This window comes from Crassostrea angulata, chromosome 6 (genome assembly GCF_025612915.1).
Source record: "Crassostrea angulata isolate pt1a10 chromosome 6, ASM2561291v2, whole genome shotgun sequence".
Classification (NCBI taxonomy): Eukaryota; Metazoa; Mollusca; class Bivalvia; order Ostreida; family Ostreidae; genus Magallana; species Magallana angulata.
Window position 1 is genome coordinate 55,005,804 of NC_069116.1, and position 72,089 is coordinate 55,077,892.

The following is a 72,089-nucleotide window of genomic DNA, read 5'->3' on the forward strand; positions in this document are numbered from 1 at the left end:
TGAAATGAATAAATCTTTGGTAAACGACTTGGGATAATTATTGATGCGATTAAATTTTTGATTATACAAAAATCTATTTTAATAAATAAAAAATCATAAGAAGAAACACAAATTGTTCTTAGGAACATATTTGCTTATTGCGTCAGTGATAAAATTTATTGAACTATTCGTTTGAATTTTGAGTCGTAGTTTTAGCACGACAAAAGACACTGGAAAATGTAACTATCAAGGTGTAAACAAACAACAATAAACGGACTTTCCAGTGATGAAAATTTTATTTGATGTACATAACACGATGTTTTTCTGAATGCAGTTTCATGCTTTAACATCAAAACACGAATACCACCGGTAGCAGGAGCAGCACTGTGGGTACCATCTGGCAATCAGCTTGAACCCACAGGTTGGACACCACACCCAGAACTGTAGTCTGGTCCAACCGGTCCTGACACACTGACTCCTGTAGAATTTGTTTCCGTAACAACCACTGAAATATACACACCGAAAATAAGTTATCAGAATACAAAAAACAAACACACCAAGAGTTAGTTATCAGAACAGAAATACCATTATCATCATACAGAATATCATAACACATATTAATGTCATCAATAGTCGGTTTTTATCTGGATGAAATAACCACAAAAATATTTAGACCAGCTGTGACCCTACAGAAATAGATACATAAATGCCTGTAGTAAAAAACCATTAAACAGGAAAAGACACAAATAGTTAGTTTCATAAAAAAAGTCACATTAATAATCAGATAGCATCACACAGAACAAGACAAACAAATTATATTTATGAACATGAATAGACTGACTATCAAAATGAATAAACCGACTATCAACATGATTAGACTGACTATCAACGAATAGACTGACTATCAACATGAACAGACTGACTATCAACATGAATAGACTGGTTATCAACATGAATAGACTGGTTATGAACATGAATAGACTGGCTATCAACATGAATAGACTGGCTATCAACATTAATAGACTGGTTATCAACATGAATAGACTGAATAGACTGACTATCAACATGAAAAGACTGACTATCAACATTAATAGACTGGCTATGAACATGAATAGACTGAATAGACTGGCTATCAACATGAATAGACTGGTTATCAACATGAATAGACTGAATAAACTGGCTATCAACATGAATAGACTGGCCATCAACATGAATTGACTGACTATCAACATGAATTGACTGAATAGACTGGCTATCAACATGAATAGACTGACTATCAACATGAACAGACTGACTATCAACATGAAAAAACTGAAAAGACTGGCTATCAACATGAATAGACTAACTATCAACATGAATTGACTGAATAGACTGGCTATCAACATGAATAGACTGACTATCAACATGAACAGACTGACTATCAACATGAATAAACTGAATAGACTGGCTATCAACATGAATAGACTGACTCCCAATGTAAGGGACGAACTATTGCCATATTCAAAAGGACTAAGTTGTGATTGAACTTAGGTATACAAGATTTTTTGAACAATTCTCTGCTAAAAGTCACTTAAATTTATTTTTACATATACACTATACTGCCTCAACGTAGTCCCTAATGTTATCATCAACGAAGAGAGATAAGTCAATATCTATCCATAATCCTTATGCATGGAGCTAATTTTGATGGGCTTCGGTTTCAGTTATCGCGCAAATTTGATTATGATACTTATACATGTATATTTATATTCGGTCATGGGAAATACATAAATTTTCAGGCATAACAAAATTTATTTCAGACAGTGTCTCCCGTGACTTTCAGCCATCACAAACATTATATCCGATACTGTCTCTTATGAGATCTAACTATGAGTGTTTCAACTGATTTTTTTTTTACATTTTCCTCAATTCAAGGATAACGTAGATTCCCTAATCCATATTTCTATTGCAAATTTAAACAGTTAAGAATATTATTTGGAATAAAATTAAAAAACGGAGAAATATAAAGATCAAGAATTTTGTAGAAAAAGACACAGTGGAATATACGGATAAAGAGTTAAGACTACACTTACATTCCTCCACAGACGGCATACGTCACTCTTTGTCGGTAAGGGGAGACGACATAACACTTTTCATTTGAAACTTTGACACTTGTGACATATACAAGCCTTCTTGGGCAAGTGTCTGTGTAAATAGATTTACTGTCAAAGAAAGAAGAACATTTCAAAATTGCAAAGAATTACTTGGAATGAACGAAAAAAAATCTCCTAACCTAGGAATTATAAACGTTTTTCGAAGTAAGAAAGTGATTTGATCTTTTGTAAAACATTTCTTAATTAAAGTTAATCCTCTGTTTGCAAACAACAGCGGGTTATTTTAACAATGTTTGTCAGTTTTTGTTAGAGCTGTTGCTCTTTTAAATAATTTCATAATAACATCAAGGTAGTTAATCTTTAAACGTTTTATCCTGTGGTCTTAACCTTTATTTGAACATAAAAAACTTTTTCATGTGACATGCATTATACACAAAGTACTCACGATTCCTGGTACACAAGCGCCCTCTCAGCAGCCAGAGCATTTACTGCCATCTTGACTTCATCATCTTTGCCCAGGGCATCGTTAATCTGTGCCCTTATTGGATGATAAAAGTTCCAACAATTACGATTTGTTTAAAGAAAACTAGCGTATTAACATTTATATTCCACGTTTTTGCAATTATTTTTGTAAAATTACACAAATAACTCACAGTATGTGTATTATAATGACTTATAGAATACTAACTCGATATCTCTGGGTTGGGTGTCCGTTGCTCCGTCTATCTCTGCCTCATCCGGTGGAGAGGAGATGCATGTTTCTTGACCATTGCAATAAAGCAGACAGGCCAGCAACAAAGCGACAATTAAAGTCTGAAAACGGAATGAGAAAATCAATTAGTGATTTAACGTATCAAAAATTTATAGATATCACAGAAATTCTTTAATATTTGTTATCATCAATGAAAAATATATCTCTTAAGATCTGTTAATCGATTCAGTGGTTTGATTAAAAGGGTATCGTAAAAATGCATACCTAAAATGATCTTGGTTTTTGCAAAAACAAAATCAAATTTAAATTAATAGAACACTTTTACAAAAACGTCTTACCTTCATTACTGTTTTAATATTTGTGTCAAAGCAGCGATGGTTTTTAATCGCTGAGTCTTGCTTTTTTTTATACAGAAAGATACTCAATATTGATAATATTTTAACCAATCAAAATTGATGTTATTAATCCATGAAAACATTGATCAACAAGATTTATGTATGAACCAATCAGATTTCATATTTTATTAGTACACGGATACGCAATTGAATTTTTTAAAAGATAACCAACCTACTTTATATATTCAATGGATACATCAATAAAGTCGACGTAGAAAATCAACTAAATTTGTAGCCCATTTTTAACCATCCGTGTAATTTTCGCATTTTATGTATTCAATGAAGACATCAAATAGTACCGACCTAAAAACATCAGCTAAATTGTTAGCCCATTTCAAACCATCCGTATAATTTTCGAATTTTTCAAATTTATTATTTATATCACAGTCGTTTAATCAACAAAATTTGGTTTTAAAATTAATTTGTAGTCAAAATCGTGATTAGATAAAAACAATATTCAATAGTCTTAAAGGTATATTTATTTGTGGTCAAAATCATGGTTAGAAAAAAAACTCATCATCTGTTAAGATATATTTTATTTGTTTGATAATATAAACCTGTAAGACAGCAAAATATTTATGATTCATAGAATGAGTAATGACTTTGGTCAATAGCAGTGGGTAAAAATTATGACAATACATAATTGTTGCTTACATTAAATAGCTATTTCATGTAAGTCAAAATATGTTATTCCTGTTGTAAACTGCTTAAAAATAAATCGAAAAATTATTTTCAGTATATAATAATATATGTTTTGTTTTAAAAAGACTTTTTTTTTTATATTTAAATGTGTTACATTCAAAAGTTCATGTATTTTTAATGAAATATTTTTAAGATATTGATAAGATTTGTTCGACGGTATTATCTTTGAATCCCGATCAGGTCGTATTCGTTTTTAAAGCCATTCACGACTGATTTCGAATTTACACTTATAAGTGTTATTTAAACAATAAAATGGTTTCTTTGGTGATTTTGGATATGAAGGTGGCGATATTGCAAAAAAAAAAAAAAAGCATAAAAAAGCTTTTCTTTCAACGATTTAATTAAGTGACTGAAAAAGTAGACTCAATTAAAGTTATTGAACATCAATATGTTAGCTAAAAGAATCAGCCAAATCTTCTCGTATGGCAATTTGGGTCTGACATCATCATGATTATTTCGTGCAGTCCGTGATTTTTCCTACGTCGATGTAAGTTTCGACCAATCGGAAAACGGAGCGTGTATCTTTCAGTTCTGTGACTTTCTATAGAGCTATGAAGTAACATTAGATTTCGGTAAGAAATAGAATGACATACTCAGTAGATGTAAAGATAATGATATTGATCAACGCAAAGTTATTGTTAGCAACCTCCAACAATAAATTAAATTAGAAACTTTATTTTAATCAATTTCATAATGTAGTTCATTTGTATGCAGCTTTTATTACACTATAGACACTGCTGTTGACTTATACTCGTGAACAATTCTAGAAAAAAAGAAAGCGCACTTAAAATGAAAATCAAATTATCAGCAGAAAAAAACGTGTGTACATATATATGATATATATATAAAATTAAACGTGGTTTTGTATCTATTAATTTGTTCCTTATCTTAACTTCTTCTTAATTGGTCACAATGATCCGCTTTTGCTTGTTTTAATCAGTAAAAGAGAGTATCAATTTCTGTTTTGATTGCGTCTGATTAATCTTCAATGAAGCTTGATAAACAGGTCGATGTTCAGGTTAACAAAGATATCACGGTTGGCCTATTTCACAGTTTGATACCCTCATACTTTATGTATATAAAAGTAACTAAATATGATAACATCCGGTATCAGCTGAAATAACTTTATTTACAAACCCGAAATTTGATGATAAATTCCTTGATCAATAGAAATATGTGGTGAAATTTTTCGTAACGTTACTTTAAACATACTTATACTTCATACATCCATTTTTTAAATGTGAAAACAGGTTTTATGATATTACTTTGAACAACCCTTAACTATGCAAGGATTTTTCTCCGATAACACCCCGTTAAAATGTGTAAAAAAAGGTGAAGCATTGAATGCTTATTTTTTGATGTCGTCGGTTCTAAACGCACCAACTTTAAGGCCGTGTAGACAAATGATATCATGCGCGTTTCATAATTTAACAGAATAATTTGTCTGCACCGCAATGGTGTGTTATAGGACTGTCATGAATCGTCAGAAACAAGCATTCAGTGCTTATATTTATACTCATATTAATGTTAATTGTTGTGAAGTATTTTGAATATCGTCTCCTTAAATGAAATCCTTTCTATACGCCCTCAGTAATTAATATAATTATAACATTCATGGAGACGTTATATTAACATTTGATTTAGTTTGCTGACTTAGTGTTAAACACTTTATAGAGACAAATCTTTTTAAAATAACTATTAGATATGATTTACGGATTATTATTCATCAGAAAATGTCAAATTAATTCTGTAATTTGAACGTTTCATTTAATCTTACCATAACAGATACACTCAAAACGCGTGATGACTTTTATATTTTTGCTCGTAGCTCATGAATAGGTTAATAGGTAAATTAATGGGTAAATTGAACGTCACCGATTTCCAATGCAGCATAAGGGAAAATAGAACCATTTTAATAAGAGCTTGGACTTTGGGTAGTTGGTGCCAAACAGCAATGTGACGTAGGCCTGTCTATTTCATTGTAGGCCACTCGGCCATTGCTCTTTGAAATCAACAAGATTTGTCTGGCTTTTGAGCTATGACTACGCAATCGATGTATATTTCACTTGAAACCAGTGTCATTTTTAGCTTGTTTTGACGCAAGAAATAGATAGTTACATCCTACCGAAAGTCCAAAGCCTTGTTAAAATGGTTCTATACACTGAATGTAAATATATCAAAGCCTACTATGCTTTGCTTTCTTTACAGACGTCTAGTTAATTTAATTTATTAATTTGCTTTACTGTAAGGAATCCATCACAAAACCAATTCTTTTTACTATAGGTCGTTCCGCTGCAATTCGAATTACCACAAACAAATTTGTTTTATCTCCAAAATGTCGAATTTATTTGATTTTTTACTTTCTGTCATCAAATGTCCATACATAATTGAGTTTGGAACTTGATATATATTTTTCTGCGTATGCATTAACAAAGGTGTTTTTATTTGACAAAATTTTAACATAATTTTTATATTATCATGACACATCAAATCTTTGAATAACATTTTCATTTTATTTCTAAATCCGGGTGCTTTGATGACAGGCAATTCAATCTGCTGATTGGTTGGTAAAAAATTTAAATGTTCGGTTATCAGTTAACTTGATTGCATTTCCTCTAACATTAAATTTGATTCGTTTAAAGTACGGTTTAGATTTATTATATAAAAGAAACATTTTAAATCAAATAATTGCCAAAGAAATCAAGAATGAAGACGAGACTTTTTCCTGACTAAAAGCTTCTGTTTTAAAATTAAAGTATTAAATTCAATAGACCATCATATAGGCATAGTATCTAAACATATGACCTAGCAGAAAGCTGTTTGTAGTCTTGTTAAAAAAGATATATATCGATGATAAAGCATATGCAAAATTAAATGTATAAAATGTATTTTGCTAATGTTTTGCTATTTGTTTTTTCTTTCTTTTTTTGGTTAAGTTAAAGTGTATAAAGATCAATATTGGCCTGTTTACAGAAGTAACATTGGCGTTTGAAGCGGGGGATGTTACTTTTTTGCAAAGTTATACATAACGATAACGCAAAATCTTTTTATTTTTTGCTTGTCAAGAATTTCTGTCCCTAGCCCCCTAAGTCTAGCCCCCCCCCCCCTTTCAATTTGCTTCCAACGCCACCGAGTAACTCAATAGATTTTTAAAAGATAATTTGATACAGTTTAGACGGTCGCTGTCATTGTACTTGTGGCCTGTTTCATTTACTGTAATGGACTGGAAACTACTTGTTTAACAGATTCTCCAACAGAGAAAGCCATAGACGGACGGACAGACGTCCAGTCCTGCGACATTCAGTGAGTAAATTGAACAAAAGTTATTGTAGTTGTTCAGATTTAAAAAAAAACTACGATCGATACATAGGTAAATACTAAACCGAATCGTATAGATGTGGCTACCAATGTCCCAACACTTTTTAAATCGTCAAAGAGATAGCTCAAATCTGAACAGATATCTATGTAATAAAGGCAGATTATCGGCGACTCAAAAAATTATTCTTATGCCAAAAATTAGCATATTCGATGAAACCTGCATCATTTGATTATACAGGATTGAAATTGACAATGATTCGAAAAGTGACGATGAAGTGAATATATCAGTGAATTCCATCGCAGCACAGAGAGAATTTGTTTATCAAGGGGGGTATAAGAGTTTTCTCTGATAAAAAAAAAATTACGTTTTCTTTAAATTTAATGGGATTTAAGTCATGATCATTCAACAGAGGTGTACAGTTATCTAGATGGTCCTTTTGTAGCAAATCTCTTCATACCAACACGTGTCCTAGAAGTCTAAGATATATCACCAGTCTCACTCTTTATGTTGGGCCCAATCAAAAGGAACAGTGCTACATGTATGATGTGTCACCACATCAGCAGAGAGTGACATACGCTCTCTGTTGACGAACGTACGTATTGTTGTTCACTAATTCCTACCAACAATCAAAGTAATCAAAAATACTTTTAAATATATCGATTTCAGTAGTTGTAACTAGAGCCAGTGTTTTAGGATGATACTAGATACATGTACTTACAGTAGTGGTGTCTATTTCTGTTTGATGATAACTAATTCTAGGTGTGTCTATTTCTGTTTGATGATAACAAAATCTCGGTGTGTCTATTTTTGTTTGATGATAACTAACTCTCAATGTGTCTGTTTCAGTGGTTGTTACGGAAGCAAATATTACAAGAGTCAATGTGTCAGGACCGGGTGGAATAGACTAAAGTTCTGGGTGTGGTCTCCCACCTCTGGGTTCATACTGATTGCCAGGTGGTACTTAGGGTGCTGCTTCAGCTACAGATGGATTCCTTGTCAACAGGTTGCAGATGAAATCACAGGGCAGTCATAAGGGCTGAACGTCAAGAAACAGACATGCATACAAACATGTCATTTGTAGCCTTTTCAAAATTTTGATATATAATTCAATATAATTTATTACATGTGCTTTGATTTTAAGTTATTTTAATTATAAACATATAGGTATGCAAAAATATCAGTTCGTACATAATCTCAGTATAATGGTTTGTGTGTCTAAAATTGAGTTTTATGCTTTAAAAACTTTACGTTTTGTCTTCGTTTTGAAATTAAAGAAAAATGACTAGTAAAGCATTGATGTTGTTATGTTAATAAAAAAAAAAGATAGAGAAAAACACTTGTATATACATATGATATTTCTGTAATCATGCTACAGATGTTTATCGTCAGAACGCATAGATTCTGAATATGCCAGATGTGCTATCTTTCCATTAATATGAAAGCATCAAAAGTTATACAATGATATTTTTGCTTTCAGTGAAAAAGATTTATCCTAAAACCTCTTCTTAACCTTTTAAGGCAACATTGACGCTCGTTTGATTCCATATGCTCGTCAAGGTGAATAAAGAAGGTAATACCTTATGATTGTTAAACTACTCTCATTTATTTAAAAATGACGCAAAAATATAGGACATATAAACAATGAAAAAGCTTTGTTTATCACATCTATATTTTATTGGAGGCCACGTCACCTCTTAGAAAAGGGAAATAAGTAAAAGAGCACCATGTTCACCCTTGTTTGATATACTATAATCAATTTATAAAAAGTGTAATGGTTGTATGCAAGAAAGCATTGCATGGTACCGGTACATGCCCACATGTAATTTCATTGCATTTATAAATACACGTAACAAATCATTTAAGTGTTTTCCCAATAAATAGAATAATTCATAATTTTTAAATAAAATGGCATGAAAATGTCTTCATTTTGTAACCGATAAAACTTCTCAACAATATCACATATGTACATATAATGTATATATAAAATAAAATATTACTGACTAACATCGACATCTTCGGCAGACCTGCAAGCATGTAATTAGTTTTTGTTTTAGCGGATGCTTCATATTAATAGGACTTTATGCGAATGACATAAGTCTTTATTAATGAATAACCTGGCAATCCGTATAAAAAATTATTTTTACACAAATTTTAAATGCGAAAAGAACATCGTAATTTCCATCTTTACCAAACAGGAAGTGTTCATGATGTTTAGGAAAGGACGTGAGTCGCAACCAAAGGACATGACTTCTACATCTTTTTTTTTAACTATGTTTTTATTAAATACATTATTTTGAGTGATTAGTAGACATTTGGTCCAGTGCACGTATAAATATACAGATAAAAATATTTTCAAAATATACCTAAAGGCACTTTTAATGTAATCGTTATTATCATTTTACAATTCATGGGAATTCAATTTTGATTAAAAAATCGTAAATATAAATCAGAACTGCTATTGTTAAATACATACGAGCACATGTAACAATAACTGCAAAAATTATTTTTTAATTATTTACTTTTTTCCTTGTGCACAAGAAAGGTTCACATATCGAATACTTTGCAGACAAATTTCATATTACAATTGTTTTATGCTGTAATGTACACTTATGAATTCTTACATTTATACATCAATTAATTTTTACAGGTATACCTCTTAAAAAAAATCTTTTATTCTTTAATACATACACTTGTTTTCAAAAATCAACATTCATATTTTTCATTATTTCCGTTTTTGATACCAAGTTCAAACACAATATATATGTTTATAAGAATGTACATTTCTATAAAAAGTGCGGATTCAATACCAGATAATATTTTTTTAATACAAAATTTGCGGTATAAAAGAACAAGATGTTTACGCTGTCTTCGACATGCAATAAGATGGTTTTCGTTTTCTTTATAAAACTGAAAGTTTGTTGTACTTTTACTTTTGTTAAATGAGTTTTAATGCATTGTGTGGGAGAGGATACGCTGGGCACTGATAGCATCTTTTCATTACAAAAGGATAAAGATTCAATCCCATTTATCCTTATCGAGTTATTCACAAATAAGTTAATGCATCTTGTGGTTGCTTGCTCAGTTTGAAATATTAACTGACTTAGGTGTTTTCTTTAGTGCCTGTTTTCTGATTTCAATCAATGACGGGTCTACTTTTAAAATGACCCTCCCCCCCCCCCCAAAAAAAAAAAACCCCCGCAAAATCGACAAATTCTCTGATAACTTCTTGTGTTCAATTAAAAAAAATAAAGCATTAAATTGTTCTATAAAATCAGAATTATTATTTCTCATTGTTATGCTATTTGGACTTCAGAAAGAATTACGACGATGGAAAGTGAATAAATTGGTATGAAAATATAATAATGTTACATCGTGCTGCAATTACCATTGTTTTAACAGTTATATTTACTTGTGCTATTGTTCCATTATAGAATAGACGTATTTGTCAATTTTCCACATGACATTTACATGAATTACAAAAAATATGATGCAGATACTAGTAGTATCATAGTACAATCATGTATATGGCGCTGCTTCCCCAAAGAAGAATACGAGTATCTGTAGTATTTGTTTGTAAACTAAAACGTTGGTCAATGAAATTATTTAGTTCATGTCAATATATTTTAAAAAAAAAAAATAAGATGCAAGTCCTGTTTCATTCCACACACAGAGGTCTTTGAAGAAGCGAAAATATACATGTATATATTTCTTTAATTTGAATTTAATAAGGAATTATTTCTTGATATGAAAAAGATTTGGAAGGCTGACGAAAAGAAGTTGCCTCCCTTATTGAAGTTATTGAAGAATATTTGAAGTTTAACTAATTCCATAGAATAGTGACTAATGACACAATGATTTTCTTTAAAAATACTGTAGAAGCAGATATTTTTGGCCAAAATTTCGTTGTATAGGACCGGTAATGGTTTCTGTCTTTACACGAAACATATCGATTTTCGTCCCACTTCTTGGTGTAGGTCAACACTAGTAAAATCTTAGGTTTTTGTACTCATTGTGTATAGTGATAGAAAAAGGGTTCACAGTCATTGTTAATACTCCAAAATGTCATTGGAGTAAGAAATGCAAATTACAAAAAATATCATCGTAGGTTTTATGAGAGGACGATCTTAAATTTGTCCATAGAAAAATGGCTGTTGAGCATTGGTTCTATTTTTCTCTATATACGAGGGTTTCGTAATTTCGTTGACAATCGCGTTTTCGTCATTTGAAATGGATTTATATATACATATTGTATATCTAAATCTTTGTCATTAAATTTCAAAACAAACTAAAGTGGTGTTGAATGTTTTCCATGGAAATAAACTGAAATTTTATTGTATAAAAGGGTCGCGGAAAGTAGGCACGGCCCGGCGTAAAAAAAATGTTCAATCTTTGTAATTGAGTTTTTAGTTACGAATAGTTATAGTTTTTATAAAACTTTTCAAAACTTCATAATATTTCTATTGTGATATAGTCTGTATGGTGTAACTAATTTACATACGTAATTTGAAGATATTTACAAACTAGCAGAGGACTTTTAAAAGATATTACGGCAAGAACACGTCTTTAAAAACGCCTGAAAAAGCGACGTCAACTGACCGCATGGAACAGCGCGCCATTATAAAATGTGTCGACTGAGGCAAATCACCGATTGAAACAAAATAAACGGTAAAGGAAACAGGAAAAACATCGAAATAGTTCTAGTTTACTTATCCACAAGTGGCACAATCGATATTTTGGTGGAGTATGCGATTGTACCCTCTGACCAAACGGTGAATGCGGCATATTACTCTCAGGTAAACCCAGGACTACGACGTTATAGAAACATCGTTATAACTCAACGTCAGACTGGGCCGTGCGGCCTGTGTAGGCAATGAATATATAATGATAACTTAAATACAAAAACGTACATTGCTCTTATTTTTATACATATACATTATTATACACTTTATTAAGATATCATAATACTTTCCTGATAATGGCGCCCTTATTTTGAATAAAATTACATGTGTCCAGGAACTTTTTGGACAACCCTCGTATATGTAGGTGCCGTCCATTCCAAGAATAGGTGTATCTTTTATCTAGTCAGAATTTTTTTTGGGAAAAACAGTAGTGTGATTTTTGATGATTTGGGAGCGTAAGATATAGGGAAACCCTAGATATAAAGGTCCAAAAGATTTACTAGCTAAATCAACTTATACATTTTTTGTGTTTGTTTCAATCTTATTTCAGATATTAGCTATGTCTTGGTTTTGTTATTTAGAAAAATATAACGACAGACTGGGATCTGTGTTTACTTCAATCTTGTTTTTATTCTGACGAAGAGAAGTTACCTCCCTTGGTGTATCTTCTGTTTGCCGAACGTCCGATTTATTATTCTCATCATTTAGCAAAATACAAATCGGACTCTTTGTTAACAAAGATGCCTCTATTGATAAGTTTTATGAATTCCATTCCATTATCATAACCATCTTTTATATATATATATATATATATATATATATATATATATATATATATATATATATATATATATATATATATATATATATATATATATATAATAAAAAATAACAGAAAGCCGATTCAAAACTCTACCGGTTTCATTAAAATCTTCAGGAGATTTTAATGAAACCGGTAGAGTTTTGAATCGGCTTTCTGTTATTTTTTATTATTTGTTATTTTTTATTATTTATTACTTGTGTGGATTAACTTTACTTATTTTGGATTATATATATATATATATATATATATAGTTCCATTGACTGGTAAAAGTCTTTGGTTATAATTTCAATTACATTTCTATTATCTATTTTTTCATTTCTTTCTTCTTCTTTTTTTATATTGTGTTTAATCTTACAAAATAAAGATTATGTTTGAGTATAAAAAGAGTATACTTTAACATTATCATTTTTATGAGCATGATTCATCAAATCTAAGTAAAAGATTGTGAATACATATATGGGAGCATTGCTGACTTATTGCAAAATAGATGTTTCGTCTGGGGTTAAGGGTGTTCAATCAATTTGATTGGTTGAAACTACGGTCTTGAATCCTTATATAAAAGAAAACATTTGGCAATCAACGCATTCCCCTCTTGGATACCGAGAAAAGTAAAAAAGAATGAAGGTAATCTCTTTTTTAACTTAAAATTCATTTGAATATAAAATGCATGCGTACACAAGTTAGGAGATTTTTAAGTCGTGGTTTTGATACATTGCAGATTTTTGCTGTCGCTGTGCTGGTCGTCTGCTTTGTTTCCAGCTTTGGAAAAGACGAACCGGTAGATCCGCCAAAAGAGCAAGCAATAGACGGAATATCGGATGTCCAGCCCGTTGAAATCAAGTGAGTTCACTGAACAACAACTACTTTTGGAATATTTATTGACTAAAGTTCATTTTATGTTTCTTTTTAAAATTATTTAACGGATTTTTCTGTCTTTTTCTCCTTTTTAAAGTCCTGGCAATAAATGTTTAATAATTATTATAAAAAAGACCAAGATCTACAAAAAATACCCATCCACCCCCCCCCCAAAAAAAAAAACGAAATCGAAGAATTTCCTTAGAATCAATATCGGCATTTTCATGGAATATAATTATAGATTCTAAACTTATTTTATTCAATTTAAATTTCAAAATATTCTTCTTAAAAAAAAATCTAAAATTATCTTATGTTAACTTGATTATTCAGTATTATCAATTAAGTAAACAATATCTTATTTGAAATCAATAAAAGTTTTCTTTTATATTGAAATCATGTAAACAATGTTAATATGTATATATTATACGCTATCCATATTCGATATCACTTATTTATCTCTCTGTTAGAATATTTTATACAGAATCAGAATTATTCTATCATGTCTAAATGAAAAAAAATATTTGTGAATGAATTGTTTTGTTTCCAATGTATTTTACAAATCACCTCTATGATTGCAAGCATTTTATTAGTTTATGGTGCGTCCGTTAAATGTTGATTTAAATTTAAAGCGTCATCGGTTAACTGTTTGGCTATTGTAGGCCATTTGGTAATGATTTTGCAGAATTATATTACCTATAAATCTATTGACAAATACTTTGTTGGTCTTTTTTTTCATGTGTATAATTATTAACTTCCTTTATTAAACAGACACCATATTAGTTAAAAGTTAGTGGCTAGAAATCATAAATCGGGTGCAAATCGGTGTGTATAATTAAAAAAATTATTAAATAGAAGTTCTAAATGCTGAGCATTTATTGATAAACATGATATACATGAATTTTGCAATTACACATACAGTGTATTTATTCTTAATATTATTAATATTAATATATTAACATCTCAGGTCGAAGATTGAAGAGGCCTTGAAAGTCCAGGATGAAGTGCGTCTCTCAGTGAATTCCATCGCAGCAGAGAGAGCGTTTTTGGCTGAAGAAGAGTAAGATAATATCTCTTTAATAATTTGTTTGATTGTCTGTTTCGCTTTCTTTGATTCTGTTTAGAAGTTTTCAATATTGCCTTAAAATTACTATAAAACCGGTATCTATGTTACATTAAAAGTTTAAAATTTATCAATTTAAATTATAGTTAAGTTTAAATTGATAAATTTTAAACTTTTAATGTAACATCTATAAAAGAGTTCGTGTGTATTTGAGTGTAACACTTACTATCTCTTTGCAGGAAATATAGATTTCCGGGTAGGTTCATCGACACTTGTCCAAAAAGTATAACATATATCACCAGTCTCACTGTATATGGATCCGGTCAAAGGGAAAAGTGCTATGTTGTGTCACCATATCGACAGAGGGTAACCTACGCCGTTTGTAAAACACCGTACGTATTGTTCTTTTACTGAAAAAAATTCTTTTAAATCATTGATATTTTCATAGATTGCATACACAAAATCTGTCAATTAAAACCACAATTATATATTATTATTTAATAGTTATAGTATGATTAAAAATGCATGCATTAAAATTTCTTTTTCTTTTTTTTGTACGTTTAAACTATTAATTGATGTATTTAATTGCTGTGCATACGAGGGTCAGTAAAAAAACAAGAAGACTTTTACCATAGCGTCATATTATTACTATATTTGGTAGACACAACTTAGGAATTGTTTCAAACATTTCAAAATCAAAAAAGTTCACATATTCCTTTATTTCTAGGAATTATTTAGAATCTAATCCTGCAAAAATGAGGTCACGACGCACAGTCAAACTTTCTATAATTGGGCTTAAAACCAACCAATATTGAAACCTAGAATTTTAAAAAATGTCATGATATTCTATTACCAAATAATGACAAAATATATAGATTTGTTCAACAGACATCAGTAACTAAAGACGTCACGGCGCAATGAAAAGTATAAACAATAGGGATCTAACGCGGGAAAAGCCGATAAAAACTATCAAAAATATTGCTTAATGGTGGAATAAATAAGTAAAAAATTATTTGCACATTTGTGGTTAACTCTAACACATTTTGTTGGGTTGTGGTAAATGTATTATGAACATCAAACGATACGAATGAGAGTAAAATATTTGTAAATATTTCTATTACTTGTGCGTGCAACATCTTAACGTCTTGTTTTCAGCGTTGTCGTGCACCGTGGTGACAAAACGTTTATTTTAAAATCGGGTAACAAAAAATATATTTTCATCAAATGCAATGAAACTTCGTAAAATTATCAATAAAATAAGTATTCTTGCATAATATAATCCGTTAGTTATTACTTTAATAAAAAAAATATAAAAGACAGCCACATTGTCTTCATATTTTTTATTGACCCTCGTAACTATAACTTAACTCTAATGGTGTGTTGATGGATCTATTTCGATACTTATTACAAGAGTTAGTGTTTATTTATTGATTTGTCGATTTTTCTATGAGGATAAGTTTGCATTTGCCTGTTTTCTTAAGATGACAAATGATATCTATGTCTACTTTCTGTATTGTGATAACAACCGATGTATCAATATCTCTGATAGTAATTAACTCTCGATGTGTTTATTTCAGTGGTTGTTACGGAGATATCAAATACTACTACAGTCGGTGTCTCAGGACCGGGTGGACCAGACTGCAGTTCTGGGTGTGGTGTCCCACCTGTGGATTCAAGCTAATCGCTAGGTGGTACCCACAATGCTGCTCCTGCTACAAGTGGACATATTTCCATGTCTGATGGCTATGAAGCATTTAGAGTTGAAATGTATCATTTCAATAAAAGACACAACTTTAACAACGCAACTTTTAATTTGTCCTTTTCTTATGTGAAATAAAAACAATATTTTGAATAAAATTTAATTTTAAAATATTATTCTGTTTTGAGTCTTCTCGTTATCAGATATACTTCTTATATTAAGAAATTCATAACCGTTTCAAACAGTCAGACAGACCATATAAACAAATCTTCACATTCACTTTCTTTCCCCCTATCAAATTGCATTGAATGAATTGAATGAAATTATTTTGATCGTGCCTTTATCTACATAGCGTCGATTAAAATCACTTATTAATACACATTCGTCTGAAATTGAAAAACTTATCGTAATAACAATAGAAGGTTGAAATTGAAAATTCAAAGATAAAATTTGGAAATTCCAACTTTAAAATTGGAAAAATCAACTTTAAAGTTAAAAAAAATAAACAACTTTTAAGTTGTAAAACCAACTTTAAAATGGAGATTCCAACTTTAAATTGGAAATTCCAATTTCAAAGTTGGAAATTCTAGATTGGAAAAATCAACTTTAAAGTTGAAAAAATAAACAACTTTAAAGTTGTAAAATCAACTTTAAAATGGAACTTCTAACTTTAAAATGGAAATTCCAACTTTAAAGTTGGAAATTCTAGATTAAAGTTGAAATTTCAAGATGATAGTTGGAAAATTTAACTTTAAAATTTAATATGTTTAATTCATCGAATAAGAGAATAAAAACAAAACTATGTAAATAGAATTTACAGCGTTGTGCACTATTTTTGTTAGAATAACTCGGCTGTTATAGCTCTTCCGTTTATTGTGCATTACTCGTAGAATAAGGCAAAAGTTTTGAAAAATAAATCATGTAATTGCGGAAAGTTAATAAATGTTAAAAACGTAATTATAAGCATTGAATAATTATTTTTTGAAAGATGTAGTCTCATAACGGCAACGGTGTGTGCAAACAAGTTTTTATAACGCACTAACGCGCGTTATTCAATTAGTACGCACACACCATTGCATTGATGAGACCACATCTTTCAAAAAATAATTATTCAATGCTTAACCGATTTGTATCAGTTTAATCAAATTTGACCGTCTTGTTTTCGCATCAAGGTCAGGTCAATCTCCTTTTCATAAACTTAAAGGATGATAACTATAAATGTAGCTATCTGCAGTTATGTAGACATCTTTTTAAGATTTGAAGTTTCTATTCTTTAATAAAAAATATGATTAAAAATTTGAATATCCATGAGCTGTAATCTTGTAATTTCCAACTTTAATTGACTTTTTCAACTTTAATGTTGAAAATTTAAATTTTAAAGTTGTTTTTCCTAACTTTAAAGTTAAATTGATTTCACAACTTTAATCTTGGAATTTCCAACCCTAAAGTTGATATTTCTAACACTTTTTTGTTTAGTTTAAACAATATTTATTGATATTTTACAATAACATGTACATGTATTTGGCATAAAGTACAAAAAAAATGGGAAACAAGCCAAAAGGCTTATACAAATCCCTCTCTTCGAAAATATATATATATATATATATAGTTTGAGAGTTGGAATTACAAGTGCATTTATTTTTAAACTAGTGAGCTAATCGACCCACGAGCGTACAACTTCACGTTATACCATAAGAAAAACAATACAATTTTGTTCAGAACAATTTGAAGTAAAACACCAAAGGAAATACATGTATGAAATACGTCCCTGTATAAATATATCCTAGATGCTTTTACATATTTGGAGAATATTATTCAGTAGAAAAAGTGTCGAGGTTACACTAGGTACCCTAAAATTGTTTACTGTCGATGATAACTTTTTGAACCAGATAAAAAATGTATTATTATCATTATTGCTAAGATTGGGAGACCCAAAGAGTAATAGGTTGACATTTATTAATTGTTTCACTACGTATTACATTATAGTTTGGGTAATATAAAAGATAGTGGTCATTACTTTCAACTGAACCACATGTACATAATGTGGAGGGGCAGAGATTTCTGTGGAACATATAAAGTATCAGGGCGCTGCACTCTAATCTTAACTGGGTATGTAGAATTTGTCCTTTTCTGGATCCAAAATTATAATAATCGGGAATGTTTATATTGCTACGATTTAAATATTTTTTGAAATTGTTTAAAGAAGGGTTGTTTTGTATTTCATTAGGTATATTCCAGAGGATATTTGTACTTGGAAAGAATGACTCATAATATAGTTTTTATTCGTGCGAAAAATGTTCGTATGGAATTATTACTTCTTGCATTATGTGTTCCATCTTTAGACGTTTTTGTTTCTAAAATATAAGAAATATATTCTGGAGTTTTGCCATGGAACATTTTAAAACACTGAACTAGTCGGTGGTTTTACCTCCGTTTTGAAAGTAACACCCAGCCTGTTTCTCTGTATAAAAATGCCTTGGACGCCATTCTATTAGCCCCGTCATTATTCGTGCCGCTTCTAACTGAATATTTTCTATTTTTCGACTAAGATATTCCGAAGAGGTGTTGCTCTTCAAGTGTAAAGAATAAATGACATAAAATAAAAACAATGAAAACAAAATCTAGCATTACAACTAACACTACCAACTTTATAAATTATAAAAGAAATAGGAACTACATTTTGTACAGTTAATATACATGAATACATTTATACATGTAAATATATACATACACGGACAGTTTGGTTTCATAAATCAAATTGAAAACAATTCCTAGTTATCAACGAATTCTGTTATACAGTACAAGTATGTTGTACAGGTTGATACACTGTACAATAAATTGCATTTTTTGAGTAATACTGTTCTAGCAATCATTCTCATTTATACGCGGAGGGGGAAGGGGCAACATAAAATTCCCCCCTAAAATGAACATCATCATTTTACTGTTATTCTTTGATTTCTTTGTACAGATTTACATGTAAAGTTTTTTTTATAATTTCCATTTTGATTCAAGTCCCCACAATTAAGAAATATGACATATATCACAAATTGAACCTTTTCCCGCCATGTTCGCAGTTTTAGCATAACACGGCTTGTTTTTAAGCAGTTTATCTTTCAGAAAGCATTGGGCGCATCCTTGAACAAACAAAATATTTTCATCAGGGATGAGTTTATCCAAGACTATACTAGTAAGTGACAAAAAATTTGCTTGTTCAAAGCTGCGCTCTATAATCCCTATTCGAAAAAAGATAAGAAAAATGCAAATTTTTGACTGATTTTGATTGAATTATAAAAATTGCGTCACTTCTAACGTCATATACTGCAAGGGGGTGCAAATATAAATAAAATAAAAAGATGAAATATATATTTTATATCAACTCTTCTTTGAAATAACATAATTTAATGTTATTTAAAACATTTTTTTAAAATGGCAAAATTTGACTCATAATGCCTTTTTGGGGAATGGATCATGCGGGTATAAAGCTAGGTTGGTTGCATTTCAGAACAATACAGAGCCTGTTAGATTTATGAAACCACAACAGCTTGGAAGTCAGAGGTCAGACCGAGTTTCTGCTCTCAATGTAGATTTGATATCGATCTATTAAGCGTCAATTATCATGTTAAAATTACTTATTTTATATTAGCGAAGCTTCTTGAAAAAGTTGACATGAAATTAGACAAACGAAGCATATTAAGCAGTTTTTAAAGTTTAAAAGTTCACCGGATCGCGTAAATGTCAATTTTGTCACAAACTTGTCTTGTCTGAGCCGAGTGACTTACAATAGATGTATAGAAATAGAGAAAAGTACACGGCGGGTGTAAATATATGAAAGGAATACTTCCTGGTCTGTGTAAATACTTTTAAACATATGTGTAAATACTTATTACCAATTAAATTTTGCAAGTCTTTCCCCAAAAGATTTGTATGCTCAGCATTCAATAGTTCGATTCACCAAGTTATTGATTGAGCATTCGACATGAGACTCTTCATATTTACACTGAATCTTTAATTTATCTTACATTAAGATATGAAGTTACTAAACGTTTCACACAGGCTCGTAGAGGGCCAGTTAATACAGATTGGGGCATCAGACTCTTCCACTGGTAGAAACGTTCCTGTCACATACATGTACTTTTAAATTAAACACGTATGATTACAGTATAAAATATACCGACATCAATTCACCAAGTTTCATTCAAGGATACATGGCTGGTACAGTGTACATTGTATATTGTATTGATAATATCGGTGTGTCTTTGATATATGTACAGTGTATGTCACATAAATAAACTGCGGGGGGGGGGGGGGGGGGGGGGGAGGTGTTTGTGTGTGTGTGGTTTTTTTTTTTTTTTTTTTTTTAGTAAAATGCATTCATGAAATGTGTCGTTTGATAAGCGTGTCACAACATTCACTTGTATACTACTAGTATAGTCTCTACGTAAGATACCAGTATGCTGTCATAATTTATATATTCCAGTCGAATATAATCAATTTGATTAGCACTGATCAACAGCTGATTAAAACATTAGAGAGAATAATTGAGACTGAATTAATTGATATCATTTGATATATATTTTGTTTTGAATTGTTAAAGTAAATTTTCATTTTATAAATAATATCAAAATCTTTTTGTCAATGAAAATGCCCAAAACTTAATGTGCGTGTTTTCATCCGAATCAATTGTAACTGTGTTAACTAACGAGAATAGCTCTTTTGTGGAAGAAGGTACAAAAAGTATTGGAACGTAAACAAAAAGATGGGGTTGTGTGGAGTAGGTTGTCTACATTCGATAGCAAAATGGGTCCTTGTACTGTGCTTCTTGGCGTTTTGTATTCAATACTGGTTAAATAAGAAACAGCATTTGACGAGTGGTGAAGAGATTGCTGCAATTGTTAAGAAATATTCAGGTAAATGTAAAAATCAGCTGACAATGAATTGTTTACACTCTAGTCATGCCAACGATATGCAGTATACATTTTATCAGTTTACTAAATATATGTATTGTGATTGTTGAATACTTCAGGGGTGTATACACTATAGGCCTATACGTCCTTGAATACATAAAACGATTTCTTTTGTTTGGTGCAATGGAAGAAAAATTATATGAATTTGACCTTTTTTTTTTAAATACTGAGTGTCTGCATGTAGATGTATCACAAGAGAGATGATACCTTTAATTTAATGTTTCATAGTAATTCTTAATAAAATCACATTTGTTAGACGCCACTACACACAATAAAAAAAATATTACTTAATTATTTTTTTCTTTTAAGAAAAAAAGTTATATGTTTGTTTAAAAGTACACATGCTAAACTTGTTTTATTGTTGAAATCTTGTATTTGTGTCCAATAACTAATTTTTGCATTAAAGGTGGTATTGGCCTCTGTAGGACAATGCAAGTTTTCTTTTTTCATCCATAACTTCCATTTACTTAAGATCAAACTTCAAACTCCCTCTCTTTGATTCGCTATATCGTAGAGAAGCGTTTTTACAAGTCTAATTTTGACAAGATTGACATATAAGCTTGTGTCTAACAAGAATTGACAGGAGTGACAGAATCAATATTTGGTTAAAACTAATAGTTATTGATTACCTGTTATTTTATGCCACCATTAAATTGAATTCAATATTTTACATTTTGATTTAAAATATAAAAAATATGTCATTTAAGTTAAATTCTGTGAAAAAGATGATAAATGGGTTAGGCATGTATAATTACCATGATGTCGCCAATGCTGTGTATATATGTACTCTACTTCTAATTTACTGAACAATGATAATTGGAACAACTACCGGTATACTATACATTTATTTTACTTCTCATAATGTAAATCCTATTTGAGACAAGATAATAAAACTTTATAATATACTGCAGGTGTAAAATCTTCAGAAGCTAAGACTGCATTTGATAAAATAGCCACAGTCCTTCGGAGAAAGTACCCTGGACACATTCTGCCCGAGGAAGACATGCAATGGATTTTCATGAACGCCGGGGGTTGGATGGGGAGCATGTGTCTTATGCATGCCTCCCTAACAGAGTACATTCTGTTCTTTGGCACAGCTGTAGAGACATCAGGTCATTCAGGTATGGGGCAAGACGGAAACTCCAGGTCTTTAACATTGTTAATGTTTGGTCTTATTGTATCTTTTTATCCTTGATTTCAAATTTCAAAGTGGGAGAATATTGGAGTAGTAGTTGAATTGAGAATTATTTATTAATGAGCATGATCTGTGGGCTCAGGGATCCTGGACATATTCTCATTTAAAACTTGGTTTCATTTCTATACTGTATTTAAGGAATAAGGAATCCCTCTTTGAGTATTATGAGATGATAATTTTGGTTGGTGCATGATAAAAGTCCAATAGAATGATAGATTTGATCACACCCGAACGAAATTATCACCTCATACTATTCAAATAAGGATTCCTTATTACATATATTTATATGATTTTCAGCAATTGTATGATTAAATATTTGAGTATAGATAAGCAAACCCTGCTCGTGCCCCAATTATACAACATTTGAATTAATTGGTCTGTATTGTACAAAATCGATACGTAGTGTTATCACAAGCAAATTAAGACACTGAAAAATGTAAATATATTTCTTTAGTTATAAAAGTAAGACAACATCAGATGTAATATCCTCTAGACTTTGAGATCATGAAGACAGATGATTATGATTATTAAAATTGAATTTATAAATGTATTAACTCCATCAAAAATATTTTCATGATAAACGGGACGTATGTATCTCATTGACCATCACACATTCAAATAACACTGATTTATTTTAGAGCACTTTAGAAGATAAATTATCTAATCTACATACAGTATCAGACTAAATGGGTACTAGTGAAGTATTTATTCACATGTTATTATTTTGTATTTCAAGTTTTGCATTTTTTTTTTCTTAAATCCAAAAAAGAACTATCCAAGAAAATATCTTTTGCAGGTAAAACCAAGCATGTTAGAGTTATCTTTCCTAGAATCTTTTTTTGTTCTTTTTTTCTGTTTTTGATATACATGTACTGAATTTGAAAATTTTTCTTTTTCATTTGGATGTGTTACCCAAGTCTATGTTTAGAATTTTTTTGCATTAAATTGTTTTAGTATCATCGAAAAGGATTATTCACTCAAATATTTGCAAAATATAGTAGTATAACCAAGTGCGTATGCTTAATTAAACTATTAGTAACAAAAACAAACATTTGTTATAATTAAAATTCTTGGATTTTGTTTTTAGGTCGATACTGGGCAGAGATTTCCGACACCCTGATTACAGGATCCATGAGACAATGGCGGGAGGGGGAACTACAAGCCCACATCTTTAAGAGCGGTCAGTATTTCTTTAAAGACTAAGCTATATTACAGTTAGGTGTAAATTTTTAGATAACTGTAACACATCCTCACTCATTCTTCCTAATAGATAAGGTGGCCAATTTAACTTCTCTTTGATATTCACTTACAGACCTCATTTTTGTGTACTGGTGTTTCTCTGTAGGTGACACTGTGCCGCACCCAATGGGGAATGCGACAGCGGTCTACTTTGAAGCCGACACCTGGATGGTGGAGTATGGCCAAGGTTTTATCCCGTCAACGCTCACATTTGCCCTCGCTGACACTTTTTTCAGCACCACAGACTTTGTGACACTGTTTTATATTCTGAGGGTCTATGCCAAGGCTTTGTTTATGGAGATGAACGCCTCTATTGATGATTGGAGGGACTATGTCAAACACAATATATGATGTGATGCAGAATATACAACAACCAATACTATCAATTAACAAAATTCCAAGATTCACTTCACCATATTGTAACATTTACATTAGGATATATTCTTCCTTTTTTTTGCCATGTGTATGTGGTTACGATATCTGATCATGATAGCTGTAAGACTATTGTTTGTGTATCTCTTATGCATTCCATCTTAACTCTAATAGTGGAATAGAAGGCTGAGTATTTTTGTACAAATTGTTATTTGTGAAGACCCCATTGTATATCTGTATATTTTGTTCAGGAAAACGTTGCTCACATTTACATATTAATTGTGTTCACTGTTTATCAATGCTCAATGATTTTAAAACTTCCTTTATTTGATATTCTGTTATAAGATTATTTTTTTCAATGATACTTGGCAAAAATTCTAATTGCACATGACATAGTGCCAGGTAGCATTATATATAACTCATTTGATTTTGAGGCAATATGTTGTCTCATACCAAGAACTTATCTCATGTGAGGAACATAGTATCTCTTGTGCTTGGCATAAAACCTCATGGACAAGAAACATAATTATTATGATTACATGTATATGAGATTTTTTTGTAAACGAAATAATTTTTGCCTAGCATTGTTGGAAAAAAAGTGGCATTATTTGACACGATTAGATATACCACCTTAGTTATATAATTAGGCAGCACTTTTTGCTGTACGAATACAATCTCATTTTGTCTTATAAGGTACATGTATACATCAATATTTAATACTGTGGATTTCTAACTAAAAGTGAGGAATTCAATAAATATCTACCTATAAGTACAAGAGGCACAACTCGCGAATTTTAAAACCACACTTTTATTTTCGAGACAGAGGTTAACTAAATGAAACTATAATAAAGTTTGGCGTTCTCACGATTTTATGCAAAAAGATTAAATCGCGGAATTAAGAACTAGAGCAAAGTAAGAGATCTACAATACTTGTAATTAACATAGTTGTATAACCATAAATAGCAAAAGATACTTGTGTACCTTAGCAATCAAAGATCAAGTGTTTGTCCCCTTCTCTGTTTTCTGCATATATATGAAAAGTTGCATGGTTAAAACTTTCAAACAAAAACAAAGTAACACCCTTTCTAATTAATTCAAATCCAATTCTGTATTCCTCAATATTTTCGGTATCAATGATAAGAATACATTTGATTTTTAGGAGGTATTCATTCGGACCAGAATTATTATTTATTAATTACCGTAGACAATAGATTTTATGAACTCATTATGGTTTTTTAAAGTAATTGAAATATTGTAAAAATTATGAGTACTCTGAGAGTGTATTAATCCCAATATTTTTTACTCCTCTTGAAACAGGATGCCTAGATTGGATCAGAGGTTTTGTAGAATTTATTGTTGAGTAATTGCTGAGAATATATCACATTGGTAAAAATGAAAGGTCTACGTTAATGAGAGTTACGTATGTTTCAGTGTACAGCTATTTTAATGTTTGTAATTAGAACAGTACTGTTTTTTAATACTTATTTTATGAGACTAGTAAAGGAATACAAATCAATGTAAATCGACCTTTTTTTTCAATTATCTATAGGAAGCTGGCATGACATATCATTTTAGAACTATTTAAAAGAACGCGAGAAATACGTTGGTCATTAAATCAAGATCATATCCACATAAACAGGAGTGAAAACAGAACACACTTTTACAAAATTACGTTATGAAAATGGCGAACTTTTATGTTTTGAGTGGGAACTGAAGTATTTGAATCCCATTAACATCAAATTTATCTAAAAGCTTATGGTATAATTTGACAACCCTTCACCCAAGGGTGCGTTTTAAAGCCTTTCAAATTTGGTTGAAATTGATATGTTGTCATACTAGAGAAGAAAATTAAAATGTATAAAAAAAAATCATGCAAATTGATAACTACTACATCACATATTGGCGTATATATATTATATTATTATAAAAATATCTGCTCGGCGACCTCAACACCTAAGTTTTCAAACCCTCCTACTTTATCCCAATTTCAGCAAGTACCATCGGCTCATGTGTAGCTCGGCACAGGAGCTCGAGCTAAGTTTAGTTCGTAAAGTATGGCTTGGTCTGGTGTCATTTCTATTTGAAGTTTTTTACACTTTGTCCCCGATAATCCGTCCGGCAGTCTTATCTAATTGGTCCTCGAGATTTTTATCAGAAAAGTGATTGCTGATCGATACAAATAGCAATACAATTAAATTGTGTTCATTTTATTGAACAATTAGGGGCCCTCAAGGGGCAACGGTATTATTGTAAATAGACAATGCGCACAATATACACATTTGTTATATTCAGTAGTATTTTCTCACTATATAACTCTATATAGACGAATAGTCAATAATTGTAATATTAGCTCGTCCGAAAAATATCGACCGGTCAATATTTTTTTGATATTGACCGGCTAGGAATAATATCTAGAGAACATTCCCTGTATTTCAAATAATCGCCTCTGATTTGTTGATTCGTAAACGATGACGTAAATAATTCTTCGCGACTCCAAAACAAGGTGACGTCATAATAGACAGTCAGTCAAGGCAAGTAAACAACGGACGCGCAATGCGACGGTTTGCTATCATAACGGAGATATTAGGATTTGCGAATTACTGTTAAGTAAAATCAGGTAGAACATCTGTATGTTAATTCTTACGGTCCGCGGAATATTACCAGTGGTCGTTTGATGCTGAGGATATTTTGGAAATGAACTTTGCACAAAATTGAATTCGTGAATTCCTTATTTAGCTGAGAAAATTACGGCGATCTGTTTTCAATTAATTTCTTAAATTTTGGTTTGTTTTTTCATATAACAAAACAAATGTTGACTGCGTTTTCGGGCAACATTGATTATATTAGCCCCCTTGGGACGAGAATATTGCCCTCCGCTTCGCGTCGGGCAATATTTTGTCCCTCGGGGGCTAATATAATCAATGTTGCCCTCAACCCCAGTCAATATTTGTATAATATAAGACAGGCACGTAGCATCAATTTTGAATGTAAAGAGACCAGCTCGTACAAAATAATCTTGACTGTCACTTCCATTTATTACACCCCCCCCCCCCAAAAAAAAGTAGGGACCAACTTCATCATAAGAAATTTTTTATATGTAAATTTAAGAAGTGGAGGGAAAGAATTGTATTATTTAAAGGAGGAATGCATAAATTCAATTTGCACACAAATACACGAATCATTATTAACTAAATCATAATGATGACCTAATATTTTTTATAACAAATGATTCTATAGCCGTTTGAAATACTTATCATTTCAACATTATGATACTTTTATCTGTTAATGACTGTGCATATTTAAGAAATAAACAACGTTATTTAGCAAACATGGCGTTATGAATAGCAATTGCTCTGTTGGCATTATTCCAGGATGCGCGCTAGCGCATCATGGAAAATATGCCAGCAGAGCAATTGCTATTCATAACGCCATGTTCGCTAAATAATCGTTGTTTATTACTTATATTTGCATTTTACCACTCGCAAATACCCTGTATTAGCCTAGACCTAGACATTTAGGTATTGCATTCAGACTTTAATGTATCCTTTATGACGTCATAGTATACAGACAGAGCAATTGCGATTATAGAAAAATAATTGCAGTTCCTCTGTATAGGCTTACAATGGGAAAGAACAATGGATATGCAAATATATAGCCATGAACAGGCGAATTCAAATAATTTTGAAAATGTTCATAATTATCTAAGGAGAATGGGGAATATTCCTTAGTTCTTTGTCTGTCCAAGGATGAAAAGACATTTCTTAACGGAACTTTAAATATAAAATATGAAAAAAAATAATTCAAATCGAAATGCTGCATGTCTGTGCCTTGCTTCCCATCCCCAGAGGACCATTGGATCTCTAGCTGCATTTTACTTGCACTCACCTATAAGTGTCGACTTCAGAGGTAAAGGTAAAGCAAGGTGACATCCCAACTACAAAAAGGGACCAAAATAAAAGTGCACATATACTCCTGGGGAGATAATCATTGGTTTATCTACCATTTGGCGGACAGATGGAGCGGTAATCTCCCCTCAACACTTTTGTTTCTCTTTATCTCCCTTTAGGTCTAAGAACTTGCATTATCAAAACTGTCTCACCTGCTTATAAAAGCGATACACAAGTTGTCCCGGACAGCAGTTCGATTTAGCTACTAGCGATCGAAGGCTGACTTCTATAGGTATGTCTTGATTCCTTCCGTCCAGTGTATGGCACGAGTTAAAATATTATTTTAATTGCCAAAATTTTTTTGGACCGGCCATTCAGCTCAGTAAAAATTCTTAAAATTCAAAAGTTTCATTTTAATGATTTGATTACTTACCTATTCATTTTATAATGTTACATCGATGTATTTACAAGCACGACTTCTCTTGTAGATCAAAATGAGGCTGTTGATTGCTGTTTGTGTGATGTGGATAGGCTTTGCCACTAGCAACGCCGACTCCAGTCAAAGGTTGCAGAAGATGGAGCAGATAATGAAAGATCTGACGAAACAATTGGTAACCCAGCAGTTCTACGTGGAAGAGAGGATCCGCTCGGACGGAGACTCAGGTGAGCTAAAATCATTCACCTTGGTGTCATTAATAGTGACCATGCATGAGTATAAATTAGAATCACTGATCTTGGTGTGTTTTGCCTTACAGACGGAACATGCTAACTTGTTTTACTTGTTCCTTTTTATCACTTAAGACAGTTGGCACTCTTATATTGATTATGAAAAGTAAATATTATATAATTAACGGCAATTTTTGGTATATTCATAACATATATATTATTTTAAAGAGACATGACTTTGTATATTTTGATAATACAGAGTTGTACTGTTTTATTTTTGTGATATCAACGTTTTGAATGATGCAAAGAAGAAACTGTTTCTTGGTCAAAATTAAATTGCATATTGAAAAGATTAAGAATAATTCTACAATTATTGATTATCAGAAAACAAACGCATTTAAATAAAAGAGTGAAACTTTTTCTGGTATTTTTTCGCGGAAAGAATAGAATTACCAGTCAATCTTTATATCATTGGAGCAAAATGTTGTAATTCGGATTGGTCGTTTAAATCACCGATTATTCGGAAGAGTTATACATACATATATATGATACCATTACTTTATATATGCTGATTTCATATAAAGTCAACCTGCAATTCTATTAGAATAGAACTCTGTAAAAATATCATTTCGGAAATTGTGTTTTGGCTTTAATTAAAAACATTTGGAAGAATATCGTTATAATGCTTATCAAGATAAGTATGCTATTTTTTTTCTTCAGGAATCAAACAAGTCAGGCGTATTTCAACAGGGACGGATACGTACAACTCTGAGACGACCAGCGCTGTACATTCCCATCCTAACTACAAGGATGTCATAGGCTTTGGGGAAGTCAACGTTGTTCTGAATGGCGTTGAATTTCGAACCCGACATAATGACTACTCCCTAGTAATGCCTAGCCACCACGCCAATGCGTATCATGTAACAGAAAAAATCCCATATCCACAAGTACCTCCATCTGTTTTAGCAAAAAGCACGGTTCCCGAGCAAATAGCGGAAATGAAGGAATATTTCCGTGCATTCAGGCTTCAAAATTACACTATCAGGAACTACGGGAATTTCTTCAAGCCGGTCTTGTGTTATTTGGAAGGTAACTGGGAATGGAACACGAACCACCTTCACGAACCCTTCCATAGCGAGACCCACCATCTGGACGCGGAAAGTTACGATGCTCTGGTTGACAAGGTCAGACTCAACTCCTACACAGGAATGAGCGACCAGCATCAAAATGTAGCCTACCTTCCTAAGAAAATAATGGATATTGACGAGAATGGGAATCCTAGATACGCCCAGTGGAACTATAGAATTCTTTGTAATCCTCTGAATCATGTAGACCTCAAAGTTTTCAAACCCATTGACGATATCGCTTTTAGAATGTCAAGAAAATACAATATGTCAACATACACTCGTACCGACGAGGCCAGGTTTACCGTTGCCGCTGAACCACACAGGGCGACATTTAATCAGCGGGAGGGGTACGGAATGTTTGAGGATAAAGCCTATGCTAGAGGAGTACTTGATAACCTTATGCACCAGGTTCCGGGGGCAAACAATTATCGCGGTGGCCAACAGGACACTGAATTCAACGAAACGGCACTTTATGCCGATCTTGGACATGAACGACGGGAAAACACGGCGCGATACCACCGCGAGTACCGACTCCACCACGGGATGCAGTTTAACCAAAGGGGATTTTCCGACAACAACTTGTGGGTTGCCCAGACTCACCAGAATAGAGTCGCTTCAATCACTTTAAGGTCGTGCAAAACTGTCGGTACACTAAAAACCAACTGCACGTCTACGACAGAAAAATTTACCTACGCCATACCCTTGGAGATAATTTATCTGAACCCATTGCACTCATGGAACCCATACAAACTTGAAATGAAGAATGAAACCATGGTTACAGAAAATGGCCGCACTGGAGATGCGCACAATGCCCATCTAGCTTACAATGGTATTTCTCCTTCTCAGTTCTACCAGACTCCGTCTGAGTTCTTTGGAAACACAGCTGGACAGGAAGTAGGCGTTCTTGACCCCAGTGGTTCCATACACCGTGTAATGGCTTCTGGAATTCAGACCATCCTACCAAACATTCCTGGAGTTGGTGTCGTGAGACAAAGATGGCCGATCTACCCTCTCCATAGAGAGGGAGACAGCGTTGGGAAAGAAGCCGACGCCTTGCTGGAAATGATGAATCACATGTCGTCCATGTCTACACTCTACCAAGCGCCAACGGTCCAAGGCAAACACGACACCGTAAAACCAGACCTCCAGTTCAGACTGAATCCATCACAGACTGACCCCCCGGGACCTCACGACCACGAGTTCTTTGTTTCAGCCAGCGACTGGGAGGACCTCATCAACAAAAACGTCCTGGTTCGTGTCCAGACGTCACCGTCCGAGGGAAGCCAAGAGGAGAGCCACAGCCATTACCTAGAGTTAGCCCTGGACAGACACACCCACAAACCAGTCATCAATAAGTGTGACGAACAGAATCACCACTGCTGGGATGGCCATAGAGAGTTCGAGGAGGTCACCTACCCGCTCTTCTAACCTGTAATTCATATTAAATAAACCGTTTGTTTCCGAGTTCTTAGTCAGAGTTGTTTCTTCAAGAAGGTAGATTTTATAATAATCTTTAAAGAGTCTTGTCAATGTGTTTAAACCCATACATGTGGTATACTCAATGAAATGTATTTTATCGAGACACGAGAGTATGTTTAATGTGGTATGGGACACCTGTCAATACTGATATAGATAAGTACATTATTAATAATATCAAAATATTTTCATCGATTTATAATTTTGATATTTAACAATACATGAATTTGACCAGAGAATGTTTTAAAAAAATTTGGAAAAATTATAAAAACCCAAACGGGATAACAACTCATGACTTAATTACAATTCTTAGTTTACGTTCTTACCCATTGCACTAGGTTAAGAAACATTATGATATTTTACCTGATTTTATTCTTTATTTCGATAGGAAGTACGTCACAATAGGGTGATATCATATTCCACCATGGATAATACTCAAAGATTGTTTTAAATTCTGTCCCTAAGTGTGTAATGTCTGCGTTTGTTAGAATGGATGTAACTATGGGCAGGTTATTGTTATTAAGTAAAGCCGACAAAATATGCCATCTTTGAAACGCATTTTTTCTTTGCTGATTCATGCGGTATATGAGGGTGGCGACATTGCAGAAAAATACATAACCCGCTAACGCGGGTAATGTAATTTTTTTTTCTGCAATGATCATTACCTTCGTAACCCGCATGAATCATCAAAACAAGCATTTTTTCGTTTATATTTACATTTTTTAAACAAAATAAATTGATTGTTAAAGTAATTTAAATTCATTAAATTACTGTTAATGTACATCAGTATGTTAGCTAAAAGAAACAGCTAGCCAAATTGTCTCCTGTGAGACTTTTAGTCTGACATCACCATGGTTATTTCGTGCAGTCCATAATTTTCCTAGGTCGCTGTAGGTTCGGACCAATTGATAAACAGGTCGTATAGATTTCAATCTGGCTGTTTCTATATAGGGCTACATGTATGAATTAACTTTAAGTTTCCGTAAGAAAACAAAGAGGGAATTATACTCGGTAGATGTAAATATATATTAATAGTGACATGTAAATTTTAACATAAACATGTATGTAGCATAGTAGTATGCTTGCAAAATGTTGAAATAAATGGCATAGAAAAAAGTAATGTTATTTTTAAAAAGTTAACAACTGAAATTGTACAGTGAATTACATAGTATAACATGTTAATGCTAACGGACATTATCCAATTCAAAGTGAATATATTTGTTAGTATTTAACAAATTATGTAGCTAAACAATGAAAATTTTGAAATGAATACAGTTACTTATAGTTACACTTAAGTTTTCGAAACTTGTAACATTCTGACTAACAATGAACTTTATGATTGAAATTTAAGTAACAGCTACAACGATACTTACACGCTTTAAATCAAAATTTATTTCTTCGTCCTTTTACATGTATTGGAATATTTGTTTAATGAAGACCCCCTACCAAAAAAAGAGGACAAAATATGATCAATAAATTTGACCAATTACTCTAACTTGTTGGTCATTCAATGAGAACCTGCAATGATAATCACAATGAAATACTTTCCGGCGATATAACTTTATATTCGCTTTGTCGCCTTTCATGTCATTACATATGCGACCCTGATACCAAACTCTACCACAAGTCAAAATCCAGATTGGCGATCGCCAATCGGTCCGTTTCCTTTATCACAGACATGGCGACATGACTAGCAGTTACTGTGTGGAGTTTTTCCTGGCCGGATTGGCGGGCTGTGGAGCTTGCATTTTTACCAATCCCCTAGAAGTTGTGAAAATCCGGATGCAGCTCCAAGGTGAGCTGAAAGCAAGAGGACAGGCCACCATTGTGTATAGGTAATGAAATATTTATCTCCACACCTGCTGCATGCGTATGTTATCTTATCCCGGTCTGTAATACAGACCTGGCACAGTTAATGATAGATTCTTGACATACGCTATAGACCTTAAATAGACTCTCATTAAACGTATACACAAATAAACTGCTGAATAAAATACAAGGGTACTGCACTAGGAACGCACTGCATGGTCTGTACACGATCGCCAAGAGCGAAGGACTTACCGGCGTCCAGAAAGGACTAATCCCGGGACTATGGTACCAGATGACGATGAACGGTCTCAGACTGGGGACGTTCCAGATTCTGACCAACCTTGGTTACACTACCACACCCACCGGCGAGTACTCCATCCCCAGGAACATCGCAGCCAGCGCAGTGGCCGGGGGTCTAGCCACGTGGGTGGGGAGTCCGTTCTACCTGGTGGGTTTCTTTGTTCATCGTTTTTTCTTACTTTTGCTTTGTCAGACCAGTGTAGCTGTATCTCTCTGGGGGTTTTTGTAAGATTTTAACCATTTTATTTTCAGAATAGAGATGTAGTAGGATATATATACATAACATGTTGAAGAATTGAATGTAACAAATTAATGTAGCATAATTTTAAACATCTTTAATATATTGTTTTTCCTTTTGTTTTTGGTTTATTTTTGTAATTTCTGTTTTAAAAACAATAATCTCATTTACTTTTTTAATGTTAAGTACTGTTTTGAAAAAATAAATACTTTTTTATGCACTTTGCAACACACTAAAATTTAAAACTTTTAAACTTAAAAATGTTTGTCAAATACGTACGATGTATAAAGATGTATGTGTTAAGCATCTTACAGGTGATACATGAAAAACACACAAGTTAATATCAAAGGATATGCATGTAGCAAAACTCTGTGAACAAAAAGAGCAATCATTAATATACATTTCCAGGTAAAAACGCACCTTCAGTCCAAGGCGGTTCAAGACATAGCAGTAGGGTATCAGCATGCTCACGAGAGTATGAGCCACGGCCTTCTGAGCATCTATCGGACTTCCGGTATAACCGGTATGTGGCGCGGTGCACACGCGTCAGTGATAAAGGTAATGATTGGCTCCGCCGTTCAGCTGACCACGTTTTCGTTCACTAGGCAGTACATCATTGGTAAGAAAGTGAGTAGTTGTACACAGCATAAATAAATTGAGACCAATTTATATGTAATATAGGTGTCCATAAAATGCAAGTAAACGTAGGAGCAATGTCCTTTAACATTAACGCACGTTCAAAACAATTGATGCTTAATCGAACTTTTGGTGAGACAACCATTCTCAAAGGTTGACAACCTTTTTATTACAGTACTTCGATCCAGATGATGGACGCAATGCATTATTAGCAACGCTGGCCAGTGCCATAACGAACACATTGTTTATGACACCCTTCGACGTTGTAGCTACCCGTATGTATAACCAAGGCGTGTGTTCGAAAGGAAAAGGTCTAACGTACACTGGCGTGTCAAACTGTTTCGTTCAGATATTCCAAACGGAGGGACTCTGGGGCTTCTACAAAGGATGGGGTCCACAGTTCCTAAGGCTTGGTCCACAAACTGTCCTCAGTTTATTTTTCTGGGACAGACTGCGTTATTTGTATAAACGGTCATTCCCCTAACGATTTGTAGAGAACGAGCTCGTTCTGTGAGCATGTATTTATTAGAACCAACAAGGTAATCATCATAAATCCCGGCTGGACCCCTTGTTATTGTCATTTATGTCTATACGTGATGTAGTTTAATATTCTATTTCAATGAGAAGGATGGTTTTCCTCCTCTCGCGAACCCGAAGAGTTATGGCATTGAGGATCTGCACTACAGTTGATAAATAAACTACCTGGAAAACAATGAAACGCCCGTTAAACAGACAGAATCCCCCAATAAACCTCAACCCAAACATCGCAGGGTCTTTTAACCTTGCAAAGTTTGATAATAAATTAAATGTTGTCATCATAATGTTCTGTCGTATCTCTTTTCAAAGTATCAGGGCATGTTTCATCATAGATTAACATGACTTTGTTTTCTATTGTGATAAAATTAATTTGGATAATTTTTCTTTTACTTGATAGTAGTTCTTATCATGATATTCATATTTGGAGAGAGAGAGAGAGAGAGAGAGAGAGAGAGAGAGAGAGAGAGAGAGAGAGAGAGAGAGAGAGAGTATTTGCAATTTACTCTTCTGAATTTTTTTATTTTTTGTCATTTTAATACAATATCGATTTCTCACTATACTTAATTTTAAAAAATTGTACTTCATATATGTAAACAATGTTATTGATTTTCAAGTCGTACGACCTCAAAACATACATAGTTTGGGGAATCTAATTTTGCATTTTTAACTCTTTACTCGGTGTAACCAGAAAGTATAAGGTTCTCGGCAATTTGGTTTGGTTGAATAGATCATTGAAAGCTTATTTAATTGAACGAAACCTTAATAAATCACGAAGTCAGTGTTATTGAAAAAAGAAGAAATTGCAGCGTTACTTCCCCCACAATACAACCAGAAAAATGAGGTGTCCACGTTTTTTTTCTAATTGATTGGGTCTAACTTGATCTGTTGAGCCTTAATGAAGAACAGCCATGATATCTTGAATACAAAGACTGAGGGTTCTGGACAGCACTGCGTAGCGTTATTGATAGGGATCCGTCGAGGGTCAATGTAGCACAGTCAGATCGGGGGTCCTTTGGTATTTCAATAATATCATTACTGAACGACGATTTAAGACGGATCATAGAGTTCTCCAATCAATGGTTTTGATTGGCTAAGACCGTAAAGCCAAAAAGAGACCTAGTCTGCCATAGATTCCCTTTTCAGAGAATGTTGTCGAAGTATAACTTTGGTGGACCTTATCTTGTTAATCAATCTCGCTATAAACTCTGTAACATGTAGCCCTGCCAATATTGAGCTTGGATATTAGCAAAACCAAGCAGCCCAAATTGTTTTCTGTGATTTCCAATTTTGCTTCTAACTAGTTAGAGAATGTGAAATTTGATCAAGACTAATTCGCTTTATTCAATTACGACGATTGTGCTTTCTGTTGTGAGTCTTTACGTCTATGTTAAAATACAGTTAGTATCTAGATGTAGAATTCCCGTAGAATTAAACTAGACATCCGAGGCGCCGCCAGGCGGGCACCTGCTCTATCCTTCGTTTCAGTGTTTCTTCCTGGAATAAAGAATATTGGCTTTGCAACGCAGAATCTGATTTTCTTTCCATTAGCATATTAAGTGTCTTGTTTTGTTCTGTAGTAATTGCTCCATAACATCATTATTCAAACTTCTAATTCTGAATGACGTTTCCGAGGTTCGGGAACAAGGGATGATCAATTTTGTCCTAAGATTTTAAGTCAACGGCCATCTTCACATTACGTAATCCCAGAAGGAATTACCACAAAGAAGAATCTTTAATTAAACAAAATGGCTTTTTGGACGAACTTTGCATTACAATTGAATCTAGAATTACTGGTATATTCGATGTGTCATGTACGGTTCTGAACGTTATTGACATCTGTAATGTAATCATAATCGTTTGACTGCCATTCTGAATCTAAACGGATATGCTTTAACCAATTGTTTCTGTATAATCGATACAAATAGTTCACATTGCATCGGTTGTCACAAAATCCTACAGACATGTATTTATACATAGTACACCAACCTGAAAGTTAAATACACATTAGGACGCTAATTTAGTTAAAAATGGAAACTCTTTAGTAGATAAGATTCACAATTTAGCAACATTCCTTTTGACTGATACATAAAATAGTGTAGTCCTTTGTATTTTGAATTTTGTATACCATAGATGCGATCATCCCATCTTGTTTTTTAGTTGGACAATGAAACTTTATCTCGTTGCGTTTAACTGTCTAGTCAAAGAAGGGTATTTGACTCAATTGTATAATTGGCGATGAATGTTCATGGTTCGAAGAGATTTACAAACAAGTAAACAAACTCAAAGGATAAACCTATATAGTCTAGATAAGGTTCTATAAACCTGCCAAAAGTGCTTATGGTTCAGATCTATTTTAAGTTTTTCCCTTAAATGATTAATCAGTCTGCTTAGGAATAAAAAAAAATCTATATTGAGTTACGTAAATCTTTCAATTGATGTCTATAGGAATCATTCCACTAAGAAACCATCGTCTCAAGCCTTTTGAAGAACTCACCAAAATTGATATTCCTATTGAGTATTTAGGGAGCTGATTTTGAGGATTACATTTCTTCACACACATTAACAAATGTTAAAAGAATCTCCAGAATACAGATAGAAGAATGGGATTAAATTCTGAAAAATGTTTTCCAGTGTTATTTCAAATCGACACAGTTCCTTCGAAAGTTAACGAAAAGAAACAATATACACTACCCTTGGGGTTTGTTATCTAATCACACTACATAACCGCCCTGACATTAGTTCAGCGCAAATCTCTACTGTGCTCCATTATTTATGGTTATCTTAAAAACCTAAGTAACATATTAAGAAGAAATAAAAAAAAAACGTACAGAGGGTGGAACGGGAAAAAAGTAAGAAGAATTACGGTAGCCAAGAGAATTCTTATTCGATAGTGTTTTTAAATAATTTATTTCTTTAATTCTCTTTGGTTGATATACTTATTTTAGTTAATTAAAGTTTGAATCGATTGATTACTCAACCAAAGAATTGAATGTCACGAGGCGGTTCTACGATAGATTTATACTTCAACCGTCTGACTCGCAACGTCAGAGACGAAGCGATGTCTCATAAGGGATTTACAGAAAAGAACAACTTAAATTTTATTTGTTTTCCAGAGATTAATGTATTGTATCGTGTTGTTTTTCATTTATATGACTTAAATTCATTGTATAACTTACATGTAATTGAAAAAAAAATATCGGAGATGATGTATGGTTTTGATTTTTTTAACTTAAAGGAAGATGGAGACACACCGTTGATCCAGCGTAACGTCCATTTTGTTTTTCTTTTAAATCTCGATGTACAGAACACTTGTAAGTTAGAGTTTATGTACTTTCTACGACATAGAGGCGCTTTGTGTGTATTATTCTAAAATGTTGTTTCTTTTCTGGTCTTTCCGTTTTCGGTAAAACAATTTTGGTGAACATATAAAAGATGATAAAAAGAAGGGTGTTTTGTTTATTTTGTACTTACAGGATTCACCGACACGTATTGATGTTCCATGCATCGTATACACTTGTTGTTTTACCATGATATAGACCAAAGAAAGCATCGTACCGTTTCTTTTCACAACTCTTTCAGTGTCCACCTTCTCTTAACCATACAAAATGAGTAAAAGTATACTAATAATGCCATTGTCGATTACTTTGTTTTACAGAAAGGAAAAAACAATTATATTCAAATATGGAAGATTCCCCTGACATACCTTGTTTGTCAACCTCAGATAATGATTTATAATTTGTCTTAATTTCAAGGTTCTACCGATCTTTAAACAAAAACAACTTTAAAAGACAATCATCATTTAAAATAATCGGCTTCACTTTTGAACACTGATGAATAATGCATTTTAAGGTAGATTTAAAAAGTTCAAAGAATCCGTTGATTCATAAAACGTTCATGCAATTGCTTAGAAATCGGTTTAAATTGATTAGATGGGGTTTAGTTTTGTCACTTGTTGTACGAACATCAATAAATTCTTAAGAAATAAGTGTAAATATTATCACATGAACCCCAAATAGCTAGATAGTTACTCTTTTTTTTTCTTACGAAGAGAAAAAAAAATGCAAAAAGGTTATAAATAGAATTTCAATAAAATTTTCATAGGACAATAGGGAAAAGAATAACAAATCTGTGAGTTACTTTGAGACTTTTCTAAATTTAAGTGCTTTATATGTGTATTATCGTTTTTCAGTATAGCCAGTTACCAAGATGAATGGAATTTGAAATAAATGTAAGTTTCTATCACTGTATTCACGAATAATTCCATGTATTAGACTCTTCGATATCAAACAAATATAGGTAAATTTCCGCCATAAAATATAGATCAAAAGTGGGATAAGAGTCTCTCTCTCCCACCCGTTACTCTAATGAACTGATTGCATTCATTATTCACATTTATCAGGTATGCATTATTTTACCGACCTATCTCATCATCCGTCCACGAAATAAACATCCGGGGAATTATCACGATGTTAACAACCGGATGCCGATAAAATGATACAAAACAGTGAGCGCATGCATGTTTCATGAAAGTTGATTACGCTTCTCGGAAGCAAGGTCTTGCTTTCCCGGGACGCTCCGGCTAATAAAGTCCACAAAGACGGACGTTTATTTGTATTCAGCGAGTGTTAAAACACATTTCCCATCGGAGCCCGTGTTCCGATAGCTCGTCTGGAACCGGGACCCTTTAAGACTATCAGAAAACGTCAAAACGAGCGTCGGGCGAAGGGCCTTTCGAATGACTGCGAGTTCTTTTGAGACTTGCACACAATTTCTTGTTCATTATATTTTGAATGTAACTATTGATTGGACGGGAAGCGCTTGGATGGTTCTCTTTGCATCGCGTATTTCAGGAGAATGGGACATGAGCTGTAACAGGTAGGCTGTTTCCTTATTCGTTTAAACATTTTTGATGACATGAATCTAATAATTACTAAGGTTTAATTGATAAAAGGTTATTTTACTAGAAATTTCAAATTTACAACCAAAATCTAAAATATTACAGCAGTTTAAAAAGAAACTTCAATTTTTTTTTGTTTCGGGACATTTCCATTTCTTTCTTCTTCTTTTTTTTTTTTACCATTATGAACGTGTTAAAGGAAGTACTTTTAATATTTCGGGGAGGATTCCCTTAATGAAACTCTTGAATGACCAATCCTTACAGGAACTATTCTTATTAAGAGTTTTTGACAGAGCACCAATGATGAGTAGAATATTCTGTCTAAAGTGAATAGGTTTGGCCACAACACGATCTGCGCCAGAGAAAGCATTAAATTGATTAATGTTCATTAAATAATGGGCCATCAAAATTAATTTCTGTCACTTGCATGCAGTTAGCCTCCGACGGAGCCCTTATCAGCAGCAGAAGGAATCTGGCCATCTTAAAACGTGTTGACATTTACTACGAATACCCAATCTTCATCTCAAAAGATCAGCAGGTGGCAAAAGGAATCTCTGTTTACGGGCACGCAATAGAACTCAACCATTTATGTCATTTTTTTCCGTACAGTCTAGAAAATCTTGTGAAAAATCAACGCAACTGTTACAATAATAGAAAAAAATGCCAGAGCTTAAATCGATCCAAAAGATTTTGATATCTCATCATCTCTGAACAATAGATTACAGTACATTGTTCATCAAGACACAGTTACTGGGAAATTTGCGATATCATGTACATGTTTATATGTCATATTTTCTTGTGTTTATAGGTGTCTGAAAAGAATTTGAAATAAGTACATGTATTCTTTTACTTGATAATGGCAATAAGTATTTTGAATATTCTACTTTAATTAATAATTGAATAATAATTTAACTATAGTTTCCTTTGAAACATAGGAATAAAGATTTAATCTCAAAGTACTAGTACTTGTATAACCAAACTGTGTGGTAAATCCATAGAAAAATGAAAGGAACAAATGTTTTTACAAACAAAATTGTACAAAACTGAATAATTTTATGTGTTCTGTAATATTTTACGTAGGAGCTAGTTTTAAATGTAAACCTCAATTAATAATGCACTATATTTTCTTACAAACTCAACTATAAAACTCCTTTTGCTATGTGTGATATTAAAGAAATAAGGAATCATTCTTTGAGTATTATGAGGTGATAATTTTGGTCGGGGCGTGTTCAAATCCAATAAAGGCTGAAGGGCTCTATTATATATTTGACCACGTTCCGACCGAAGAATGATTTCTTATTGCTTATATTTATGTTATTTCTATTTTCTTCACTTTAAAACAACATTTTTAAATTCCTATTTTTTCATGTAGCACATGCTATGTACGACTACGCGGCGCTACCGTGTTTCGGTTCCACCATAAGACACGCTCATTTAGTGTCGCTCATCTTTTAAGAGATCAACTGTTTTTAAACTTCAAAATTGATTTGTAATGTTATCACAGTCAAAGACAGTTGAAAATGTAAATATATTGATTTAATAAATTTAGTCAATTGTACTTGTACAACACAGCTTTATAGAAAGACATTTTTTACGAATGTTTTAATTTTTTTTACGCAGCATGGTTGGGTCGGTTTGCTTTTTTCCCTAGACCTTTGTTTACCATAATCATATTGACAGCTGCTTTCACGTAGCATCATGTTTTTAATTAATTTGCCGGGAGGATAATAAATAGAGCCTCTGATTTAGATCGATTAATTTAACGTATCTACATGTTCTCACTGTCAGATTTGATATGGACACGGTGCTAAATTACAGTTGTTGGGTTTTTTTTTATATTAATGAAAAGGCGATCCGTTCAACTGCCCCTCCTTAATTCTCAATCTTCCCAAGTCAAGGGTTTCTAATCCGATCCGCTGTACATAAAGAGACTTGGGAAGAATGTTTTTTTCCCTAAAAATTTGCGGGTTTTTTTTCACTTCATAATCAAAATGTCATTAGTCCAATTTTTGCATTGCTGTAGGAGAAAGAATTTTTTGCTAATGTTGTCTAATGTTGATAATTAAACTTTTCAGAAGTTTAGCGACATATCCGAAACAATAAATAGGTAATCGCAGTTCACATAATATCAAAGAAGTCTCTCTTTTTAAACCTCTCCCTAATATGAACAACGTACTTGCATTATAATTGATCTAAAGAAAAACAGTGAACCGTCGGATTTTATTCACAATTTAGTACCTATGCTGTTCAGGAACATTGATTATGTTATCAATTTTATTTCACTTTTGTATTTTATTTTTTAAATTTCAATCATGCATGATTAGGAAGATATTTGCATTCGTTTGTTCTAAAATTAAAAATCAATGAATTTTCTTTGTTCAATTTCAGCTATTGTAATGTACTTAATAATTCAAAACTATATCAATAATTATAGACCCTTTTGTGTTTTTCTTTGATGCCTGATGGTCCTGCATTTTTGTGGTGTAATGGCGAATGAGTCATCTAAGGTTTTTTTTGCAGCAAAGAAAAAAAGGTTTTTGCATGGTTTGCCTCCTAATGTAAATGCAGTAGAAATCGGTATATCTTACGTCGCAATGTGCACAGAAAGGCTCTTTTTATTGTCAACTAACGCATGTTTTATTAATAAAACCTTTTCTAAAACTCAGTTTTATTGCTGATGTAAGATTATTAAACTGCTAAGCTCTGCATGTTTGAAATGGTTATTGATCTATGTGACGGCCGTCAGACATTGGAGTGCTGTGTGGGAAAATCTCCCAATCAATCAACAAATCGGTCAATCATCGCGATATTATCGAACACTTACCGTACCTTAGTACCCCTAATTGGATTTACTTTTTCCGTAACTACCGCGCAAACTGCGACGAACTGTGACAACATTAACTGAAACCAAAAAAAAGTTTTTTTAAATGTGAAAATCAGTTATTTAGATCATAACATATTCATCAGATTCACATTGTAAATATTATGAATATCTAATATCTGTATATTTTTAAGGACCGTTTGAAGGTGGCCTACTATACTTTTAATAGTTCCTCAAATAATCAGAAAATTACATGATTATTAAAAAAATATAGAATGAACCAAAAGAAGTACATGTACATGTATGTATGTCAAATAGGTGAACAAATATGCACCTTTGGTAAAAACTTTGATTTTCCAAAAATTATTTCATTAAATGGGAACAAAATTAAGTCCCAAGCGGATTCGAACTCGTGATTTGCTGTTTACGATCCCGATCCTTTAACCACTGAGCTATGACGATAATCAACAAAATTGATTGTTACAAACAATATAACAAAACATTTAAATCGCTATTAAAATGAAAAAAATTTTAAAAAAAAAGTTCTACAGCAGACTGTTTGCTACATGTACATCTGGCATTAGTCATGTTGCCAGGTATACGAAGTATACCTGAAATTTAAAAAAAGAAGGGGGGGGGGGGTCTCAAAACAGAACAAATCGCAATTTTTTCTTTACTTTATCGAGAGCTTAAAATAACATATTCCTTATATTCAAACTGAATTGAAAATATTTTTCTTATACCTAAAATGAAAGACATACATTTAGGGCTTACATTTTCTTTTCAGACATTAAAATTAAGCATTCTACATGTATGACATCCTATCATAGTTGTAAGTTTTGACAATAAAGATGTCCTCATTCTTATTCATCGGCCAATCGTTGAAAAAACAAAGTCATCGCAAAATAAACAAAAATCTAGGACAGACACAGTTGAATCGCATTTTTTCCTGAAACATAGCAAGGTAGTTTTGGGTTTTTTTTTTCTTTTTTGTTTTGTTTTTTGTTTTTGTTTTTTTATTTTTATTTTATTATTGTTTTTTTTTATGTGCACAATATTTCACAAACTACGCAATAGCAACGTTAACCAAATTCGACTCCCTTCGGTAACAGAGGTACACTTGTTTCATGGTACTTTGTGTCTGAAATAAAGAAAATCTAATTTGAGGTAACACAACCTTTTTTTTTTTTTAACAGGAAAATGAATAAATCTGCATTATTTTTATAATGAAAAAAAAAACCGAGGAGATTTTAATTAGATATCTGTTTATCTACTATATTTCATAACCGAATTTACATTTTTAGTTTAGTTTTAGCTTAATTATTTTGAAAAAGTACTACTGACATCGCATAGTATCTAGTTTAAAACAATAGAAATATTAAAATTTAACCCTTGCAGAGTAACGTTTTATTTTCATTTATACAACATTCTTAAATCTTTTCTCAAAGATCGTCGCCCTTTACAAATGCGAAACAATGCGCGCTTTGGCAATTTTAATGAATTATTGAGGCACCGAAAACAATATAAACGTTATTAAAAATGTTAAACTGAATAAAAAGCATTTATTTTATGGGCGATAGAAAAGAATTAGTACATGATTGAAAAACACTTTATAGAGTTTGAGCACGGTAGGCTTAGGATAACTTGACTAGTACATGTGGAAAAAAACCCAAATACGAGTAGTTTATATCATGCAATCCGAGAGATCAATCATTTGCTATGTCTACAATTGATTTGAAGTTTATCCAATAACTTACACGTATTGCTGTTTAAATGATTAGTTAATTTTTAGAAAGAAATACTTGTATTATTGTAATTAGTCAATTGTATTATTCTCGATCGTCCAAACGATCATCCAAGACTAAGCCGATACCGATTAAGTACGCCAATATATCACTATAAGTAAGCAAAAAAGTCATAGTCTTAAATTTCAAGTACGTTTGAAAAGGAGGGGGGGGGGAGTCTATATGGCGTTCATGTTTTTACAAATAGCTCTGATAAACCATAGCATGAAATGCTGTCTAAGTTAATCATAAAATTGTGACATTATAAGCGAATCTCAACGCTTCACGAAAGCTGTTGTACGTATTTTCAAGCGATGATGTAAAAGAGTGGGTCATAATAATTAAACACGATCATTGATGTTTCAGTTCATTAAAAGCTCTTTATCAAAGTCTTATTTATGCACAAAGTTTTGTATACTATTCCAACATGCCAAGTTTGCAGTAACTATGAAATTGTATCTTAGGACTATCAAAGTGTTGCTATTTTTACATTCGATATTTCCAGTTTGAACATGCCTGGTCAGTTCATTCTGTAATTAACAGCATATGGTATGAGTAATTATTAGTGTTAACGTTTAAACGTATTATAGTGTCAATCAATATAATCCTGGGAAAGAAAACCAAACAAACTTTAAATATTAAATCTTTACGCTAAAGTAATTTAATCTGTTATCGGTGCAAATTAGGGAATACTTGAAAGGCATGCAATTAGCGTACACATATAATATAGTTCTATAGTGTATTGTTTCATAAATTATAAGCTTTGTGAATATGTTCTGTGAAATTAAAAATAATTCGAAACATTTCATAGCGGTGGTGAAATGCATAGCCAGACTTGGGGTTTGGGCTTTGAGTCGGAACAGCCGCTAATTGATGGTACTTAGATGACACGTGACTTAGATGACACGTGTTTCTTTCTTACGTGCAGGTTGCTGGAAATGCGCAATGATAGGTACTAACGCAGGGATCATTGCTCCTGTCGTTCGTTTTAAGACGCATTGGCGATTTTTTTCCCTTTTATTTCGTACTGAAGCTATAGTGTCTCGATGTAAGAGGAACCTTCCCTGAATTGACTGTCATTATCAAGTATTGCTAAAAAAAATTACAAACTAAGAATAGTGCCAGGTTGCTATTTCTTTTCTTTTATAATAATCACTGATTAAGAACATTTTAGAGATTTTTTTAATGAGTGTTTAAGAGAAAAAATAACAGATATTCTGTATTAACTATAAGACCAATTTGAAAATTTTCAATAAGAAAAAAATGCAGATGGTTTTTCTAAATGTTTACACATTGAGTTTTAACCATAAGCAAAGTGTAGAATAAAAAATAATCTTGAAAATTGGGAGAGAATAGAGTATTAATAATTCATAGAACTTACGGAAAAATAATTGTCTGCATTTAAACTTTTAGAAATTAAAAATTGTAAAGTATTTTCCTAATTAACATAATATCACACTTACTTATCTTCAAAATGGTAACATTTTTAAAATTTCGCTTCAAGTCTTCAAAATTCCACATGAATAACAATGTCTCCAGATCAAATAAAGCAAACAGACACGAAAACTAGTTATAAAAACTTATAAAAACTATAATATTGATCGCAAAGATGCCAGTTACTACAAATGGTTTCTATGGAAGGTTAATTGAAACTTTCAGTAAACAATTCAACTGTATAAGTGCATTAGTCTACCACGTTTTTTGAAAACAAAATTACCTATTCCTGATTACATATTCAGTTTGCTAAGATATTGGTAAAAATTCGGTTGATAATTAAATTTTAAAACCACCTGAGCCAAAATATGTTATGTCAGCTTTACTGATCGAAATTTCTCCGGTGTATGTCGATGTCGGCATCACCTTTCTCACTCTCACCTTTATGCTTACTCCATCACAACTGAGTCATTTTCAACCAAATTTGAAACCGATTACTATGAATAGAGTGCGAAAACGTCTTTTCAAAAACCCAACTGCCTGCAATATCCAAAACTTTCATACAAGCTACCGTAGATATAGTACATTCATTTTTGTTCAACCTTGACACTTAAAGTCAGGAAGTGGTCCTAAAAGGGATTTAAAAAGTTATTATAGAATGCAATCATTACTGTTTTTTCAGATAGATAATGACCCGTTGTAGAAAGATCATCTCGGCAATCTCAAGGAAGAAAACTGTAGACAACAAACGTCTACTGGAGACCAATCTGAAAAGACAGCTTAGTATCCCGGATGTACTCGGCATAGGTAAGATCAGCTAGATCTTTGTAAGGCTCTCCGTAAAATCGAAGGGAATTAGAAATAAACCACTCTGTAAAACTTTGGTTACGACACCTCAGTCTAATTTCCTCAATCAACGGAAGAAACCAATCCGAAAAGACAATGAAGTGTTCCGGATATACTTGACACGACGAGGCTATTATAACCTTATTTTGATTCAGGGGTATCAAAGAAATCTATTAAAATTGAAAGTAAATATGTTTTCTATCATACAAATCAACCATTTTGTACAAGTAAGGTTACGGTAAATCAATCTTATGTCCTTACGTTAAAAGAGAAGCTTCTTTCTCACGAGATTATAACGGTGAAATGCTTTTATATCATTCGGTGAAAATAGTGTCATAACGCATCGCTACAACATCAAGCTGATGGCATTTTTGTGTTCAGTTTCATCAAACAAAAGTAGCAGCAATCACGCAGACGGTTAATGTCGTCTGCTGCTTGGAATGCCCTGCCTTTTAGTTAATGTGTATTATCGCGATGTTTTGTTCCGTCTGTGATGTCCAGAGAACTTATATTTTGCCGATAAATTTCCTCATGTTGATATCGAAAAACCGTAATGGAACTATCACATGAAACCATCTGCAGTATAAATGATTGCATTGCACCGTGCACCACAATCACCCCATAAAGTAATAACATTTTGTCGTATTGTATCATAAAAAAATACAATACAATCAGCAAACAAAATACAGATCCATATGCCTACCCCTTATTTCAATGCATTGTGTAGTTCCTATATGTTGCCTTGTATGGTTATTATCATACAATATACATTTTGTACATTGCTGTAGAAAGGTAGCTGATCTGAACGCGAATTCGAGGTTATAAACACTGCATATGAAAGATAAATGTATTGCAAAATGAAAATCAACTGTAAGGTTTTAATTGTTGCGATTCATTTTATGTTCCTTGTATATGTTGTACAATTCATTCATGTTGTTCAATGCATTTTTATTATTTTCTTTATTTAAAATGAGCTTCTGACTTGAATCCCTGCAGTATCCAGACCAATCTTCGTGTGAAAGAGATGAAAGCCTTTTCGTGTTTTTTTCAGGTTTCGGGAGTTCGATTGGTTTGGGGGTGTTCGTGCTGATTACGTATGTTGCGCGCTATGTGGCGGGACCTGCGGTGGTGCTCTCTGCCCTGATCGCCACCGCCACAGCGGCCCTGTCAGGTAAGTTCTACACCTATTGAGGTCACTGTCCACTTTCAGTGAAGGAGGCTGAATGTCAATAAATTGAATTACCCATCAGATCTAACTTAGAAAAATAAATTTGAATTCTAACCCATAAACTGTAATCAATAAAAAAAGATTAAATACTGAAGATTTGAATTTGAATATTCATCTGTGTCGTAAATATATCAGTATAAAATGTGTAGTACAAAGTGGTGAGCAACATTCAGTCCTATAAAAGGTTACAAAGCATGAACATATCTTGTGTAAAGCATATTACAATAATTCGTTAAAGAGTACTGAGATCACTGAGGAATACATAATCAGTTAACACAGAGAACACAGAGAACACGATGGTATATTGTTAAAGTGCTTTTATTTTCATGTAATCCAACCTTCATCATCTCTAATTTGCTCACAAAATTTTATGCACATTACCCTTTTTTAAAATATTTTTCACCCAAGAAAGGTTTAACTTAATTCAAGTAGCAAAACCATTATATTCCAAATATGTGGCAACGAGTGCTCTTTACATTTTCAAAAACAAACGTCATAAACCCATGTTATGCATATTTTGATAATTACCACAACAAAAACAAACTGCAAAATTCAAATTATCAGAAACAATGGACTTTAAATATTATTTATCATAGGTTTCATTTAAAACTAATTTATGAATAGCTCAAAGCATGTTGATCCTTGAAAATAAAAGTTAATGTACAAATACGTACCAAAAAAATGGGAATCGGTTCCTTTGCAATACAGTTACAGATGTGGTCATTAAATGCAGTGAATACTGTAATGATCGACAAAAACACCTCATCCTAGGGCTATAAACGAATGAAACCTTCTTTATTCTTTTCAAAGGATGATGTATTGCTTCTGTTGTTAAGTGCTTTCAGCGTTAAAGGATTGTTGTGATAGAAGATCGCCACTTATTATCCTTATTAAGAACATCCTGTCGGTATAAACCAAGAATGACGATGTTATCATTTTGTGAACTCAAGTGTGGTCAATCTACCTAGATTTGTTATTATAAATGTAATGCTAGCATTTGTGATTAGCGCCTATTCTTGTGGACAGTTAACGAAATTGTTTAATTGACTCGGTTATTATTCGTAAAGAATTATAAATGACCTTATCTTAAGACTTTTGTTAGAAATCGACAAGTCAGAAACGTTGAGAGATCAATTACGATCAGTATCTTTGTTAATCTATTTCACTCCTCAACATAATTAACCGCGTACTTCCTTACACTTTCATTTTCACAAATGGTAGATGTTGTGTGTTGGCAGACAGATACAGATTAATAGATTAACGGTTTGTTTAATTGTAACACACTTAGGATGATTACTTTTTTTGTAGCTCTGTGTTTCACCGAGTTCTCGATGCGACTCCCCAAGGCCGGGTCAGTCTACTTTTATTCCTACGCAACTATCGGGGAGCTGTGTGGGTTCATCGTGGGATGGACTATGATTCTGGAGCATACCATCGGGGTGGCCATAGCAGCCAAGGCGTGGAGCCAGTACCTGGGTCACATCTCCAATAATTCTCTGCCAAAGTACAGCGCTTTGATTAATCCGTTTATTTGGTTAAAGAAGTTTAATCAAGTCTTTGATAGAGCTTGCTGGATGTTAAATATTTGCAACGCTTTTTCAAAATACGGTTTCTTTTTAAAGTAGTCCCGCTGGAAATGTTATCTAATACTTGTCCCAGTACACATTCTCTTATTCAAATATTCTATCCAGTATGATGTATAAACGTGTTATGAAAAATGCATCATGCAAACAAATATTGTGCGATGGATCACGTTTGTTTTCAGCAAAAACAGACTCAGATTATCAAATATGATAGCGAGTGGTTAAACATTAAACCCAGGGTATAAAATATGATAGGGAATGATTAAACATTAAAACTCTCATCAAATGTTAATGATTTTCTATGTGTTATTTTATTGTTCGCTGCTGTACATATAACTGGTCACTGGTGCTGTTCAGTGTTTTGTTGGGGTTTTTTTCGGGGGGGGGGGGGTGAGAGGGGGTGGTTTCTTTTTCAGATAATTTTTTGTCCCACACCCGTCTGTTTGTCCGTCCGTCTGTAAACGTTTCACAATTTTGACTTTTCCTCAGAACTACTAGTACTGGCTAATTTTAACCAAACTTTGCCAAAAGCATAGGTGAAGGGAATTCAAGTATGTTTAAATAAAGTACCACGCCCTCTCTCAAGAAGAGATTATTTTGATTCATTGAAAATTTGTTGGCATTTAAAAAAAAAACTTCTAAAAACCCATTTGGTCAGAATAGCTGAAAACTGAGTGGAAATCCTCAGTTAGTGTATGTAGATTTAAATTTGTTCAAATTATGATCAATAAGGGTAGTGTGGAGCCACAAATAGGGGTGGGAGTTTTTCTTAGGAATAAATAGTTTAAAATCAATACAAATATCTTTTTAAAAATCATTTGGCCAGAAAAGCTAAAACGTGTGTTGAAGCATCTTCTGGTAGTGTAGACTTGAGTTCATTATCCTCGGGGGTAGGGAGGAGCCACAGGGCGGATACACGTGATGGTGTTGAAATTTTACATTGGAATAAATTTAGAGAACAATCTGTGAAAATGCTCTTCTTAGAAACTGAAACAGCTAAAAGAGTTTGATATTTAACAAAGTTTTATGTGCAGAACAATTTTTATAAAAGATTTATTCTAATAAATTGTCAATATAATTTGTATTTGATGTCATAACCTCATTTGATCAAAGTTCTAGCTGTTGTTGCGTATGTGAGCGATGTGGCCTTCAGGTCTCTTGTTTGGGGATATGGTGTGGCTTATAGTCGTATAAATTTTGAAAGAACTATTCTTTAACACAAATAAATCAAATGATCATTGCAAACAGAAATAACAAAATATATTGGTTGCATCTACATTTATATGACCCTGAAAAAATATTTAAAAGGAAAAAAAATTCTTCAATTTTTAAAGTGCACTCCTGTAAAATAATTGATAAGGAGTAAAATATTACTGATATAGAAGTTGTTGAATTAAAACAACGCTTCTGTTTGAAATTCTTGCAGCTTGATGAATGCGTCATTTCATTGGTCAGATGGGGAGTACTTTGACGAATCGCCTGATCTCATTGCTGTAGTCGTACTAATTATATCAACTACCACGTTGCTTATTGGTACAAAGGTATCAATAATTATTCATATTGATTAACTTTACTTCAATGATGAACTACTGCACACACAACGTAAACGAACCAATTAATCATTATATTATTTCGTTTAATAGACATCAAGTCGCCATTCGAAAATAAAATGTTTAATCCAAATCATTTGTTATAACGATTATAAATAAAATACACCAGAGTGCAAATTTGAAACAAGGAAACTCTGTACAAAAAGAATTGACAAGTCTTACATTCCTTACAACTTTCTTTGTATCCAGGTGTCCACTGTTCTAAATTGTGTGCTTTGTATTATGGGAGGAGTAATTGTATTCTGCATCATCTGTGTGGGTTTCTTTCATGTCAATCATGAGAACTGGACCGGCGATGAAAGCTTCTTTAAGTTTGGAGTTCAAGGGGTAAGTGTTAAAATCAAAATGTCACGTACCATTATGATGTCTTAGATATCCCCCCAACTCTCTTTGGTATAGTATACAACTGTTACAAATATTTTATTACTTCCATTAAGTAGTTCTGTTTTATTTCTGAATAAATGCAACTGTGTTCATATGCTGCAGACAAAATAAATATTGATTTAACCGGTTTAACTGAATATCCCAGCGTACAAATATTTTAAATAACCTTCAAACGAAGAATTCCTCGGTTTTATATTCAACATAGTTTGTTAATATGTGTTTTGAGGCTACAATGCATGGAGTATTTTGATAATCATCAAAACGCTTAGTGTTTTCAAATTAATTCAAAAATCAAGGCTAACAAATTACAGCTATTTTTTAAAATTGTTTGTATTTTATACATTATGCTATGTCAGAATAGAATTAAGAGCACTAAAACATAAAAATAAAACCAACAGGAATTGACTGCGCTTCGCGTTTTCGACATTTAAGTAAACGTGGTATTGAGAAATGCCACTAATTGAAATGTTTGCTTTTGGATAGATATATATCTGTGTGAAGCACTGCGAACGTCAAGCAAATACAGAAATATAACCCAATCTGCTTTGCAGATAATGTCACCTCCGAAGGATTGATGCTTTTCGTATTACTTCCGGTAATCATTTGCGGAATAGAATGCTGTCTTTGAGAGCTAAAAGCTCGTCATTTCCTAATAAATATTGCATGCTTGCGAAAAGATATTAAAACTCTACAAACATAACATGACTATTCATCATAGAAAAATCAATCTGTGTAAACAAGGCTGTACTTAATATGTCAGATCAAAAAAATCGGAACGACTTTTTGGAATAAACAGTTGACGGTTAGCCCCGGACAAAAACGGATAAAACCTTCAAGGTTTTGCGAGATGAATAAGACAATCGCACGCTGGATTAATTGCATGCAAAGCAAATGAATTCACACGGATGTCATCTGTTCTGTTTGGAAATCCATATCCGGTCCCGCGAAAATTGATTTAGGACAAGTATAATAAAGCTGTAAAAATAATTTAATTGATCAGAAAAAAGAGACATTGATCCTTTTTTCTCGAGCTCTCTTCAAATAGAATGGTCTATTCAAATATTTAACAATAATTTTCTAAGGATTCACGATGCTGGGAAATGTGATATTTCTTTAAAAAAAATAATCGGACATCTTTTGAAGCATTGGATAAATTGTGTCTGCATTACATCATAACCTTTTAAATTTTGCACAATAATTGATTTTCATCGAGTTGCATTTATAAAAATAAACAATTATTGATTTATATTTTTTTAATTGAATATCTTTTTGAGTATTAATTGGTTTTCATGTTGAATTTTTTTTAACTTATTGAACAAAATTACTCAATGCTAATATGAACTGTAAATTAATTAGAATATTCTTTAAAAAATTGACATATTCGATAACACGTGATCTATTCACTGCTCTTGTCTTATCAAAATACTGCATTCATTAGTAAGGAACTACTATTTGATATCCTTTGACATGAAGAATATTCCACCTATAAGAAATCACAGTATTTACAAAACATACAAACTAAAATACTGTAACACTTGACCAGGTGAGAAAATCTAATCATACTTTACAGCAAATTAGATAAAAGATAAAATAAAGTAACATGAATACATTTTTCCATGCTAAAGAATTTTGCCTTACAGTTTAACATGCTGTTTCAGATTTTATCCGGGGCCTCCCTGTTAATCTACCCGTTCCTTGCCGTGGACGCCATAGCTAACACTTCTGAGGAACAGAAAAACCCTCTGCGGAATTCCCCGGCCTTGTTCACGATCGTCGTGTCGCTGACCGTCATATCCACGGTGGCGGTTAGCGTGGCCCTCACCCTAATGTCACCCTCCCATTCTTTCTCGGACATAGCTGGAGTATCCGTTATATTTGAAAACCGCAACATACAAGGTGCGCGCTACGTTTTCGGCGTCGGAGCTCTGATTTTTCTGTTTGCGACAACAACTTCTTTCCACTTCACCATTCCTCGGATTCTATACGCCTTGTCTAGGGATGGATTGCTTCCAGAGTGCGTCGGAGATTTGACATCAAAAGACCGTATCCCTGTGAAAGCGTTTCTACTTTCATTTTGTTTGTCGTCCATTCTTATTCTCTCTTGCAAAATGAGCATACTGCTATCTATGCTAGGCACGGGCACCTTGCTGACGTTTTTCCTAGTGTCCCTGTGTGTTTTAAGTTTACGGTACCAACAGTGCAATGTCGGAATGGTGCATGAATACGAAGATCCCAACGAGGAAGAGTGCATCACGGAGTTTTCTTACCCGTCTTACGTCAACAAACAATTTCACGCTGATCAAGATGATGTTCTTTCTTATAAAAATTCTCAAAGGATAAAAAAACCGAGAGACAGTACATACAAGAAAATGAACAGCTTAGTAAGCATGACTTCCATAGGGAGTGAGAGTACTTTGTTTCCAATGAGCCTGTCGGACGGTTTGGAACCGTCACCCACGTCGTGGCTGATATCTGTGCTGTGTATTGTTATCTATGTTATTTCCTCCACCGTAGTGTCTCTCTTGGTAATCTTTGGATGGAAATTCATTTACATGGGGTCGTGGTGGTCCATATTTCTGCTTCTTGTGATTCTCGGCACAATGATGGTGTCCGCTTTTATTTTATGCAAACAACCACAAAATAAAAGTAAATTGTTGTATAAAACTCCAGGCGTGCCAATATTGCCGTTGCTTTCATTAACTCTCAACATTTTCCTGCTGACGTCACTGCCTTCCAATGCCTTTGTGCGATTTATAATCTGGCTCCTTATAGGTATGTTTTATGTGTCCTTCCATAAATCTACTTAGTTTGTAAGTTTTGTTCGAGAAAAATGTTTAATGATTCTTTGCTTTTAACTGTCTAATTTTTTTGCAGGAGCCATGCTTTATTTTTCATACGCTGTCTTTAAAAGCAAGGAGAGGGTATCTGATGATCAAGAGGTCGTTCTATATGAAGTTCGAGAGAGTGGATGAAACAATAAAATACAGTGCGAGTGACGTGAACCGGAAGTGCTCCTGGTTGCAATTTGTGAAGTGGATGATGTGATTAAAGATTACGAATTACAGGAGACAGAGTTTATCGCTATGTTTCAAAATCAATTTTGTATATGAAGCCGTGACATTTGTGACAACTAACTATCAATACTTGTGTTAAATTGTGTTTGTTTGTGATTCGTGGTTGTTATAATCATATGTTGATACAAAATGTATCATAATATTGTATTTGTACTGAATAAGCTATCCAGTGTACATATGGAATCGACATGTAGGTTATTGTATACAAAATAATTCACCAATTTGAAATGTTCGATCGTATGGATAAAAAAAATAATGTGATTGGTTTCAAAACAAATTCAGCGCTTGCTTTATTTACTAGTATTCTTGCAGAAAACAATCATGTTTAATCAATACATATTTATTCCAAAAAGAATTACTGGTATTTTATGCAAAACGAATAAACCAACCACATGTATTGAATATATCAGTGCCGGAGAAAATATTATAAAAAAAATTCTTAAAACTTTCCTATTATTTGAGATTTGCAATATGTTTTTGAGCTGTAATGCAAACATAGCGCAATGATTTTTGTATGATTTGTACGAAGAGGGGGTTCTTTGTGCGGTGAATCAATAGTTCATGTTTATTAAAAGACAATCGTATGAATGTACATATATCCGGTAATAAAATACACACCATAGAATTATTTGTTTTAATTCAACGCTTTATAAATTGATCGTGACTATGATATTGGGGAGTAAATTTATCATGTTTTCAGGGTAAAGAGATTTCAACAATAATTTACACGAGTGCTTTTCGTAAAGATTCAAAGAAGATACAAAGAAAGACAAGTACCAGTATGCACATGCGCGGATCTAGAGGGGGGGGGGGGGGGGGGTCGGGGGGGTCCCGACCCCCCCTGGAAAATGAAAATTTATTAAATTTACATAGTAAAATTATCGCGAAAATATGCCTCGGACCCCCCCTGGCAAACACAATTATCCTTCGGACCCCCCCTGGAAAAATTTTCTGGATCCGCGCATGATGCATGTACTAAAACTACTCTGTCGTAGACAGTCATGGTATACTTTGGTAATAGGACGTCTGATCCACGGACCAGTCAAGTTACCTCTAATGTAAGACTAACTAGATCGGAACAGTAGCATGGAAAATGCAACATTGCAACAAAAGCCGAAGGGGTTTTATAAGACGTTTCCAGAGATGTCACGATGCCAAAACATTGAACAGTCATTTTTAAGATGTATTGGCGTAAAATTCATGGTTTTTATTCCATCAGGTTACATGTATATGTACAGATTTAGCAGAAGACTCTTTTTTAAAACGAAATATTGTAAACAGACTATATAAGAATTTTAGTCAATAATAGAACGAGACTTTTTTAAATACAAGTTTCTGATCAGTTATTATCAGTGTGTTATATTATTAAGATAAAGAAATAAAAGAATTGAAGAAATGTGATTTTGGAGTTTTTTTGGAAAAATATTACAAACTATTAAGCAGCCTACATTTATTTATATATCTGCATTAAAATCATACCCTAGAGTGTGTTTCGATTGATGCTATTGCAAATTTTTAAAAAAAAGATGACGAAGCAACAAGACACTACACATTTGTCAACATCCTGGGCTCTGTTATGTGGCGTTTCAGTCGATTTTTTTAGACCACTAAACGTCTGAATGTAAATAGAATTTATCGCTAGGATATTTCAGACCATCTGTTTATTGCTTCAAAATAGAAACATTGGATACATCAATAGAGAACAATATTACTGTAGAATTTTAATATTCCCACCTTTAGTTTTTTCGTTCTTCGAATACTTTTGCAGAATGGGGCAGGTAAATGAAAACTTTGTTTATTTCTATTTTTTGGGGATTGAAATCATTGTTCTTGGAACATGTACACTAATATTCCTCATCCGCCTACTCCCCAGGTGAGAAAAAACAGTAGAGGCAATGTTAATTGAGATACTTTGAGGGTACATTGTTTAAAAATATCTCGATGCAATAGATGGAAAAAAGATAAAAGAAGTACTATTTACTTCAAACATGGGTTACTTTACCCCTGCAATAATGCCAAAAACACAACTTATTTCTTGAGTACTGAGTTGATAGTGTACCTTATTTTAAAAACTGGTTAGAGATCATGTTATGAAATTAATATTATGAATGAAGTTTATTCAGAATAAAAACAATTCCACATATGATAAGGAAAAAACATCTATTGTAAGTTTTATACTTTTGAATGTAGTGTTATTTTTCACTCTAAAAAAAGTAGGCCAATGACTTACTCTTTGAATTAATGGCAATTGAATATTTATTTTTTGGCGATATTAAGGATACCCCTTAAAATTTTACACTACGATTAAGATTTCTTTATTGTACAAATAACTAAATAAACTCTTTAGAAACATTAAAATACCGTTTATTAATGGCAGTGACACTTAACGAACACAAAGCATTAAGTTGTCCGTAACAATTTTTAACTTTCCTGAATGAGTTTTCAAATCCCTACTCATTTTTTATTCAATTAAAAAAAATGAATGAGGATATAACACTTAAACATTTCTAATATTAAACTTCTTATATTGACCGTATTCTGCTGGTAAAAATTTGAGGTCAGGTATCAAAATTTGAAGATACATAGTCTCTTTTATCTTTAAAAACATTTTTCCATATTTTTGCATTGTGTGGCCGTACCATGCGATTATTGTAATAAATGAGATAAAAGCAACAAAACATAAGCAAAGTATATTGACTAACGAATGAATTCTACAGCCGTCGTCCACAACGAAACTAATATATTTATGTATCACGTGATCAAGTTATCAAGTTATAATGTGAGTTTAATCGTAGGTGAAAGCTGTTGACAGTTTTCTATATATACTCTTCAAAAAAAGAAATGCATGAAGTCATTTTAGTAGATACTAAGGCAAACAATATAAAAGAGTTATAAGATATTTTATATCAAATAAATTAATTCAACATCACATAAAGTTTTGAATGACCATTTTAAATAAGAGTTTCCTGCAAATCAAAAGTTCAAGGTCACACATGTTCAATATCTTGTATGCCCACCGTTGGCATCAATAACGGCCTGGCACCGTCTCCCTATTGATGACGTCAAGTTCCGTATCAGTCGCTGGGGAATGTTGGTCCACTCTGCTTGTAACGCTTGCACAAGTTGTTGCAGCGACTGGGGTGCAGGTTGCCGCTGTCTGACACGTCTGTCTAGTTCATCCCAAAGATGCTCTATTGGGTTCAGATCTGGTGATTTGGAGGGCCAAGGAAGGAGAGTAATGTTGTTTGTCTGTAAGAAAGTTGTAGTAAGTCTTGCTGTATGCGGTCTGGCATTGTCATGTTGAAAAATTCTGCCATTATTCTGCATTATTGGCCGTCAAAGTACCGTTTACGTGTACCAGGTCTGTTCTTCCGGTATGGGATATTGCAGCCCACATCATGACACTTCCGCCTCCAAATCTGTCGACTTCCTGGACACAATTAGCCGCAAAACGTTCATATCGTCGTCTGTAGACCCTTGCTCGACCATCTGCACGGTGCAACAAAAACCTTGATTCATCACTGAACCAAACGGTATTCCAGCGCTGCTGTGGCCACACCCTATGCGTGCGAGACCACTGAAGCCTGTTTTGACGATGTTGCCTGTTCAAAACAACAGCTCTTACAGGACGTCTTGCTCGGATTCCAGCATCTCGTAGTCGGTTTCTGACTGTTTGATTGGAGATTCTACGCCCTCCAGGAATGGATGAAGCAGTTGAGGTTGCTGTTCTGAATCGTGCACGCAAATGCTGTAACCTGATGTAGCGGTCTTGAGCAGCAGTTATGACCCTTGGTCGGCCTGACCTTGGAAGGTCACGGGTTGACCCATGCTGTCGAAACCTATTCCAAAGATGAGAAATGGTACTCTGGTTTACATTAAAGACCCTCGCTACAGCTGTCTGAGATTCACCTGCTTCTAATCTACCGATAGCATCGTTGCGCTGGGCTTCATTTAGACGTGGCATAATGTGCGAGTCTACTGTCTAAAGAAAGAACAGATTTCTACATCGAACACCTCTGATTTTTAAATGTCCAGAGACGCGGTTTAGCATGAAAAGCATGCGTTGTCGATTTAAATTTGCTTTTTGTGAAATGCGAGCAAGTACAAATTTGACCAAAATTCAGGACAGTCCCTTTAAATTACCTTTAATCAAAACAATCAGTTTGAATTCAAAACAGTCCTTTATTATCAATTTTCGAAAAACTATAATTTAAACTGCACACTGTTTTAAAACTATTTTTCAAGAAAAAAAATAATGCTATGCGTTTCTTTTTTTTGAAGAGTATATATAAAAAAAAAAACACTGCGGATATGGTGTCCTCTGTTAAGTTTTATGTAAATTCTGGAAAATTTTATATATGACGTCGTCACAATTACCCTTGTGAAAGTCTAATCAGGTAACCTTTTATAGATTCTTAGTTTATGGGTATTCTAAATTTCTAAATAAATGTTACATTTCGATTTCTTTTGATATTTTTATTAATCATTCAAAAACAGGACAAACTATGACTAAAATTGTACCTGGTTTTTTGGGTATTTATTATTTGTTTGAGATTCAAGAACAGTTCATATTATTTGATGTACTTTTAATCTATTCATGACCAAAGATAAATGTGCATTTTTTGACTAGCTATTTGACAAAATGTGATATAACGCTCTGTATTGTTGATTTGTAAGGTAAATATAATTTATTTATAAAAGATAAAGATCATATTTTATACGGAATTATTAACAATTTACATTTAATATTGAATTGTATTGACATTTTTATTTCAATTCACAGCCGTAATATCCACTTAGCAATGAAAACAAAAGTTCTGCAATTCTTATTGTTGAAAGTGACAGTGACAGATGTTAAAACATGTCATTTTAATCGATTGACATAACTTCAATACAGATAATATAACATAGCATTTTCCATCTCATTTATGAAACTACTTTATTGGTTACAAAGTATATGCATTTCAACTGTGTAAATATTAATCATGCCATTGTTTTAACTGACATTAACAACTAGTTCTGGAATTTTGAACTGTAAACGCTTTGATAACCAAATTATATGTAATGAATAGATATTCTGCATGTTACAATGGTAAGAGAAGTTTTTAGACTTTTTAAGATAAAAAAGAAGATAGGGGAATAAGATGGCACAAATGCCCATTCGATTTAGAAGTGAAATACAATTTTGAATTCGTTTTTTCCCAATATAATCTATTAAAATACATTATAATTCAATTTTGCAAAAGCACAATTTCTAACTATATTCAGTTTTTAATATATTTAATAAAAGATAAGAAAAATAATATTGCCTGAAATTTTGGTGGTATCGAACCCATAACATAAAAACCTTTGATTTATAAGGTTAGCTTATGTTAAGTACCATAACCACTGAGCTATTTCAGACACAACAAACTATGCTGTTTAAACGTTATGGGTGACTATGACCACGAATTTACGGACTTGTATTATTTTTTCAAAACGTTCAACTGTTGGGATACAAAATGATATTTTTAATGTATAGTGGGTCATCTCTCCACGTTTTTGTTGAGTTTTCCAATAGACCTTATTTAGACTATGAGAAAAATATGGAGCACAGATCCACTCTATAAAAGAAAATTCCTTGAAGTTCTAAGAAATGACACTATTTGCAGGTTTTGATACGTTTACGCCTGTCTGAGTCAACATATTCCAAGATTGAACATATTTATAGGTTAAAAATCAATGATATGTTAAATATATATTAATTGTTTTAAATAATTTTTGTTAAAAAATCAGATTTATTTATATTTTAATTTTTCAGTAGCTTGTCCGACCGTGTATGGGCATTTTACACGCCTTATCCACCCATCTTCTTTCAAACCACACAGTCAAGATATTACTTTACCCTCGCAAAATAAATGTTCCAGTCCAAATAAATTAATTTTTTAAACAAAACAATATGCTTGTATCATTTGAAAATGAATGTCTGAAGAGGCCAGCTAGTCAAATGACAGAAATCAATTACAAGTCTGTGATCTATAGTTACCCTTTGTAAGTTTTATTTCGAAAGTTTGCAGTTTTGATGTTGATTCATTTCTAGTTGTCGGGTCAACTAGGTATTTAAATATCTAAATACTCTTCAGATAGATGCTTTTTGTATTTCATTACATACCGGTATATCACTGTAATACTTCGCATTATTAAAGAAACTGTATCCTGACTTACAGACAGGAATTCAGCTTGCAATGCTTTGAGTGATTACCAGATATTTCAAAAACTTTTACACGGAATACCGGTAAGTGATTTCGATAATGTCGTTTCTCGAAAGTTTATCAGGAAATCGGATTTATACCCCTTTCATAAAACATTTTCATTAAAAATTAGATATTTGATAGTACCAAGAAAGATAACTCTATAATGTTATGAAATGACTGAATAAGCCGAATCTGCTGTCTCTTTTTTCATAAGTAATACACGTTTTTACTATATGTTTTTTTCCATTTAAATGTACACAATTTTGGACATTTCAAATTGAGTATTTTTTCCACAAATTAGAAAGCAATAAGACATTTACAATTATAGATAACCAAGATGTACAGTTTCTCTATTTGATATTATATAAATAGTGCCTGTTTGGGAGGGTAACAGTTGAAATTGACACCCCGAGAAAACCATTGTCAACCGACGCGAAGCGGAGGTTGACAATGGTTTTCGAGGGGTGTCAATTTCAACTGTTATCCTCCCAAACAGGCACTATTTATTTTGTTATACTGAATGTCTTTTTTAAAATTTTTAAGAAAATTTTACTGCTTTTATATAGGAATAACGTGAATTCTACAGCGAACCGTACGCGCATAACTTTCGCGCATGTAACATTTTTTAATGTTATCCGTTGCCAAGTGCGTTGCTAACGCTGAGGGTAATAGTAAATATTATTAACTGCGTCTTAACCAATCAGATTTCAGTATTTAACATGAAAGTATAACAATAAAAATTAACTTGAGGTGGTATGTTGTGGCGTACTATTTATCGAAATTACCAATAAAACCAAGTGTAATTTTATGAATAGTTTCTTTCCCAAATTTAAAATTATCACATAACAGCTTAGTGCAGTGGATTAGAGGGTTCACTACGAATCTGTATGTCATGAGTTTAAATTCCGCTTAGTTTTACATTTCAAAAAAAATTGAAAACGTAATTTTGTTGACATATTGTAAAATTTGAAAATTCTAAACATGTGAGAGGATTTTATTCATGATGTACTTTAATCCACATTAATTTCGACAAATGTTCCTTACCACCTTAATAGCCTTACCGCCTCTTTCAAAGAATATTCTTTAGTATTATATGAACTATTAACGTAAAACATAAACTCTAATTGTTCAAAACAGACCCCGAAGAGGAGTCGATATTGTGACAGTTAAATCTGGTGACGCGTCCTAACCTTTTTAAGTATCTGACAAAATATTAGTTACAGCCTGTAGTTAAATCATATTGTATTTAATAAATAAAATAGGATTGGACACCAGGCATAGCCTTTCCTTAAAAAATCTGCGCTTCAAAAAACAGACAGTTTGGCGTACAATAAATGATGTAGAACTTCACAGAAAGCAGCTTAAAAAGCGTCAACAATATTTTGTTTGCATAAAGAAAAAAATGGTCAATTAGAAATTTCATTGGTCAACTTTCTACGTTTTTTCTGCATTAGCGACCTTGAAATGCTTTCAATGGTGATTCTCTCAATTTAGACACTGACCTCGTGCTGAGATGTTTGATAAAGTATCAGTTAACTTTCGTTACCATTTGTCAAAGAATGTCACGATGTCGGGCGAGCTATTTGTGTAAAAAAAAACGCTACCAAACCTTTTAAAGTAGTTTGACAAAATATCAGTTACAGTTTGCGCTCCAAATACAGACAGTTTTCGATCTGGAATGTGTGGTCAGGTATCGTGAATATTACGAAACACACACTATTATGATTGCTTTTGGTTTTTCAAGATATGTTGCTAAAGAACCGAATCGTTACATTTTCAAAACGATTAATTATCACAATACGTACATGTATATTCATGATGTGCCATATTAAAAGTGTACATTTATTGAACATCATGTTAAAGACTCTCTTTGTATCTTTTATACACACGTTGATATTGTCAAGCAGGGCGTCCATTTATTTTGTCCAAGTTAAAAGCACGCAATTTTTAAGTTATATGCCATGGTAGGTCTTTAGACACTGCTTCTCCAGCTACAAAGATAAAGAGAGATAACTTTAACTTTATCTTATGGAGTGAAATAGAATAATTAAGTAAAAGGTCGTGGATTTTGAGTGATGATTTGATTAATCCTTAAGTGTCTATATTGACGTAGCTCTGGATAAGCGTTTTGCAAGATGCATCCTTTTTGTTTACTAGTATTATATCGCCGAATATCTTGGTAAATGGTTCCCGTTTATCGTAAATGTCAATTTAACGGTTAAGGTGCAATAAAATTGTAATCAGGATCCTGGACAAATAGGACCGTGGGGACCCACTTGTCACCACCACTAGACCCCTCAATAGGTTTTCTATTACCACACACTACCGACTCTGACGCGAGGTAACCTACGACCGATTTACGATCGTCTGACTGAAAAGTCAAAATAAGCGAAACATGCTTGCGTGGTACAACTTGCTAATACCAATTCAAAATAACGATTGTCATTCTTTCTATTTAACATAGAAGTATATCAGGTTAGTTGGAAATCAATAACTTACAAATTAAGGTAGAAAATGAATAGAGTACGACCGTGTTATTCGTTTATTGAAAACAAATACGACTTACCTAACGCTTAATTTCTATAAAACCAGTGGTTTTATACCAGTGGTAGAACCACGTTTGCAAATTTAATGAGAACTTGGTAGTTAATTATGATTTTACAAATGAGAGGCTGTTGATATGATGAACAGAATATGTTTTTAACTCTTATTTGAGATATTTCCTTATCAATCATAATAAATAACCAATTTGAAATATTTTTAATCTCTTATTTCCAAATGACAACTGTTTCTATAAATGATTTATCTTCATTATTATGATTCTTAATTATTCTGTTATGATTTAAAACATTATGTACAATGTATGCTATAGTCGAAACATAGCAATTTGCTAATTGATATAGTTATTATCAATTAGCACATTGCTATGTTTCGACTATAGCATACACTGTACATAATGTATACAAAGAAATTATCCAAACATTTATTATTTGGCATATACATTGTACAAAGTAACAGATCCCCTAAATTATACAAATATAAAATGTTCGAGTGACTGTTTTAAAGCAGAACGTATGCAACAGATTCAAATAAATCAATTGTGTTGCTTCAGTTTGTACATTTTTATATAAAGAAAACATGAGAAAAAATAATATAACTCACAATATCCGACCTCGGCGTTTTTATTGAGGTGTACTAGTCCCTCTGTCTTATCAGTTGATGTCGGACTTTCAGACATATAACGGCCGGTAGCAATGAAATCTTACGGTGTCGGGCCTGTGATCCTCATTGCTGCTTTGTTGGCAGTGTCAGAGGTAGGATTTTGTCATAGCTATTAATGGTATTGGAAGATGTAGAACGATTATGATTGACCTATATCATTGTTTTGATGACGGTAGACAGCAAACGGTCCCAGCATGTCCACTGTATGAGACATGTATTATCAAGTTGTATATGAACTCAGTACAAATCAATGGCATCTAAAAGAGAAAGAACAAAAACTAAGTTATGTTCCTATATTCAGCACCTGCTGGCATTTCTAACCCAGTGTACTCGATTGTGATTCAAATTAACAGGCCCCAGACTTATCAGGTTAATTTGCATTATTGGATTTGCTTGGTGCTTCCGGACATTGTTCTGATGTGGTCGTGGCTTGTTTGATATTGTACAGACAGGCGACCTTTGTTAAAAATGTGCAACAAAATGAGAAGAGAGAGGCAATTGTCGCTGTACTCACATCAAAATAACGACTCTGAATGGAAGTCAGCGTCGCCTAATTAATATGACTGTACTTAGTCTATAATCCAACAATGACTGGTGTTTTTATTGTTCAATGTTAGCAGCAAGAATATGTCCACTACATTATTAATCAGGGAGCTGTTAGTCTTGTAGGCTGGAATATGGTCGTCTAGGTGTCTGTATAAAAACCACGACCTGTCTACTATACAGGGTTTGAATGCCAAGAAATTCGTTGCGTCAAAGGACTGCGTCATGTTTGTTTAATGTTTTATGAATGTGTATGTACTTTAATTTCCTTGGTTACGACTGTAATAGAATTTCTTTTGTAAAATCATTTCATCATTTTTCACCATTATTGTGAATCTTAATACATATAAATGTTTGTACAACAGATACAAACGTGCATTAATGAAATATAGCAGTAATTCGAAGAAAAAAAATGAAAAATTTATCCCCAATCTTGTAACTAAAGTATAACTTCCAAATATTGTAATCATTACAAATTTTCATTTTGTAATCTGTCCCAGAATATATGATTTTTTTTTATTCAAGCAAAGGGCTGACCCTCCTCCTGCTCCCCCTGGTGGAGAAAAAGTGGTCAATGTGACCGACCCTAGGGTCATCAAGGCCTCTATGGCCGGAATCGAGGCTATTAACCTGCAAAATGGATACGGAGAAACTGCACTCAGAGAGGTCATATCCAAGGTCAAGAACGCAACAGAACAGGTTTGTGACCGGTTTCATACCGTTACACGTGCTGTAGTTACTCTATAAAGGGCATGGTCACGATTTTGGTCAAATTCTATTTTTCTGTTTTTATTATTTACAATGCTAAAGGAATGCATTTCTAATGTTCAAATAAAATTTAAGAGTCAGTCGTAGAGTTATAAGCAAGATACAGGGCTCACAATTCGAAGTCATATCAACAAGGCTCCTGCGCTGTTTTTGTTTACATTGGTTCAATATACCAGTAAAAAAAAAACCTTTTGCTGATTTCTCTATTTTCTTATGCATTTTAACATATATAAACTGTTCCTAACGTTTAACACATAAATTTAGGTCTAAAACTGGAATTTTCATTTCAACATTCAAAATGTAAACAAAAGCATTGTTTACACAGCAAAGAATTGCAAGCTCTGTAACTCGCTTATAAATCAACAAATGGCACTAATATTTTGGTTGATTATTAAAAATGCCTTACAGAAGCATTGCAAACATTAAAATCGGGAAAATAATTTTTGGCCAAAATCGTGACTATGCCGCTTTTTAAGAATGTCACATGGTCCAGTTCCGTGATAAAGACCTAAAACCTAACATGATACACTGTTTATCTGCTAGATCTCAATCATATTAGGGAGGGGGTCAACTTTTTACTATCGTGCTCTCTGGGTGACGGCAAAAATGGCTTTGGTTAGACAAAATAAATTTTTCCTTAAATGTTTTGTTGATTCAAAATACTCTCATAATTAAACTTTGGCATGCTTAGTTAAAATCAATCGTAACCGAATATTAAGAAAAAGAAATATCTTTGCTGCCCCGATTTAGCGATTGATAATTCCCAGAATATCCACAAGGTTAAGGCACAGAGGTGAATGCCCTTCTGCTCACACTTGTGCTTTATTTACCATCCTTTGAAGGTGGTGAACGGGGATCTTTTCCGACTGGACCTGGAGGTGGGTCCCTCGGAATGCTTCAATACCATCATGAATATCGGAAAGACTGCCGCAGCGTGCCCCCTTCTGTCGACCAAACTAGTGAGTACTGGTATTGAATATCCAAGTCTGAAACACTTAAAATTGTTCATCTATTTTTTCCTTTTTATTTCTTAAACAATTTTACCTGTACAACGGCTAAATATTTGATTAATGTATAATTTAATTTAAACATATTTTATTGAGTAATCAAATGGATTAGGCAACAGGCAAAGCCTATATAAACCCATTTATAGCCTATATAAACATTCATAAATACATGTATCTCGTATTACATGTAAAATTATGCTATAAATAATTACATTTATCTTTCGTTTTAATAAAGGTGCATACATGTTTCACGGAAGTTTTAGCCAGGAACTGGACGGTGCCACATCACCTGACGTTGAACGTGTCATGTAATCCTATCTCTGGCAAAAAGGGGCTTCTACAGCAGCAGGTACTAACTTATCTAAATTATTCACAAAAATCAATGGGGTCTATGAGTAAGCGTTGTCCTTACAATCTTACGTGGTTTTCAATTTGTTTTTCTTTTTCAGATTGTGATGTAACAGATAAAATAAAGTCTACAACATGATTTTTTTTTTAATTTATAGAGAAAAGTTTATAAATAAGTGCATCCAGCGCACATCATTTGTGGTTGTTTTGCAAATTAAAATGTGCTACATGTAAATGTACCCACTTTATCTACTTAAGTCATAAAAGGCGCTGATATTAGAAAGATAAAATCACAAATGAAGAGGGTCACTATATTTTATTAACCAAATACTGATTATCACAAAACCTGCAATACGTAAACACATATTAACAAAAATGTTTATATCAAGACTTTAGATATCCATTGTTATTTCACTGAGTGCAGATACAACATCTATTAGATTACTTGCTTCCCATAAAGAAAGGGAAAACGGAAACAAAGCTAGGAAGATGGAGCACTGAGTCTGAAGCGTTGTTTGGTCTGTCTGTTGCTGTATTAAAGAGACATGTTTATCAGGACGGCTCTGTCCAATATTTGTAATGAGTATTTAGAAATACCAAGTCCTGCAAATAGTGTCGATAAACAGATGTCATAGCCGACGTGCTTCGTCCCCTATCAGTGTGGGGGCTTCGTGTCCTGCTGCCGAATAGAAAATAGTATTTACGTTCTGGCAACGGAAGAAAAACAAATTCTTAAGACAAAGCCCAATTGTCGACTATTTTCATGTGTGTGTGTTTTGATGGGAAAACTTCTGCTCGTTTAAGTAACGATGTTTACTGATGTGTCTAGTCGCTGGCAAGTTCAATTCAATGTTCAAGTATGCTTTTCAATATCATTTAAAGGGGCATCGTCACGATTTTGGTCAAATTCTTCTTTTCTGTTTTTATTATTCACAATGCTATCGAAATGCATTTCTAATGATCAAATGAATTTTGAGAATCAGTCGTAGAGTTATAAGCAAAATACAGGGCTCACAATTCTTTGTTAGTGTAAACAAGGCTCGTGCCCTGTTTTTGTTTACATAAGTTTAATATAACAAAAAAAATCTTTTTCAAGCTGATATGTCTATCTCCTTAATCATTTCAAGCATAAATAAACAGTTCCTAACGCTTAACACGTTCATTTTAGGTCTAAAACTGAAATGTTCACTTCAACATTCAAATTGTTAACAAAAGCTTTGTTTACATAATAAAGAATGGTAAGCTCTGTGACACGCTTATAACTCAAAGAATGACATTTAAACTTTGGTTGCCTACTAAAAATGCCTTACTAAAGCATTGTAAAAATTAAAATCGGAAAAATTATTTTTGAACAAAATCGTGACCATGGCCTTTTAAGGTCTTATTCTCTGTTTGTAATTAAAAGGCTGGCTGGTTAATTCTGAAATGACAGTGTCCTCTTACTTGCTTCAAATGGCGGTGCACATCGTTAATATTTGAAATGAAACAACGTTTTGTATTTCATGTATATAGACCTGAATCACTTTTCAAAGTAAATTTTTAAACATTCGTGATAAATTTCTGCGTGAAAGGGTTCTGTAAAATTGTATGTCCTTTTTTTCGACTGTGCTCAAAAACAAGAAATTATGATATTATATATTCTTAGAATGATAAGTACAATGTCACTATTTTAATGCCAAGAATGAGATGCATAAATCTAAAAAATGTTCCATAAATTTGATTTTGCATGTCCATGTATTCATTACTTCCCTTTATATCAATTAAAACGATTTCAATACCAATTGTAAATCTTTAACTTCATGCATTGAATTTTTATGTTTTTGCTTTTGATTGTATGTTTTTATGTCGATCACTTTCAATCATTATAATGCTATAACAGAGTCTTTAACACATATCGTGTTATATTCCCTAGTCGATGAAATACCATACCGTTTTACTTTCATTAATAACACACAATTCTGAAATATATCCAAGAAAACATGGGAGAAGGGTTATATTTAAATTAAATAAAGTGTTTTTAATATGATTGTAATTTATATCACACTCCATAAAGGGACTGATGCATATGAGTTATATGCAGGCTTTTATTCAAAAGCTTTTTTATTTAATATAAATATAAGTTGCCAAATAAGTTATACATAATTTTGTGCAAACTTTTAGGTAAACACGATATAAAAACGTGTTAAACTTGCAGTTTTATTCTTTAAAAAAGAAAAAAAAGCAAGTCAACATTTTTATATGTAGAATGTTTTTCTGTGTCAGCCACACGAAATATATCCAGACTGCCAATGGGTGTAGTTTCGCAGGATACGGTAAATTATATATGTCCCCGGTCTCTTCAATGTAAAATTTGTATTAGGCATTCAGATTATAATTAACATTTTTTTTTATTAATTTACTTAAATACTTTGGAGTACGATAAAAGGTTAAAGGAGACATCTTTGTTAGACATAAATTGTTCCGTTTGGTAGTGCAATATTTTAAACATATGAAGATACTTTGACGCGATATTCGGGTTATAACGGTTGACATAATTAGGGCCCCGCTCTGCGCGCGCCGTATAGCGATCATTCTGTCCATCCGTCCCTCCGTCTGTCCGTCTCTTGTCCAGAGCATATCTTCTCTCCCCTTGGCCCAGTCTGGCTCATACTTCACCAAAAGAGTACATTTGGGTAAAGGGTGTGCAGTGACCTTAAATTTTGTTTCTAGGTCAAAGCTGAAGTTCATATTAGAAAATATGTATAAAAAAAAAATCCTTGTCTGGAGCATATCTTCTCTCCTCTTAGTCAAATCTGGTTTCAAGTTTCAAGGTCAAATGTGAAGATCATAGCAGAATTATATGAAAAATCCTTGTCCGGAGCATATCTTTTCTCCTTTTGGTCCAATCTAGCTGATACTTCACAAACAGAGTACTTACAATTAAAGGGTGGGCAGTGACTTTAATGATGTTTGTAGATCAAGTGTCAAGGTCGTATTGGATCACACAAAAATCTTTTTTTCAGAGTATATATATACTCTCAACTTGGCCCTATTCGGCTCTTACTTTACATTAACTGAGCTTTTGGTTTAATGGTGTGCAGTGACTTTATAATTTGAACAAAGTTAATGTGAAGGTCATAGTTGATCTTTTTATAATCAGTTTTAGGCCGTAGATTATATCCCATTTGGTTAATCTTGCTCAGGTTGAAGAAAATGCCTGTTTTTAATGGGTAATGACATTAAATTTAAAGTTTTAAGCCAGTTTGAAAATGTCCAAGTTATAAGTCAAGGTCAAAGAATACTAGTACTTCTCTGAAATGATTTTCATCCTATTGTTTATTACTTAAGCAGGGCCCTCTGAGATGGTCACCATCTCAATGATGTCTAGTTGCAGAACAAAAATCTTTTATTTGCAAAACCAGTGGGTGTTGTCATGTACGTACATGTAACAATTATATCAACTGGAATCATGACATACTGCATTTTTCAGATTTTTTGTTGACATATTTCAATTATTTTGACAATTATATTAAAAAGGTTAATAACATATCAGCAGGAGACGGTATCCTTGTTCAATTCCCAGGTTATTGATCTCGAGTACTCGGTTAAAGTAAAGAGCCCAGTAATCCATCCGAATACTTTTTAGATTAAAACTCTGATATGGTACAAATTGATCAAAGCTACTGTAATAAAAACAACGAAATATGGAAAAGGACATTACTTAATGAGAAATTAATGCGAGATATCGATTTTAAAACGAACAAAAATCTCTCGAGTGTTAATCTAAAATCATATTTTAAAAGAAATGGTTGTTAATGAACGTTGATTCGAATGATTTATGGACGAAAGGAACATGAAGCCTTGTCAGATATAATCAAACTTGATGAGGCAATCTTCAAACACCTTTTTCCATTTACATTAAGACCCCACGGTCTAGACTTTTGGATTAGATTAGTTTCTACAGACCATCTCTAAGAACAACATTGCCCAACCCTTTATAACAATGAATTCTTTTTTCCTTATGTTCGCACATCAGTTCATTCATTCCTCATTCTACGAAAATCAAATTTGTGCAGTACTGTATATTAATTTTCTGTCGGAATTCTATTACTAACACTCTCCAAGAGAACAAGGTCAGAAACTGCCAAATTTTCATTCTGAATTCCTCGGTGTGCCTAATTTCACACAAACACACCATCACAGTGAGGTATCAAATTGGGCTATGCAGAATCGTTATTATAGAATCAATGGATCATTTGTAGTACGACATCTTTTAAAGTTGATATTCATGGAATTTCTAATTGACTTGAAACACAAAAATACTGTATTTGGAGTGGAATATTTAACTGCAGAACTACAATTACTCGATTATTCGATTGAATTCATCGATCTCGATTGATTGATTGATTGATTGATTATTTGATTGTATAGATGTATCAATAACGTTTGATGATATTTCGCTTTAATACGTCCCCTTTGTCAGAGCTGCAAAACGGGGCTGTCACTTACCCCCAAGATCTATAGTTGGATCAGATTTTCACCGTCGCTTGGTGCAATCTTTTAGATATGTTTATTATATCTCTAAGCAAACATTTTATAACAATGTCTCTATTGAGGTAAGAAAACAGTATATCAGAGCTGGCTCTGTGAAAGAGAGAGAGAGAGAGAGAGACAGAGAGAGAGGGGGACAGAGAGAGAGAGAGAGAGAGAGAGAGAGAGAGAGAGGAGGCAGATAGACAAAGACAATACATTGCAAAGGAATTATATTTAACAATTAAGAATATAATTTGATCTTTGTGTGTAAAATGAATTAAAGAATTCAATCAAATCAATATCAGCTTCTAAATTACGAGTAAATAAATCCGTTTATGTTCGATTTTGCGTCGCAGATGATTTTCTCATGCAAATATTTTTGTATGATTACCTTAAAAAGTTGATAGTTTATAATAATTAAGGAAGTAAACCAAATTCTGAATTATGCAACGCCATATAATCCTTAAGTTCATATATATCTTGATTTCAATAATAACACTTTTGTTTTCAATGATTAGCAACATTTCTATTACTCTTTCATGTATATAAGTATCTTATTTTCAAATCCTGTTGCTCTTCAATATATTCTACTTACTATTTCGGGCCATGTATCATTTTCGTTATCATTTTAGTTAAGACTAACAATCAAGCTAGTCCTCTGCTCTAGTAGGATTCACAGCAATGTGGTAAGATTTTCAGTTTTTGTGAAGCACCGGTATACTCATGAATTAATGACGGTTTGTTCTGACTCTCAGCGAATGATTAATATGTATTTTTTATTGTAAGTTGAATATTTTTATACATACTATTATAGTACAGTTTATAGAATGATGGAGGAGCAAGTAGATTGTAAGTGATTTCTCCGAATATACAGTGATACCAACAATAGTATAAGGCTTGTCATCTAGAATCAACTCGTCCATCAACTTATCCATTCAAACAGAACACTAACCACTCACCATATAGTGTATTCATTAATTATTATAGAGAATAAAATTGGATTATTTTCCCTGTTAAATTTATCTTTAAGGTG

At 32.9% G+C, this 72,089-nt stretch overlaps 7 protein-coding genes across 8 annotated transcripts; 6 read left to right on the forward strand and 1 right to left on the reverse strand.

The window, feature by feature from the left end:
• Positions 1–263: 263 nt before the first annotated feature.
• Positions 264–3,226, reverse strand: LOC128190871 (uncharacterized). Its single transcript, XM_052863082.1, has 5 exons — positions 3,123–3,226; positions 2,761–2,885; positions 2,518–2,610; positions 2,052–2,180; positions 264–484 (listed from the first exon to the last, which is right to left on the reverse strand). The coding sequence occupies exons 1-5, from the start codon at positions 3,126–3,128 to the stop codon at positions 316–318; spliced, it is 522 nt and encodes a 173-aa protein (XP_052719042.1). The 5' UTR covers positions 3,129–3,226; the 3' UTR covers positions 264–315.
• Positions 3,227–13,198: 9,972 nt separating this feature from the next.
• Positions 13,199–16,492, forward strand: LOC128189898 (uncharacterized). The gene is made up of 5 exons (XM_052861691.1): positions 13,199–13,326; positions 13,421–13,542; positions 14,522–14,614; positions 14,857–15,009; positions 16,195–16,492. Exons 1-5 carry the CDS (start codon positions 13,321–13,323, stop codon positions 16,355–16,357), a joined length of 537 nt encoding a protein of 178 aa, XP_052717651.1. The 5' UTR covers positions 13,199–13,320; the 3' UTR covers positions 16,358–16,492.
• A 4,558-nt stretch (positions 16,493–21,050) lies between these two features.
• LOC128190388 (sigma non-opioid intracellular receptor 1-like) lies at positions 21,051–25,608 on the forward strand. Its single transcript, XM_052862424.1, has 4 exons — positions 21,051–21,223; positions 22,192–22,401; positions 23,563–23,655; positions 23,821–25,608. The coding sequence occupies exons 1-4, from the start codon at positions 21,073–21,075 to the stop codon at positions 24,063–24,065; spliced, it is 699 nt and encodes a 232-aa protein (XP_052718384.1). The 5' UTR covers positions 21,051–21,072; the 3' UTR covers positions 24,066–25,608.
• Positions 25,609–28,151: 2,543 nt separating this feature from the next.
• Positions 28,152–31,230, forward strand: LOC128188352 (uncharacterized). Of its 2 annotated transcripts, none has more exons than XM_052859340.1 (3): positions 28,152–28,265; positions 28,462–28,636; positions 29,360–31,230. In XM_052859340.1, the coding sequence occupies exons 2-3, from the start codon at positions 28,468–28,470 to the stop codon at positions 31,192–31,194; spliced, it is 2,004 nt and encodes a 667-aa protein (XP_052715300.1). In that variant the 5' UTR covers positions 28,152–28,265; positions 28,462–28,467; the 3' UTR covers positions 31,195–31,230. The 2 variants fall into 2 exon arrangements, with proteins under 2 accessions (XP_052715300.1, XP_052715301.1); XM_052859341.1 differs by having other exon boundaries at positions 28,245–28,261.
• A 1,496-nt stretch (positions 31,231–32,726) lies between these two features.
• Positions 32,727–37,937, forward strand: LOC128186643 (solute carrier family 25 member 35-like). Its single transcript, XM_052856478.1, has 4 exons — positions 32,727–33,077; positions 33,256–33,499; positions 33,998–34,216; positions 34,401–37,937. The coding sequence occupies exons 1-4, from the start codon at positions 32,929–32,931 to the stop codon at positions 34,707–34,709; spliced, it is 921 nt and encodes a 306-aa protein (XP_052712438.1). The 5' UTR covers positions 32,727–32,928; the 3' UTR covers positions 34,710–37,937.
• A 1,325-nt stretch (positions 37,938–39,262) lies between these two features.
• Positions 39,263–55,203, forward strand: LOC128189975 (high affinity cationic amino acid transporter 1-like). Its single transcript, XM_052861820.1, has 8 exons — positions 39,263–39,637; positions 46,381–46,505; positions 47,596–47,715; positions 49,081–49,276; positions 50,782–50,896; positions 51,155–51,292; positions 53,008–54,121; positions 54,224–55,203. The coding sequence occupies exons 2-8, from the start codon at positions 46,388–46,390 to the stop codon at positions 54,319–54,321; spliced, it is 1,899 nt and encodes a 632-aa protein (XP_052717780.1). The 5' UTR covers positions 39,263–39,637; positions 46,381–46,387; the 3' UTR covers positions 54,322–55,203.
• Positions 55,204–63,824: 8,621 nt separating this feature from the next.
• LOC128189976 (uncharacterized) lies at positions 63,825–66,683 on the forward strand. The gene is made up of 5 exons (XM_052861821.1): positions 63,825–63,970; positions 64,947–65,120; positions 66,032–66,148; positions 66,432–66,545; positions 66,646–66,683. The coding sequence occupies exons 1-5, from the start codon at positions 63,911–63,913 to the stop codon at positions 66,655–66,657; spliced, it is 477 nt and encodes a 158-aa protein (XP_052717781.1). The 5' UTR covers positions 63,825–63,910; the 3' UTR covers positions 66,658–66,683.
• Positions 66,684–72,089: the final 5,406 nt, after the last annotated feature.

Bases quoted from the DNA above. Each gene is read 5' to 3' on its own strand.
- LOC128190871 (XM_052863082.1), bottom strand. The intron at 2,611-2,760 runs GTTAGTATTCTA...TCATCCAATAAG, and splicing joins ACCCAACCCAGAGATATCGA to GGCACAGATTAACGATGCCC. The intron at 2,181-2,517 runs GTGAGTACTTTG...TTTCTTTGACAG, and splicing joins GCGCTTGTGTACCAGGAATC to TAAATCTATTTACACAGACA.
- LOC128189898 (XM_052861691.1), top strand. The intron at 13,543-14,521 runs GTGAGTTCACTG...TTAACATCTCAG, and splicing joins GTCCAGCCCGTTGAAATCAA to GTCGAAGATTGAAGAGGCCT. The intron at 15,010-16,194 runs GTACGTATTGTT...TGTTTATTTCAG, and splicing joins TACGCCGTTTGTAAAACACC to TGGTTGTTACGGAGATATCA.
- LOC128190388 (XM_052862424.1), top strand. From the start codon at position 21,073: ATGGGGTTGTGTGGAGTAGGTTGTCTACATTCGATAGCAAAATGGGTC. The intron at 21,224-22,191 runs GTAAATGTAAAA...AATATACTGCAG, and splicing joins AATTGTTAAGAAATATTCAG to GTGTAAAATCTTCAGAAGCT. The intron at 22,402-23,562 runs GTATGGGGCAAG...TTTTGTTTTTAG, and splicing joins AGAGACATCAGGTCATTCAG to GTCGATACTGGGCAGAGATT.
- LOC128188352 (XM_052859340.1), top strand. From the start codon at position 28,468: ATGAGGCTGTTGATTGCTGTTTGTGTGATGTGGATAGGCTTTGCCACT. The intron at 28,637-29,359 runs GTGAGCTAAAAT...TTTTTTCTTCAG, and splicing joins CCGCTCGGACGGAGACTCAG to GAATCAAACAAGTCAGGCGT.
- LOC128186643 (XM_052856478.1), top strand. From the start codon at position 32,929: ATGACTAGCAGTTACTGTGTGGAGTTTTTCCTGGCCGGATTGGCGGGC. The intron at 33,078-33,255 runs GTAATGAAATAT...GTACTGCACTAG, and splicing joins CAGGCCACCATTGTGTATAG to GAACGCACTGCATGGTCTGT. The intron at 34,217-34,400 runs GTGAGTAGTTGT...TTTTTATTACAG, and splicing joins AGTACATCATTGGTAAGAAA to TACTTCGATCCAGATGATGG.
- LOC128189975 (XM_052861820.1), top strand. From the start codon at position 46,388: ATGACCCGTTGTAGAAAGATCATCTCGGCAATCTCAAGGAAGAAAACT. The intron at 49,277-50,781 runs GTACAGCGCTTT...AAATTCTTGCAG, and splicing joins TCCAATAATTCTCTGCCAAA to CTTGATGAATGCGTCATTTC. The intron at 50,897-51,154 runs GTATCAATAATT...CTTTGTATCCAG, and splicing joins CGTTGCTTATTGGTACAAAG to GTGTCCACTGTTCTAAATTG.
- LOC128189976 (XM_052861821.1), top strand. From the start codon at position 63,911: ATGAAATCTTACGGTGTCGGGCCTGTGATCCTCATTGCTGCTTTGTTG. The intron at 63,971-64,946 runs GTAGGATTTTGT...TTTTTATTCAAG, and splicing joins CTTTGTTGGCAGTGTCAGAG to CAAAGGGCTGACCCTCCTCC. The intron at 65,121-66,031 runs GTTTGTGACCGG...CATCCTTTGAAG, and splicing joins TCAAGAACGCAACAGAACAG to GTGGTGAACGGGGATCTTTT.